The following is a 60,948-nucleotide window of genomic DNA, read 5'->3' on the forward strand; positions in this document are numbered from 1 at the left end:
GAACTACTGGGAAAAACCTAAATCAGCAAATTCAGGAAAACATGAAGTTCAAGATGAAATAAAAAAAAATGTTCCATGTTCTCATTTGAAAGTGTTCTGAGGAATATATATACCCTTAGATTATCCTTGCAGTAAATTATATCTTATTCGTTCAAGATTTTCAAAATTATTCTAAGGATACCTGGAGCTAGACAATGGGAATGGCTACTATGCTATGCAGAAAGAGAAAGGAAATTCCTTCTGAGTAGGTTGCTTGAATATTGAGGCTGCGCACACATAATAAAGAGGACTCTAATATCTATTTATTCCCTCAACCCACCCCACACTGAGGAGGAAACAGAAAGGAGGAGAAGATCAAAAGAACCAACAATCCTGTCTATAACACATTAGTCATCAGCTCTGAAAGGATACATGAGAACTGATAATTTGAAGAGGTTTGAAGTACTAAATAATAGCATATGAGAAGATATGGCATGAGCCAGATTCTCTTTCCTGACCAATACTGCCTGATTTGCTATTTGGTCTGTGAGAATACTCGCAATAGTATACTCACAACAGAGTGTACTTTTGACTCAGGTTCCACATTCTCTCTTTCCCAAGGTTATACTACCTTAGCAACCATATTAGCAACCATATTAATTATTAAATTTCTCTAGAATTAGTTTAAGAATCTAAATTACCTGGAAAATGTAATACATAAGTGGTCTGAACTAAAGGACAGGTCACTCTACTTGGTTTTTAATTTTCAAAGTCTCCAGCATAACTGGAGGCTGTTGTGATGTCACAGAGCACTCTGTATTGTCCACTGGATGCAGCTTGTGCATTTCTTTAAAAACAGGGCATTTCTTCAATATCCTATGCACTCTAGTGAGTAGAGAAAATGCAATAATGTTTATAATATGCTTATGAAAAAAACGTCCTATGGGAAATCTAAAAAAGACAAAGTTTACTAACTGATTATGTGATCTTCATACATGTTACAAAAATGTAAAACCAGAAAAGAAATTTATGGACTTGTGCTTGGAATTGCATGTGCTTTTACTTTTTTATGATTACCTTGGTAACATAGTAAAAGAACTTGGTTCTATTTCTTTCTTTTATATTTACAACTCTCTTTATTCACAGAGTGGAAAGCAGGAATACTGGAGGTGTAGTGCTTGTGACCAAAAGCTGTGTTCTGACTGATTCCCAGTATTTTTAGCTATGCAGATCACTCTTGTTTGGGAAACTGAAGAGGCTGAAGGAGGAAGGGAGTCATGTAGACATATTCCAGGCAGTGCCACTAAAAGAGTAATTTCTTCTTGGGCTCATCTACAGCAAGCAATAAGCCTCAGAGCTTCCTGTGAAAAAGCAAAAGCAAACCCTTCAGTCCTTGGGATTTCATTTTTATTAAAGAGGAAAACAGAAAAGAAAAAAGAAAAGAAAAAAGAATAAGAAGATAAAAAAGAAGTTTCAAATTGATGCCTAAATAATTCTAATATAAAATACAACTGATGTGAATGGCAAAGAAGACCTCACAAACTTGTGATTATAATTTGGGGAAGGAAGTGAGAAAGGCATGACATTAATGCCTAGTTTTTCTAGTTATTTGATTTACAGTACTGCATACTGGGATAAAGGGCAAAAATGTACATGAGAAAAGTATCATGCAGTGAGAATGTATGAAGGAAAAGCAAGCATACTTCTCCTTTAGAAAAGGCATAAAGAAAGTAATATATTTTTGTATAAAATGATGAAATTTAACAGTAGGAATCTGGTTAAATTGGTGCAGGTTTTCCACATACACAGACAAGGTACAGGAGGGGAGTCTTCTCTGTCGATAAAAGAATAAATTCTTGAATTTGGAAATCCCTTTCTGATATGCTAACAATATCATTATAGGTAAATGTTGAATAAAAATCCACTGCAGTAACAACTAAAAGGAAATTTAATCAAATAATTTTGTCCAAGAGTAAAATCATAAATCAGAAGGTCAAGAATAGATGCTAAGAGTTTAGTTCACACATGAAAGAATAGATTTATCTCTTGCTGAGCATCTGCAACTGCTTCTATCTTTATACAATGGCTGTTTTGATCATATAAGCAGTTCTTGCTCTCAGACAACTGTGAAGTTCTCTCTTCAGCTGCTAAGATAAAAAGTCACTTTCAAAATGTGGCAGATCTTACTTGTGTCTTTGTAAAAGCAGTTACATTTTGATTTTCCTATTAAAGAAAACAAATAAGAAGAAAATTTTGCTAAAATCCCTTCAGAACTTCATAAATTTTCACCAATCCCTCCAGATGTTTATGCTATGTCATCTTAGGTTAGAGGACAAGATATGTTTTCTCATCAGTAGGAGGCATTTGGGTAATTAGTTAATTAATTTTAAGCATCTCTAGTGTAGGAATTATTCACTTCATATGAGGAATTATTCACTTTAGTTCTCTTTGATGGTCAGAGAAAATTACACAAACACAGTCAAAGGAGTATTCTCCACAAAGTTTGTTTGTTAAATATTAGAAAAAATGTCACATTTAAGCATGAAACTATTTCTTTCTAACCTCTAGAAAGAGACCTGAGGGCTGTTTTTTTAGTTTTAGACCATACTTGCCATTTAAAGTCTCATACTGTATTTTTAATAATAATGCTTGCAGCTATCTGAAGTAATTGAAAAACTAATTAAAGTACTAATTTTTATGTTCTCATAGTATCTGCTTTTATTGTGATATATCTTCTTGTTCAACTAATTAAGCTTTAACTTCCTTTGCTCAAGAGATTTATAAATAATCATATCCAGGTTTCATTCACAGCTTTCTGTAATATATTTTGTATGTGTCAATGTTATCTCAGGATAATACAATAGGAAGAAAGAAGTAATGTTTTGTATTTCTGTTCTGCAACAAGACTGTACTACAACAAATTAGATGTGGTGGGAACTGAGACATCCAATAGAAAAACTCCTGGTTTATGACAGTACCTGGGAAGAACTGTTTGTCATACAAGAGGAACCCTGAAAGGAGGAGCTATATGAAGGGAGGTGGGAGAGTAATAATTATAGAAATTATATTCCAGAAAGCAGAAGACTGAGTGACAAGAGCAAGGTCAGAGGTCACCAATGATATTTGTGAAGAGACTTGGAGACAGAACAGAAGAATTGGATGTGAATTGCAAGAGAATCAACAGGCAGGAGGCCATTTGAGTATCATAAGTGTTCTATGGCAAAGGATTCAATTTACTCTCAGAAAAGTATGTATCTTAATTCATAGGTAGTTTTAGGTTGCTTTTTTGTGAGGTATTGTGATGTGTTATTGTCAGAGAGATGGTTTAATATTTCCATGAAAGACATTATTTCAGGAGTATTATGAGGGTAGCATGTTGTTCCTCATTAAAAGAGACATTTCACCATAATGAGAAAGATGCTTTTCTTACAAGGTCTCTGTGGGAAGTCATAACAAGCATTAGCTAATGTTCAATAAAACCAGGGATTGTAAAAGGAAATACATGAGACAGACATGTACCTTGTCGGTCAGCAAACATGGATTTGCTATTGCTGTTGCTTGTAACAGGTCACAGACTGTGTGCTAAGCTAACAGAACAAGCATCAAGTCCTGTCAGGCTTTGTCAGGACTTCTTTTGCTCTGTCTAGAAACTTGTTTCAGCTTGTCACACCATTATCTAATACCCAGAAAACTGTAATATATGCTGTTTTGGCTTTTCCTTTGCTTTGCATAATGGTGCAGTCTAACACTTTTTGTTTTATATATGTATACCTCTAACTAATGGATACTAATATCAAGTAAGTAATATCAACTAAGATCCTTCTGTGTAGAATGAACTTTGACCCCAGAATAAAATGCAGCTGTGAGTGGGTTGAAAGTGTTAGCATAGAAACACATAATCACGGAGGATGATGATATGTAGGTGCTTTTATTGAGGAGCTCTGGGAATCAGGGGTACAGACTCAAATCTGACTCTGACATGGATTCGAGATGGACATGTTTTTATACCCTTTTCATTATATAACTACATATTAATTATTAAACTTGCATTGTTCTATTGTATACATTGACTTTACCCAAGCATGAATTTCCAAGCCCCCCAAACATAGTTTCTCATGATTCTTATTGAGATTACACAATAATCATATTCAGTTACCAAATAATCATTACATCTAACAATCATATCATTTATCATTTACTGATTATGCAGGTACAGTTTCACATGATCTAGTAAAGACAGTCTGTTCCCGAGCCTACCCAACCCTGGCTCCCTTTCCCGGGGCCTACCTTTCCTTCCATACCCCCTGAATCTATTGTACACATTTCCCGTGATTTTAAAACATTTTAACCCTATGCTATCAAAAGGGGAGAGCAGGCACAGGGTGATGTCAAAGGCACTGAAGCACAGACTTAGACACTGGAGGCCCATGATTGTGAACAATTCACCAGTGGTTAATTCCAGGTCATCAAAAGCAAAAACCCCTGTGTCAGGCATATGTACCTTTAGAGATAACAAAGACAATAAGGTGAAAATATACAATATATTTAGAACACATAAAGTTGTATGTAAAACTAATTTGCAGACAAAAGCAGAAGAGCAAGGGGTACAGCAAGTCGATTGACAGAAAAAACTGACTCCAAGTGGATTCTAAAGGGAAAGAAACAACCAACACCAGCCCCGTACCCTCCAAGCAAAGATACAGACACCAGCCCTGTGGTTTCTCCCCTGAATGAAGCCACTGGCCTTACGACAGTGAGTGCAACATCTGAGACACGCCCAGAGACCGGGAAGTGTCTGTGTGCACCATTTTAATGGTAAGCACTTTGAACCATCTTATATAATAACCATTTTTTTATTGGACAGTTAATACTTAGAGTAAGAGTATATGACCAGCTTTGTACATATATGGTGCTCTTATTTTGGCCATAACATTTTTGAGTACAACAAATTTATGGGAATACAATCAGTTCTTTCTGTAAACTGGATAAAACAGACTGGTAGCATATATTAATCATAATCCTTGCCAGTAGTTCAACTTTGTAAAACTGTAAATTTTTACAAAGTCCACAATTGTTCATTTGATAAAAGAATGTAATCTTTTCTGGGTTTATGTAATCAAATGTAATTATGTAATCAAATTTTGATTCATTTTATAATGAATTTATTTTATCCTTTACTTAATCATGATCTTAATTCATTGGATCTATTCAGGAAAACCTAAATACAGACAGATATTTTCTATTTATAAATCTTAGACTATTCCTATAGTAGTTAAAAAACTTTTATCCCAAGGACACTCATCAAGGAAAACTTTTACACTGGGTGGACAGATTAGTTTAATGGCAGAGATGGACAAGGTTTTTTGCACTTTCTATGTTCTCCTATTAAACTTTCCATTTGCAAAATGTGTTTGATGGAATATGATATAGAGGTTTATAAATTAAGAAGTGCCAGATAAAATGTAATTCAGAAGTAATCATTTGTTATTTCTTACAATACAGAATCTTGGGACTCTTTGCAAATTTCATTTTTCATTGCCTAAATTAAACTATTCACATTAGGCTATACATATGAACACTGAATGAAAAATAAAAAAAATACATCAGTTCTAAAAGTTGATTAATTAATTGGGAAAAACATCTGTCAAGAACTCTCAGATTCTAAAATATAATTTTTTACTGATTAATACACTTGTAATACACATCAACAGCAGAAGCACATTTTCACAAAAGAGTGAAAGAGTGAAAAAAACATTGTATATTTGCTCCATTCTTGAGTTTGGCCTCAGATATTGCTCTTCCATTTAACTTTCCTTATTATAACACAAAGTTTATTTTGAAAATATCAAGGATTGTTCTTACATTCCTCAATACTTTGTGTTTGCCATACGTAAATTTGAATAGCTTTGTAATGTATAATTTATTTATCATTTTAATTATTGCACACCATTACTAGTAAAATTTATTATTAAAAAGGACCACTGAAAAAATAACCTCAAAAATTATTTTTTAATTTTTTTAAATTTTTGTTTGACAGGTCTGAGATTTATATTATTTTGATTTTAAAATTTAATTTTTTAAATCTATTCCTGTAAAAAAAATTTATTAAACATTAAAGTTGTGTTGCATGTGTGTTGTCTAGTTTTTGAACCTGCTCACTGATTATAAATTGTGACAGATTGGAAGAGGTCTGAAAAATGTGAAGTTCTTAAAAATTTGCTAAAGTTAGGTAACTGTTAGTAACTCTAATTAGGAAGGTACTTAAAGAACTTACTCCTTATTAGACACAAAAATTTACAAGGCAGCCAGAGATACTAAATTTCTTAAATGTTGGAAAAGCTTTGATCAGACTTTCTGACTTATTTAGCAGAGAATACAATCAACCAGAAAAAAAGCCAGCCTTTATCATCTTCACTGTTTCCAGAAAGGCTTTTCCTTGCTTCAGCTGAGTCTCTCAAACCTTTATTGCCTCTCTAACCTTTATTGTCTCTCTACTATTTCCTGCTCTCTAGTCTTTCAGGGTACTGATTCAAGTTTTCATGGAAATTTTTGGAGAGTATTTTTGTCCCCCCATTAAAAACTTTGGCATTTCAAGCCTTGTAAAGATCTCTTTTCAGTCATTGAAGAAGAAAAAGGAATAATTGTCAAGATCAATATTTTATTCTCCCTTTCTCTAAAGAGAAGCAAAACAACATATTGCAGCAGCAAACTGCATAGTTTTGTTGGGCACTATATTGGTTCTTACCCCAAATACTTTATAATCCTGCAGGGATTTTCAATCATCATTTTGCAAAGTTGTTTTCTTTATTCTGTTTTTAATTAAACGATTTTACCAGTGTAGGGCAAGCATAACTCATACCAACTCACAAGCCCATGTTCTTTCAAATTGTTCATACACGTGCTTATATGGGATTATTTTTTGAACTGTAGTCTAGGAGAAACATTTTCATACTGACATGCTATATTTTTGTTTATTTTTGAAAGAAAATATTTTTCTTCCCAGGTTAGACAGCGGAACACGTGATGAAGCCAAATATTATTGTTTACACCTTGAACAGTCAGGTCCTCTAAAGTGATGGGAAAGTCTCAGAACAATATATGTGACTTCCAGGGCTGTGAGTCTCTGGAGCTTAAGCATCTTCCTCCAGCTTGGGATGGAAATCTTTCAATTTAATTAGTTATCCTATGGCTATTTCTCTATAAACTCTCCTCTGCTAAATCCCTCCTGACATCTACAAACAAAACCTCACTGCCTTGGAATGAACCAAAACTGATTCCCTGTGACTGATCTCACCAATAAGCTTGTTGTTAACAAAGGCCTTCAGATCTGACAGCGGGTCTGTGCCATGGGGCCTGAGGGTAAGAGCTGTTCCCAGGTCAGGGTCCTCTGCAGTGTGCAGATGCTTCAACTAGCACTGTCTGTTTAATTAATTTCAGTCTGCTTCACCTATTTAAGCTTTTCACTTGCCTGCTGTTTTCCCTATCAATAAATATAAGTAACAGATTATAAAAAGAGAAATTCTGTATAGAGCAGGATGAATCATTTATGTTAACATGATTAATCTCTTTCCATCATTAAACTTGAAGTTTTGTATGCAGCATATCAAGCAAATTATTTGAGTGTATTATATTCCTGATATAGTTGAGGGGTTCATATATAAGCAATACATATGTTTGTAAATATATGTGACAGCATACCCCTCTTTATGCACACACATGCAAATATAAAATATATTAGGATATGCCCATCTATACACAAACAGCTGTTATGACTACATAGTTAATTTTTTTCCTAAATTCGCTTAAGTGTGATACAAAATTCAGCTTATTAGTTTTTATTAAAATCTGTTTGTATTAGAAATGTTTTCTGTGTCAGGTAGACCTGGAACTCTGTTTTGTTAAAATGCTACATAAGCAAGTCAGCCTACTAGCTTTAGTGTTGTTGTATTGGTGGAGGTGTACTGACCTACTGCGCCACCAAAGCATTTGAGTGCAAATCCTAACTTTACACAAAATGTGTTTTTCTGGGATACTTGAGTTACCATTTCCAAATCCATGCTAGTATCAGGACTCTAGCCTGCAGTCCTGTCTATATAACAGTCCTATAAGTAAAGCTATGGTTTGATAAGCTGGGATGAACAGGAACATAGCAACCTGTCACCACTGGAAATGAAGGCCTTGAAGCAATCAGCTCTGTCTTTGGGTGAGCTTATCTGTCCTCTGGGAAAAGAGTCTGGTCTTAGGTGACTCAGAGAACTGATCTAACTCAGACACTGCTTAGCTTCCTGCCTTGTTAGTTAAACAGCCTAGGGAGACTGGGAAGTGAGCCACAGATGGCACAGGGGAGGAGGGGAATCTGTAGGATCACAAGAAGAGGCAGAGGAGGAAAGGCCAAGGTAAGGAGGGGTGAGAGACCAGAACTGTCCTTTTTCAATGTAGTGGATGGTGAGAACAACACAGCTGACTATAGAAGGACGATTCAGGTATTTTGAATGATCATAGACCAGCATCTGGATAAAGGAGATATAGAAGGGTGTTGAAGAGTTACAGTGACCGGAAGACCTAGTGACCATAATTAATGAAGCAATATTGGCCAATTTTGAATAAGCACTTTTTGTATTACCTTTTGTTTGACTTCAAAAATGCAAACACATTAACAGTAGTTATGTTAGCTCATTAACTTGTCTGAGAGGATAATGCTGCTCCCTTTGTTGTGGAACTTATAGTCACTAAATTCTCATCAGCAATCTTCTGAATATAATGAAATAGTGTAAAAAATGACAACAGGAAAAGTGATGGTGCTACTAAAATATCAAAGCATAGGAAGTTATAAAAGTACTTTTCATTGCTTCCTTACAGTGTTGCAAGATGTGGGGAAATTATGCAGCTTTCTGTGAATATTTGCTTTCTGCATTAGAATAGTGATCACTGAGTACTGATCACAAGTAGGACACAGCTCTTGAAAATGACACCCAAGGCTAAAGACAGGAAGAAATTCTGAGCAAATGGGTCTGTGACTAAGGGAGTCTGACAGCTCTTTTTTTCTACTCAAGGCATAAAATTTCTGGACAGGGACACGTTTTCTAATTTAGAGTTTACTAGACTAATACTTTTTTTTCCTAGAAAAAAAATTAAAACATTTCTCTAGTAAATGTGGTAAACTTTGGTCTTATAAATGAATAAAAGCCATATAAACAATCTCATGCCCTTCTTTTGTCTCTGAATAACAGAACATTAACTTCTTTCAGTTTTTACATGCAATAAGGAGAAAATCAATCTTAAGTTCCAGAATAAAAACCCATAGTTCCTAAATACTGATAACGTCTTTTGGTTAGAAATAATGTCACATTAAAAGTGTGACATTTCTTAGGCATCTCAGTAAACAAAAAAGTAAAGGTTTAAAATAAGTACTGAAACTTAGCTCTAACCAGTTTTCCTCAAAGGATAGGTAGTTAAAATGATCAAACTTAATTTTCATTTAATAACTTTTATTTAATAACATTTTGGCAGAAAAACAATATTTTAATTAACTTTATTGGTAATACTAATCGATATTTCCATCATGCATGGATCATCCTTTTCCCATCACTTTTCACTGTTTCTAAACCCAAAGCAGGTGACAAGGACTGCAGGAGTAGTTACTCCTAGCAAGCAAGCTGCTCTCCAGGAGTCATATTTTTTCAGCTGTTGGCTATATAAGAACCATTTTACTCTAATTTGTCAGAGCAACAGAAGAATCGCAATTATCCAAATGATTGAAAGAATGTGCAATAAACTAAATAGCTATTTGCATATTCTAAGTAAACCTACTGTCATATTTCTACGAAATGTTCTTTCAAATTAATAAAACATCATAGTATGACAGGTACATTCATCCACAGTTGATGGGTAGTGATGAGATGACAAGCAGCAGTGAAATAGTTAAAAATGTTGGCATTTAAATTAATCTTCAAAGTTAACTCCTCCAATTAAGATGAGTGGAAGATGTCTAGAAATATTTTAGTACTATTGTTTCAATCTTTACTGATTGCCATAAAGACAAAAGTACAAGATTTACATTTTTAAGGCTTTCTTTTCACCTAAATGTAATTAAAATGAATAACCAAGCTTTGAATCTTGGAATGCAGCATGAAGGAAAAGTTTAAGAACACCTTTTTCTCCAGTAATAGCTTCCTGAAGTCTAATAAAATATTTTGCCATGAAAACCTTCCAAGCTCTCCACCACTTATGTGTGGTTCTTGAAAGGCTTATATTTGGATAAACACTCACAACATTTCAGCTAGGTAAAAAATAAGCACATAGTACAAGAGATAAAGAATGTTGTTCCAGCTCCTCCATGCGAGGCCTCTGCAGTGCAGTCCGTATGTGACTCTCACAGGATGTCTCAGAAGTTCACCCAGCTGGTGCGGAATTTGGCAGCTTGCTAGCTACACATTTCTGGGAATGTCTGGCATTCCTCACTGCCTGCTGAGCTGGTGCAGGGTGCTACACGAGCTCCTGGCTCTCAAAGCCTGCTGTGCCCTGACATTGCCTGGCGCGGGAGGCGCCGGGGCCGCTCCTCGGCCCGTGTCAGCTCACACATCTGGGAACTCAACCTTTGCTTACAGCACAGGTGAAGAAACTTGCAGTTTGTTTGTTGGTCTGGTTTTGTTTCTTCTGAGATGCGTGTAAGACTGGTAAGAAGCCAAAAGAATGAAATATAATTTGAATTCTGAATCCTGTATTCATGAGCACCCTAAAGGCAAGCCCTTAGTGAATGTGGAGACTGAGAACCAGCGCACACTTCTCCATTCTCACAGAGACAGATTTAGCTCACTCTGGAGAGGAATGTAGATTCAAATTAACATTTACACAATCATATGACTTTAACATAAAACAAGTGTTATTAATAATGTGTCAGTACAGACAAATTGCAAGAGTTTTAGCTTTCCTGCAGATCTCAGCTGGTCCAGAGGCCTGGATGAAGTACAGTGCAAGAGAGAAATGAGGCAAATTTGTATAGCTATGCCTGCATGAAAAGGTGAGATGAAGGCCACATAGAAACATTAAAAAGAGAAACAGCAGTAGTTGCACCTACAGCAAGGAATATTTTCTTTAATAAATGTCTATGCATGCAAAGTAAAAAACTCTGAAAACAAATGAGTTTTTTCTAAAAAAAAAAAAGTCTCAAAATGAATACCTGGCATTAAGCCTACTCAGTAAAAGACTGACTTTGTGTCATAGGAAAGTCTGCATTTTATCTCACTTTGACCACCCAAGTGGGATTTGCTGTATGCTAGACACTGAAATTGTTCAAACCATCAATGGAGCAAGATAGCTACATCAACCTGGGCATGGTGTCCTCAGAGGAGATAAAGCCTCTTTTGGAGGTATTAACCTTCTCCACATACAGAATAGCCATCTTACATCAGAAGCTTAGCAGCTAGGTAGCTGGATCTGGCTGAGCTGAGTCTCACCCTAAACTCATGTTCAGTTCTGCTCCCCCATCCCTACAGGGTTCAGGAGAAGCTACAGCTGTGGATTAATTTATTCTTTCTTCAGCACTGGTGGGATATTGACTAAATTTGGTCTTCCAGCAGGCTTATTGACTAAAGCTGAGTCAAGGGAAAGGAGATTTTAATTTCTACTAGTATTCTACCAAAGTAAATCTACTCTCCCCTCTGTCCATAACACCAAAACTTGGAGGTGTTTATCTGATTCACATCAACTTTCTGAATGACTCAGGATTCAGCCTAAAATCACAAGACATTCCTTATGCAGAACTCCTTTCTAAAAATAATTTTACACTTTTCTCTTTTGTTACTCCTCCGTTGTCAGTGGTGAAGGATCTTTTAATCTCAATCCTTCTTTGTCTGCACTTTATTTAGAGGTAGTCTGTAAAGCTTTCAGTATTTCTCCATGTTGAAACTGAAAGATTTTTTCATGTTGGCTGTACTCATTGTTCTCTTTCTCCTAGTAAGAAAAAATACTGCCTCACAAAAGCAAACTGTTGTATTGTCATCTAGCTCTTTCATTTAGTTCCCTCTGTTTCTCTTATTAAAGTAAGATTTTATTTTTACTATATTTTATTGGCTTCTCTGTATGACTCTTCAGAGTTACACAAGGCTTAGAGGATTAAAAATTTTATTGCATTTATTTATTTCTAAGTTTTCTATCTGCTACTCCATTTAGCATCCTTAAGTTTAAAACAGATTATATTTACTTAAATTGCTATTAGAGGATCTTTCAGGCATCATTTTCAAATCTTGTTGCCAGGTTCTGTCAATGACTTAGACGTTTTCACTGCAGAAACAGTATTTACTCATCATTATTTTTTTCTGTTAGATTTTCTTCCATTGTATTTGGAAAATTTTCACTGCCAACAATTATTAGTTTTAGCAGAAGGCTTTGCTCTTTCTTGCAGTTCGACATTGTAACAACTTGTTTCCCCACTATCCTATTTTTTCCTTTAATTTTTTGTGTTGAAGATTAAAAAAAAAGTTATTGCTTTATTCTTTCCCTTTAAGAATGTAATGAAAGTGAAGTGCTATGATAATTTATTGCCTTTCTTTTAGTCTTTTAAAACTATTAAGAGAAGGAGCTGTGTCCAGTGGTTAAGCAGCAGCAATTATGGGTGAGAAATTGGCAATTCAGTGCCTCTCTCTGGCATGGAGTTTCTAAGTAGACACGGCAAGCTGCATCAGCACTTACACAAATGATGAACTAATAAAGTCAAATTTACAAGGTAGATACAGAACCAAAAATAGATCAGTTTTATTCAAGTGGAGGTACCCATTGTGTTTATATTTCCATATAACAGCATAAAAAGTGTCTGTCCATGACTCAGTAATATAAAATGGCATGGAGTTATTTGCAAAAATTTCATTTACTCTTTCTATGAAATCTATATGTTCCATAAGAGTCATTATTTTCCCAAGAAATATATGAAATAAAGAGATAGGCGGGTTTTTTTTGACACTGTTAGTTGCTGTGCATGGAAGTTGACTTTTTCATCTTCTTTCCCTAATTCCTGGAGAATAAAAAAATAGTTGCTTCTGTTATCAGTCTGAAGGGGTTGCTGCCATCTAAAGCTAATTTCATAAGTGCTTCCATTGAGGACATATTCTGCTCTTAACCAGAAAAAATTGAAAGCATTCAAGCGTACTATCTTATTTTCATTCTTCTCTCCTTGCTCTTCTCACAGAGATTAAGAGTATAAGGTTCATGGTGATAGATCATCTCGTCTGACCCCTATATTTGCTAGTCAAGCCCTGGATTCCTCCCAGCAGCATTATTGACTGAAGTACATCTTGACCAATTCTTATGCCTTATTCAAAGTCACCTCTTTGTGCCTCATCATAACACAAAGTTCCGGGACAGAGTAGTTCTTACACTCTCAATTTTTTCAGCAATTTGCCCAATTTTACAACATTCTTTTAAAGTGTGGATGCTATATCTCTCCCTTGTGCCATGTACTTACCACACTGACAAAGGAAGCTCTGCAGAAAGGATTAATTGCACCTAATTGAGCTATCCACTCCACAGACATCTACAACTGAGGTAAGCAGGGTTCCTTTACAGACAACTGAAAGAAACAGGCACTTGGAAAGCATTTAGCTTTTAGCCTGTTTTAAAAATGCCTATGTTAGACAAGACGAATCATACTTTACTAATAGGCTGCAGAACTTTTTCAGACTTTGGATATTTTCTACTCATTACTGCCCCGTTTATGCACAGCAAGTGTGTTACCTGTTTTATTCACTACTACTAATGAAGGCTCTTATTGATTTGTTTAACTAACATGAATCCTAAATTCTTACAGAATCATATATTTCTGATTTTTTTTTCCATTTCTATAGTAATGGTTAAGTTTCTTATATCAAAATGCATTCAGTGATGATTCCTCTGACTGATAATGTTTGTGCTACAATGGAGGTTGGAAAGATTAAACTTGTCTTTGGCTAGGTCAAAACTTCAGGGATGGTTATTTTAATAGAGAACTGCTGCTTTTGCCCCATGAAATACCTAGTTGCTCAGAAATGAAGTGAGTCATCTTCTTTCGATTTTTTTTGTTTAATATTTATTTTTTTTTAGTAGAATAATCTTTGCCTAGAACAACCTAAGTTACATACCAGCTAATTTTTGGAAACTTCAGATCTAAGAAATTACTAGAATTATTCCTGACTTTTAGATTTTCAGCAGAAAAAAATTGAGACGATTCTTCTAGAACAAGAATTCTATTTTTCAAAAGATTGGCACATACATCCAGGCACACAATAGCACAAAAAGTTATATTTTTTTCTCTTTAACATTGTCTTTAGTCCTTCAGTCCAATTATTAAGAAGGATAAAATAATGGAACAAAATTTATCAAATTTATAAGGTTTACCAAAAAATAATTTTAGAGAATTCAACAGAGAAGTGATAAAAGTACTCTAGTTTCTTGGAGGTCATTCAAGATCCCACACTGATGCTTGTTAAAGGGACTGAATTACCCTTAAGAGATAACAGAGGGCCCTGAATGGTTAAAACCACTGTTAACAGACAGAAAAGGACTGATTGTAGGGTAGCCATTTTCCACAATAAAGGAAGGCAGCCTGTGCAGTCTTGAGAAAACCAACATAAAAAACTTCAACATAAAACTTCAGAATTCTATACATAAAATACACAATTAAAACATACCGAATTTTATAATATGATTGTACCACTGCAATTTTAATGAATGACTTTAAGAAATTGTGAAAGATTAGGTAGATAATCTACCATTTGGTGGTAGATAATCTACCATCTAACAGTTTGATGGCAAAAAGGGGATATTAGCTATATTGTGTCTTATTACGACTGAGGTGGTTTTCAAAATGTTTAGGGTAAGGATTGTATTGTAATCTACAGCCATAATTCCATAAATAAATTATATAAACAAATTTCATTTGTTAAATTAATGTACAACAGAAATAAATTAAGAGAAAAATCAAAAATATAGAAAGCTTTGCAGAAATATTTGATATAGAATTTAAATGGCTACTGAAGCTGTTAACATTCAAATTGGAAAAGGATGGAAAGCCAATATCTATCTACAAAATAGAACAACAAACTTTAATTATAATTGTATATACATATACTGGAAACCCCTACCCTGAATAAACTATTTTGAATGTGTTTCTTATAATTTCAAGCATTTTAAGTTGTGAAGAGAATGATATATGGAAAAAAAGCATGGTGTAATGTTTGATACTGAGATCCTGTGCTGCATCTGCATGCATAATATGATAGTAAAAATGTCCATATTAGATGACAGGGATGGGTGAATCAGTCTATGGAAACGGAGCAGCACAGTTGTGTATAAATACATATTCAGGACAAAAATAGTCCAAGGACAAGCACAGATAATTAATGTAGCTTTATTCTCCTGCCTGAATTTCTTATGTCATGAATATTTTGCTAAAATAATGTAGTCAGGAGACCTGATTGGATAATCTGACATCTTCAAATTCTGAGATTGCTGCCCAAAGACTGTTTGATATGCCATAATGAGTGTGTTGATTTTCTGTTCCAAGTATTATGAAAGGAAACTGTTGCTTCATCCTCTACTATAAGCTCTTCATACCTGCTACTTTGCTGTCTAATGGATCATTTTTACAGTTACTTATTTGTGGCAACTCTAAATATTCTAGATGTAATTAAACAGCTTAAGAACACCTTTGTACAGAGAGAAAACTTTATTATTATTGTAAACCTTATTAAAACATGCCCAAATAAAGATATCATTATGATTAAAAGTATAGAAAGAGGTTAAAGGCATACATGGTATGGGGAAATCAGATAATTGTCTTTGACATTCAGTGAGAACTGCATGCTTAACTCTGGTTCTTGTTACTGCACCAAGCTGATATTAAGGGTAGTCATGAGGAAAAACTTTCTGATGATCCAGACAGTGAAACACTGCAAAAGGCTGCAGGACAGCTGGAGCAGACTGCTGGCCTTTATTGTTGGAAGCTGCACAAACATCTGTCTCCATGACCTAAGGTGATCTTGTATTGAGACATAAGGATAAATTAAACAAACTTCCATTGTCTCTTCCAACCCTATAAATCTGCAATTTTATTCATTGAAATATGTTTTTGATAACTCAAGCTTTTTAGGGTGAGAGTTGAGAAAGAAACTTATATTGTGAAGACAACACATTGCAAAGCTTATAAACAATATTTTACAGAACAAGGTATAGAAGAAAAGAATACTAACACTGATATTTGTTGAAATAGTTCAATGTGTTAATGATCAACAGGATTGTTTTAGATTTTGATAAAATATAAAAGTGTTACTTAGCTAATGGCTATATCACCTTATACCAATAATATACCAAATATGGGGTGATACCTCTCCAAATATTCAGTTCTCCCAAATGAATGAATATTTTAATTAAACAAATCTGAATGAAACACAGAGAGTGTTTTAACTGAAATTGAAGATATTGAGAGAAAAACTTGTGTTATTACTATATTGTAAAAGTTAAAATCTGTACATAGACTTTCTTTTGTTGAGAATAAGAATTCCAGTGAATGAAAATTACATTATTATACTGAATTTAATGATGTTTTTATTATAGGTTTCTACTGAGAATCTGCCACCTGTTGAATATTTCCTGATATATCATCTTTGGTGAAAGCTGTGATAATCAAAGACATTTATATCGTATCTTTCTTCAGTAGAGGAGGTGGATGGTTATCAAAGCATTTTTGCAGCTTTCATTTCTGAAATACATAAGAGCAGCTATATATATACAAGTGTTAAATTGATAACCTGGACAATGGCAACAATAACAATTACTTTATAACACTGTATACTATCACTATCATGGCAGTTATACCACCATCACCACACTGGGTGCCTTATAGAGATTGTATTAACACCTAGAGATCTAGGAAACTGAATTTGATTGCCTTCTGACCATCACATTAATGAAGAAAGAAATGTGATGAAAGTGGATGGGGACAGCAGTGATGGAATCAAAATTGGCTTGAACAAAGAAAAATATACCAGCACACACCATCTTTGCTGTCTGAAAGACTGTTATGATGGATTTCCAGTTCATGGACTAAAGGTACTCAATGAACTTCTACAGGGATAGTCCACAGACTAAGGAAATTATATTTGTGTATATCAAACGACAGGAAAGGTGGTGGGTACTGGGAGGTGTGGGACATGACATGACATAAATGATATGGAATAAGGGATGGATATGGTTCTGGTTTCCTCTGGGACAGAGTTAATGTTCTTCATAGTAGCTGGCAAAGTGCTGTGTTTTGGATTCAGTATGAGGATAATGTTGATAACAGATGGATATTTTGGCTGTTGCTGAGTAGTGGTGATCCTAAGTCAACAGGGCTTTTCAGAGTCTCCTGTTCTGTCAGTGAGAAGGCAAACAGGAACGTGGGAGGGAGCACGGCCAGGACAGGTGATCCAAACTGGCCAAAGGGATGCTCCTCACCACAAGCTATCATGCCCAGGGTAAACTGGGTGTGGAGTTTGCTGTGAGGGACTGATCATTGCTGGGGGATGGGATAGGCATCAGTCAGCAGATGGTGAGCAAATGTATTGTGCATCACTTGTTTCTGGGGTTTTATTCCACTCTTGCTTTCCTCCTCTATTACAATTAATATTAGTACTAGTGATTTTATATTATATTTTGTTTCAGTTATTAAAGTCTTCTTACCTTAACCCAAGAATTTTACTTTTGTTTCCTTTTCTCCTCCCTAGCCCACCAGGGACAGGGTTGGGGCAACGAGTAAGTGGCTGAGTTTATATATAGTTGCTGGCTGGGGTTAAACCATGATACCTGGATGACTCATAATTGATGTCCTTTTCCCTTTTAAATTTAAAAGGATGAGTAAAGAGAAATTCAACAAAGCAGCTATATCAAAAAGGAAAAAAAAATTCCAAAAGTAAACTACCAATGTAAAAAGTACGTATGTGTGATTCATGGTATGAAAATCAGTATAAAAAACTTTATTGTGTTTTATTGTGATTTTTAAGCATTGTGAGTTTTGTGTGCAGAGGTGTTCTGACTCTTTTGCATTCCCTCCATCCTGCTTCTGAGGTGAAAATAACTTAGCAGGAATTGGTGACCAGAACACCTTCAGACTGCCTGAAGCCTTGCTAGCATCATCATCTAAGGCAATAGTTCCTTCTGGTTCAAAACTGGTTTTGCTATGAAGCACTTTGTTAAAATGATTATTGTGAATTTGAAAGGGTGACCTGACAAAATTTTGTTTTCAGTAAGATATTAGTCTCTTAAAAAATCTACATTATTAAGTTTTTATTAGGATAAGACACATAAAATATTCAACAGAAAATATTTTACGTGTGTGTATTTACAAATGCATTTACAGACATTGCACAAAAAGATTTAATGTATGATCATTAAATATAAAAAATAACTTTAAAATATGTAACTAAGATAACTAAATACCACTGACTTAATCCCCTTGTTGCTTCAGGCAATTTTACTCAACCTATGTGCCAAATTGAAAGCATATACTTGTTTTACAGTTTTAAAATATAATTGTTTAAAAAGGCACTAATAGGATAAGAGAAAAAACTGACATAAACAAGGTTTTGAAAATTTGAAATTATGTTGCAATTTAAGTACCTTTCAACACTTAGAAACTCTTGGAACTTTGCTTTCAATACCTTAAAAAGTCAGCAATGGCAAAACTTTCTATTGTTTTTATTCCTTTAATACTGAAACTGCAATTATATTTCATATTAAATTTCATCAACCACATTAAAAAGAATTGACATTGAAGTATAGTGATGATAAGATATGAGGTTGCTTTGTAGAGTTTTGTTATTTCAGCATTTACTGTTACTTTGAAAGAAATTACATTTGAAATTATAAAAAGTCTGTTCTTTGCAGAATTCTAGGTTTAACCCTATTTCCTCTATTCCTGAAAGCCATCCCAGCAAAGACTATTTTAAATCTTTTACTTCCCAGAGTTTCTTGGTATATCATAGACTATTTTGAGCTTTTTTTAGCCATTTATACTTTCCAAAATACAATAATTTTGTGAGAAGTGCTCCTGTTATTGACTCCTTGCAGTTGTTTAGATCCCTGAGGGACAGGCTGTCACATTTTCAAGAATTATATGTGATTTTATAAAAGTGACTGACTTTCTGACTTCCTGTATTCTTTTCTTTGATGCAATATAAATAAGTCATGTCACATACAGCACCTCTAACAACTGGAGAAAAGCAATTCAGAGGTAATGTGAAGCTTTGTTAATTAATTGTCTGTAACAGGCCTGATCAGAAGGTCCTGATAAGAGGTATTTTTTTCCATCTAATCTGAGTACTGTTAATAGTCTAGCTAGAAGCACAGGCTGATTCTTGTATTAGTGTGTCCAGCAACAGCAGAATTAGTGCTTTGAACTCTGTAAGTCTATCAAGCTACAGACATCTCCAGAAGAATCAAAACCAATATAAATCACTTCTGAAACTTCTAAGAAAGCCAAGGACGAGATGCTCTGATGACTCTTTTAAAGCTTGGAACTGAGAAATTCTTGGCTCAAAATGTTCAAAATGCTGACTTTTAGCCAAGTACTGCACAGTAAGTTTACTTTTTGGCATGCTATAATCAACTCAGAAAAAGTACAAGGTGAACATAAAGAAAAGGTTGAGGTAAAACAAGGTCAGGAAAAATAAACATTAAGACTGAGAAAAAAGTCTGTAGAGTTCAAGATGTAGTGGACATTTTAGTCTTAGATGAAGAGATTTAATGTTAGAAAAGCCTTTCTTTATCCGATTTACAGACTGTACTTTGTGACAGATCTGAGTTTTATGCTTTGCAGCTGTGTGAATAGACATAGTCCCTACAATTTGAATTAAAGAGATGTTGATTTTCAGTGCTGTATTTCAGTAAATTTCAATTGTTTGATACCACAATGTCAGTGGACATCAGAAGTGCTAATGTGTTTAGCCTAAAAACAAACACATAAGAGGTACCTGATCCTTGTCAAGGTAGAAAAGCTCAAGCACCAAAGTCTGAAAGAGAATTGGAGCCATAAGTTACTGTTTGCTTAAAGTAAGTGAATGGAAATTATCCTATATTCTGGATGAAATGGACCCATTAGAAAAATTTGAAATGTAATGATAATTGTACTACTCAAAGAAATAGGGACAAAAAATGTGTAAAATTGTGGATTGTATGACTTAAATATCTTAAAATATGATCCAAGCATAATTTAATTAACAAAGACTCCCTTACTTGACATTACTAGATCAATGGAATCCTAGAAACTTGTGTTTGAAGTTCAGAAAAAATAAATTTGCTGTGAGTTATTATTGTTATTGATATATTGATATTGTTACTATTATTAATTATTTTGAGTAAAGCATGATTAGACAGCAAAAGGCCCAAACCCCAGTATTATTTTACTGATTGTTAAAAGACATATCTGATGTATCTTGTTTCAAAATTTACCACAATATTAATATAAATCTCAGTTGTAGTGCTATCATATTTTTATTTTGGGAACACACATAAAGAATGTATGTACTTCAAGTATATTTTTTCATTTTATGTAAATGGGAAAGCTGTGTTCCAAACTCTAGTTACATGGTTTATTTTATGAGTGTATTCCTACTGATTGGTCTATGAACTTGATTTCAGAAATACGTATGGTCTTAGAGCTGTGAGTATCATCTGTTAAATTTTAAGTCTTCCATCATATCTTACAAGCAAGAAATGCACTTTAAGGCATTGGCATGGTCACATCCAGAGGGCAGTTATCAATGATGCCATATCCAGATGAACCCCTGAGGGGTCCATATTGTGACCAGCACTGTTTAATGTCCTCAGCAGTGAAAGTGTGTGATTGTGATTGAGTACAGGCTCAGCAAGACTGCAGATAACACCCAGCTGAGTCATGTGGTTCTCATGCCTGAGGGATAGGATTCCATCCAGAAGGACCTTGAGACATTGACCCATGGGAGCCTCATGAGGTTCAACAAGGCCAAGTGCAAGGTGCTTCACCTGGGTAGGGGTAACCCCCCATTATCAGTACAGGCTGGGGATGAAGGGACTGAGACCAGCCCTGCTGAGGAGGACTTGGGGGTGCTGTTGGATGAGAGGCTGGACATGACCCTGCAATGAGCACCTTCAGCACAGAAAGCCAACTGTGTCCTGGGCTGCACCCCAAGCAGCGTGGCCAGCAGGGCAAGGAAAGTGATCCTGTCCCTCTGCTCTGTTTTTGGGAGACTTCACCTGGAGTGCTGCACCCAGCTCTGGGGTCTTCAGAACAGGAAAACCACAGCTCTGTTGGAGCAGATCTGAAGGAAGGCCACACAACCCATCAGAGAGCTGGAACACGTCTCCTCTGAAACAAGGCTGGAGGAATGGGGGAGTGTTCAGACTCATCAGAAGAGAAGGCTCTGGGGAGAGCTTACTAGTACTTAGAGGGGGCTTGTAAGCAAGATGAGGGGAAATTTTTTAGCAGGGTCTATTGTGATAGGACAAGGGGTAATGGTATTTCACTGAGAGAGGTTGTATTTAGATATAAGGATGAAATTTTTTATGATGAAGGTGGTGAAACATTGGAGCTGTAGCCTAGGATGTTGTAGAAGTTTCATCCCTGGAAACATTCAAGGTCATGTAGAATGGGGCATTGAGCAATCTGGTCCAGTTCAATACATCTCTGCTCAGCACAGGGGCATTGGAATGGTGGTCTTTAAAAATCCCTTCCAACCTAAGCTATCCTATGATTTTTTGGTTCTATGATTCTATGACTAACACCAAAAATATAAAAAACTGTATATAGAGATGTGATCATGATTTCATTTTTCTTATTATTCAGTGAGTTCCCATTTTACACAATTCACATTTATAAAGCATAGCACAGCTCTAACACTGTCAAAATGGAAATATAATCTTCTTTTAAACAGGCTTTAATTAAAGCACTGAATTTGAGTAAAAACCTGTCCTTATTGTGCATGCTTTTTAAAGACAGGATGATTATTGGCCTGACTCATTCAGTCTTGCATTTACATATAACCTCATGTATGTTCTCAGCTTTCACAGAGGGACTGATGTACACACAAATGCAGAGATGGCTAAAATTTGAGAAGGAGGAGCCACTCCTGCTACCTTGAGGAAGCTGCATTTCAGCAGATGTTTATAAAACAAATGGTACTAAGGTCTTCACTCATTATTGCAAAAGCATTGTCAAACACAAGCAGAAAATCAGGGGCTATTAAATCATATTTAGTGTTATACCTTTCCCAGGCAATAAGAGAACAGAGAAGTAATTGAGCTTGTTTGATGTACTGCAGCTCACACATCTTGCCTCCTTGTAAATCCAGAAGACTTGGGTTGTATGCTGTTTTCTTTGAGTAAGTTCTCCAGTATTTGGCTAATGTTAATGTGTAACTTCACTGTGATGTCTGTGATCCCACTATGCCTCAAAGACTAGTGAAAGTGAACAAAATTAAGATCTCTTCCCAAGTTTTCAGGTGGATGCTAAAATGAGCCAAAGCTGTACAAGGAAAGAAGAAAAAACATTATATATCCAGAATGAACAAATATACAAGTTCAGCATTGGGTGACTGTCTTCTACCATATTTGCATATCCCAGGATTTTTTGGTCTGTATGTCATGTTACGACACGATAGGAAGATATATGTAATAAGTACAGATTGCATCAGTGAAAAAGCTTTCAAATTACCTAGATTTAAATTATTATTTATGCATCAGTCTATTTCTTGTCTAACTTAATAGATATTGGTTCTGGCTAATGAAGCCAAATAGACTTTTGGGAAGACAATATTGTCTTTTTTTTGAAATACCAACTGGTACAGCTGATATCTAGACTTTAACCTTCTTATCAGCATGTACTGAAGAGATTTTTATTGTTATTTATCTCTCTATTATGCACAAATTTCTTACTGAAATCAGAACAAAAACTAAAAACCTACTATGCAGGTCAGAAAGAGTGACAAAATTTAGCCCTATATTTGTAAATATATGCCATTTTTTAGAGGCAGGACTTAAAGGCAGAAAAATTTACTGTTTTGATGAGTAGTTTAACAACACAAGGCTCAGTAAAGCAATTAACAACATATGAAGCATAGAAAAAATGCACACAATTAGGAAGACAGTAGAATAAAGACTATCTCCTCTGGAGAAAAATAAGCTGAAATTTCCCTTCTACCTGAGTTTGGTTCATTACTGAAGGGAGTGCTGAAGATCTCCCTAATGAAGGAAAATCATTAGATCGTAAGGAAAATACATAATGCTACATCTGCTCCATTAAGGATGGCAGCTATAATTCTTTAAACATAAAGATTTAGCTTGAACCAAATAATTTAGCTTGAACCAAATAATTTTCCACTCTATTCAGAAAACATAATTCTACCCCTTCTTAAAAGCCTGGGTGAAATTTAGCAGACTAAGCACACTTTATCTTGGTAATGCTTTAGAAAGACCAAATACAAATTAAGTGAGAGAAATCAAAATCACGGGATGAACATGATAACACTATGTTTGCCATAATTTACTCTATGGCAAACTAGAGTTCAATCCATATTGTTCTGTGGAAAGTTCCTACACAGTTAAGTAAAATTTAATTCAGATCCTTCTGACATAACAGTTTTGCAGCCACCATAGGTTTAGGTGTGCACCTCAAATGTTGAATTCTATCCTTTTTAATTAGAGGACATAAACAATTGCTGCTTTAGTGTTTGCAGCTCTTTGAATTGCCTTTGAGTCAAGATCAGAGACTACAACAAAAGAACTTCCTACTGTACAGTTTATCTTTCTATGTGCAATACTTGACATGTTGAAAAGCTTCGTTCAATTCAATATTAGTTGCACTAAAAAAGAGACAAATGTAGGAGTTTGCTGTCACTCCTTTTCATGTACTTTGCTGGAGGGAAAATAAATTTTCAGGAACAAACATAATTTACAAAAATAATGTTTTGAAGAAGGGAAAAACATCATTATTTTATTATTTCTTCTCATTGTTCAAAGCAAATAATATGTGTATAGCAAAAAAATGTAATAGGGAAAATGTGTATCTGAGGAAAATTGCGGTCTTGTTACTGTAATGTGTAGGACCCTTTTCCTGCTCCAGGTACTCATTTTACTTGTCAGCAGCTTAAATATTGAGAGCTCTTGAAGCTGTTCGTGCCTTGCACGTTTCCTCCTTGTGGTTTCATCCTGCGGGGATCGGGGCTGTAACGCGGCGGGGCGGGCGATGGCAGCGGAGCCGCTCCGAGCGCACCGAGCGCACCGAGCGCACCGAGCGCTCCGGGCCGTGGGGCGCGGCTGTGACCGGCCTGGGGAGGGCACGGGGGGCACGGGGGGAACGGGGGAACGGGGGGAACAGGGGGAACGGGGGGAACGGGGGGAACGGGGGGCACGGGGGACACGGGGGGAACGGGGGGAACGGGGAGCCGAGCCCCGGCACAGGAAACCTGCCCGCCAGCAGCCCGACACCGACCGGGACCCGTGAGCGCCGGCTGACCCTTCTGATCTGCCAGCTGGTCGCAGGTGGATGAAGGGCGGGGGCTGGGACAATTAACCATGAATTCGGCAGGTCGCTGTCACAGAGGAGAACGGCTAGTGCTGCGCCTTGGAGAGAGCCGAAAGCAGCGTTCAATCATTGTCAAGGCAAAGACCAGAAGGAAAAGCAGAGGATGAAAACATGGTCAGCTTAATATCCATGCAAAAAATCCACTGGCCTAAGTGTCACATCCCCCTGATTAAATTCTTGGTTCTACCCTCAGTAATGTTGCGTTTCTACAGCATCATATATTCTGAGACAAAAGCACAACTGGGAAAACACTGTGCATAAAAAACTCCTAGTGGTGCCTCAGAAAATCCTCATTTTTCAATAAACTGGTGATATCATGCTCAACAAACTTGCTATCTTTTAAAAAAGTATTCCAAACTGACTAGGTTAATAATTAAGATTGTTTATCTTTAGTGACCTCCATGAGTATTATGCTTATCAAAGGTTTAATAAAGGCAGGGCACCAATGGCAACATTTTCAGAGGTACCTAGCTGAAGTTTCTTGTAATGGAATTACAAAATAACTATTATTTATTAAACCATTTGTATTGTTATTGTTGTTATTATTATTATTTAATTATTTTGATATGTTATTGGTAATTTTGAATAGCATCAAGAGTACATAATTGCATCCATCCCAACAGCCACTGAGTTAGACATATTCCATGTTCTACATGAGAAAGGTGTGAGTGTGGGGTTTTTTTGTTTGTTTATTTGGGGTTTTTTTTTTGTTTTGTTTTGTTGGGGTTTTTTTGTCATTGACCACGGACTTCTTATTTTCTGAAATTGAATCCTGGTACAGACCATGTAAATCTATCCAACTGTATGCCTAAGTACGAAAACAATATGTCTTACTAAAACTTCTTTATAGGAGAATCAATAGGTTTGGGTGAACTGATGACTTCTGCTATCTGTGGTGGGCAGTAATTCCTTGACACCTTGTGAGAAAGTTGTAAAATACTTCATTTCATGTATTTTTTTTCTTTTTATAGCTGAAGTAGCTGTAAAAAAATGCTACTCTCTGGTTTTAAGAATTGAGAATGCATAATATGACATTAACAGTAAAAGGGGACAAAGTACATCAGATAACCCAACCACTCATCTTTTTCATAGAAAACAGAGAATGCCTTCCTCTCCTTCATTGAAATATCCAGTCCTTAGAGATGTAATTATGTGTAGCATTGGGGGTCACATCTCAGCTGATATTCTACAATTGCTGGCATATTTACCTGAGTCCCCTGACACACCTAAATATCTGCTATTTTGACTCATTTCAGGAGGAGTGATTCTCAGAAAAGATAAAAAGAGATGGATAACTGGCAACGAACCTGCTCACAAACATGGGCAGGTCCACCAGGGGTCATCTGGCTTGGTAGAAATGCAGAGGTGAGGGGAGCCCATCACTCTGGTGCAGTTGGCCCTAAAATGTCCAATATCACACTGGGTTGTTTCTTATTGTGAGTCTGGGCTCTTTTAGTCTCTCCAACATGCCGTGGACTGTAGACCTCCATGATGCAATGTTGTGCCTTTGGGCATAGTAAGCTTTCAGAATAAAAAAAAAAATGGAGTAAGTAGGGTGCCTTTTATTCTCTAAATCTCTGTTTTTATAATAATTTTGCTTCTTAGGATATGCCACAGACATAGCCTGAGTACATCTGGAACCTTCCGCTCCTGTGTTAAATTAAGCAGGGACAACCTAACAGCTGATTGAGAATCTTTGTCTTGGGTGGGATTCATCTTTTTCATATTAGATCCCTAGAACTCAAGCTTTTAGTCTAACTCTTATATCTCTAAAAAATTAAGCTTTTATACAAACTCTTAGTGTCAGTAGAGAGAGAGGGAGAGGGTGAGACTTTCCAAAAGAAGGTATAGCTGTCTAAGAGATGCTTTAGAGGAGGAAGACCTCCTAGAAATATGTATCCCTCTCTGCAAAAGACCCCACATATTTGCAAATTTTCTCCACCTTTTTGAAAAGAAAAAAAAAAAAAAGAAAGAAAAAAAAAAAGAAGAAAAAAAAGACAAACTGAACTGCAACCCACCAATCCTACAAGAAAAACAAATAATATCTTGCTTCTTCTCAACGTTCTCAGCAAGGAACTCAAAATACTTTTAGGAATATAAAAGACTTTGTGATGAGTTTGGGCACTGTTATTTTAAGTATTCCCTTAAAACTTTAAAATCCTGATATAGCAAACATATTTTATAAGAACATGGTGTGGCTCTTGGGGATGGTGTTGTACTGAGCCAGGAATTGGTCTTCATGATCCTTGTGGATTCGTTCCAACTCAGCACATTCTGTGATTCTGTTTCTGTGATTCTGAGTCTTTTTACAGAGATGATTGTACTGAGATAGAAGATTTTGAAGTGTTGTCAATTTTACCAAAACTATCTTACAGCGAGTCATTATAATTTCTCAGTGGTCTTTTTGGTATTTAACAAAAAATGGAATTCATTTAAGCTTTTTACTTGTTTTGGTTTGGTTTTTTTCATTATTTAATATTGTATGATTCTTTTTCCTTTTATTTATCTAATGTAATAGATTCTACAAAGAAAAATTCAATAATGTTGAGAAAGCCTTGTTGTGTTGGGTTATTGGTTTTGGATTTTTTTTTTTTAATTTTTTTTTTATTTTTTTATTTTTTTATTCCATGCTTGTTTTGGAAAATGGATACCTATTTATTACAGTTATGTAGACAGTTCGGTTGTTAACATGTAAATTTTCTACAAGAATGTTCTCTTGATGATGCATGTACAATAACAGAAAGAAAAAAGCCTTATAAAATGAGATTAAGTAAAATTAATGAAAATTACTCCATTGTTCTTGCATACTGATCTCTTTAAGTTTTTCACATCTTGTAAACATCTCTTGGACTACTCTTTTTACTTCTGGGACTTTTTTCAAGTCACAGTATTAGGTCCAAGGAAAATAAGTAAAGAAGTCTGTTTAGTTTCCATCATACTTGGCAAGTGAAAATTCTGGAGAACTGAAGGTCTGAACCAGAATAACAGCTGTATCACTCAGTTTTCTGTTTTTCTTAGAATAAAATTTATATTTCAAAGACATAAACAAAAACTTAAAAAAATTAAATGCAGTAGCTTTTTTTTTGGTTTTTGTTTTTTTTTTTTTACTATCCTAAAGAAATGGCTTCATAAAACTGTTTAGTTTGGAAAAGTTTTTCAGACCATCAAGTTCATCTGTTAACCCAGCTCTGCCAATTCCACTATTAAACCATGACCTGAAGTGCCACATCTACAAGTCTGTAAAATACCTCCAGGGATGGTGACTCAATCACGTCCCTGCGAATCCTGCTCCAATGCTTCACTACCATTTCTGTGGAAAAGTTTTTCCTAATATCCAAGCTAAACCTTCTTGGCAAGACTTGAGGCCATTTTCTCTTGCAGATGAGATATTAGTCAATATTCCCACAAGATTTAAAAAAAAAAAAAAAGCACAATAAAATTACGGACCAGTAAAACTATGACATTAGCTATAGTATCTCAAAATCTTTAAATAAGTGGCAGCCCTGGTAGCCCTGCACAAACTACAATGTCTCATGGGACTGCTAAGGAATACAATGTTAATAACAGAAATGCATTTTGGTGTTGTTTTTATAATGAGAATAATTTCCAATGAGAGATACAGACTGATTCAGATTGATTTTGCTGTGCTGGTCACTGTGAAGATTAATTTTCAAAATATTTATATTTCTTTTTGACTAAATCAATATGTTTTGAATGAACTCAATAGCTGTATTGTAATTGCTGTTAAATGTGTGTTACTAAATTGTTTAGACTGCACCTCATTTCATGTGAAGCTGTATTCAAACACCATGAAACCAATGAGAAAAAACTAAACAGCCCTCAAGTGTATATATGACATGTGCAAGTTCTTAGAGTAAGGGATTTTGTCTTTTATTGTCATGCAGCAGAGTCCTAATTGCCTTATGTCAACTATGCCAACCACTCTGCCTCTCATCTGTTTTTCTTTTTGTTATTATGATGGAATGTGAACCAAGACTTCCTTGTTTTACTGCTTTTAAGTACTAGTCTCAGGCACTAATATCCACTTCTGCTGTTCTAGCCTTTAATTTAGTTTACTGTACAGGAAGTGGCCTATTTAATGTCCTCTCCCTTTTAGTTGACTAAACCTAGCTTGAAACTTCTGAAAGGAAACAGCTGCCCTTCGGTGGAACACAACAATCACTGGACACATTCCCCTATCCTTCCCAGGACTGAGGACGAGGATGGGTTGCTAAACCAGGAACAGACATTTATTGTGCTGGCAGGTGGCTCCACCACAACCTTTGGCCCACTCAAGATCCACGTCATCTTTGTCTAGGACTTGGTTTCATTCATGAAAGACAAAATCTTGGCACAACTGACCCCACAAGTCAAAATTCTTAAAGTTTCTGGGGAAGAAAAATCAAAATTAAGTGAAAGGTCAGTCCAGATTTTGATTCTGCAGTAGTCTTCTCACTGGCTTGCCCAGTCTGCACAGTATAATTTCCAGAAAGATTTATTCTCATCCTCCTTACGGGCTAGAGTGCATAACAGAAAACTGCAGCAGTGTAAAAATGAGCTGACAGGCCCAGTATCTCTAATCCTTGTGGAGAGACCAGAGCACCCAGCAGTAACTACTGACTGCTCCCATATTATTTCTTAATTTTGCTATTGGGAATGACAGCTGCAGTCAGATCAGGTATTAGGTACTTTGTTGCTTGTTTTACTCACTGTTATCACTGCTTTCCAATGTAATCATCAGAATAATGAGAAATTCTTGCCATGGGGGTTGAGGTGAAGGTGAAAGTTCCCTTTGGGTTCCAGTAACATGAGCCAATGCAGAAAGTGTTTTTGAGAGAACATGTTATGGGGAGGAAAAAACCTTTCACTGATGTCCCCTCACCTGTGGTTTGTAACTGCATTGGGTGGCACAAAACTAAATTGGTCTTTCTTTGAGTTGAGCTATGCATTCATTATGATTTCTTTTAAAGATAAGACTCATCATATTGCACCAAAATTTATATATTTGGTTTGTTAAAATAGTCCTAATTCTTCTGTATGGAGGATATCCTTTGGAGGCCTTTACAAAATGTGACTGTGTTTCTGTTAAAGATTTCCTGAAATAAAAGGTATCAGTTTTCTAGGAAATATGTTGGCCTCTTGCCTACTCATTCTCAGCAACAAAGCATGCCACTGTTGGTGTCCTGGCTATCTGAGACCTTCTCTCTCCCAGCAAGGGTTTCTCTTCTGAGCTGAATCAGTATATTAGTGCCTAGGTACAATATCTGAGAGCCATAGCAAAGTATTTCTTTTCAACAAAATTGCAGATCTACTCTATTTTCATTTTTAACCACATTTTGTTAAATGATAATAATATCCTCATACAGAGGATGACTTTCTTTTTATTTATAACCTAATATCAGTGTCAGATTTCATACAAGGAGAATCCAAGGAAGCAAGTTCTCTCTACCTATATCTGTAATTCTCAGTCAGCTACTGATAAATCAAAAAGGATATTAAGAATAATTTCTAATGCAAATTCAGAGTTATATGTTGAATGTTCATATCTGATTGAACTTTACTGTTGGACTGGATGTTAATACTTGCTTCCCTGCTTGATCTACTGATGGTGTGGCCTGATGGGCTGTGGGCAGGGAGGACACTGTATCTCTCACCATTGCACAGCTTTCTCTAGCACTTCTGCCACTGGCCTCAGGACTTGAAGAGATGCTGGGATGGAAAGGCAGGAGCTCTCTACACTTCTTGTTAGCATGTGGGCACAATGAGGTTCTGGTGAGGCAAATTGCCTTGGATCCCACAGTAAATCTCCATCTCTGGATGAATAAATATCAGATTCTTTTCTATGATTGTTTTTTTTCCCTTAACAGGCTGCTACAATTCTCTGAGATGTTTAGTTCTAGTCTTTTACTCCTTTAACAAAAAAATGGAAACTTACCTTTCAAGCAGACACTGGCAAAAATGTATGAATGTTTTTTAACCTTTAACAGGTTTAAGGGGTTTTTTTAGTTAATGTTGAAATTAGACCATCAGTAAAATTGCAACAGATAGATATTTAGAGGGACACCTGTAATAAAATCATTCTGGGGAACAGAAGATATATATGTTAAATGTAGCAGGAGATACAGAAATTTTAGAGCATATCATGACTTCCTTCCTACCTGTTTGCATGTATCTCTCACTGCAGAGTAACTTTTCTCAAGGCAGGTTTTCCTTGGTATAAGTCCTTGTGCATAACCACAGTGCATTGAGAACCATCAAAACTTTTTGCTGGATTGCTACTAACTATATTTTTCCAAGGGTGACATTTTTGCTACTGGACTTTTGGATCCTCCTATGTTGAATTATTAGGACAGATAAATATCTATACATTATTCATAGCACATCTATCTTGCCTGGATGTTTTGGGCAGTTTAGAAATGTTGATAACTGGAAGCAATTTCTCACCAAAGACAAAGAGTATTAAATCTTTCAAAAGAGTAACAGAAATATATGGAGAACGTTCATAATTCTCAAATTCAGACACCTTATTCCATTAATTGAACTAGACAAATAACTACATCTAGTGCAGGAAAACAAAACAAAACAAAACAAAACAAAACAAAACAAAACAAAACAAAACAAAACAAAACAAAACAAAACAAAACAAAACAAAACAAAACAAAACAAAACAAAACAAAACAAAACAAAACAAAACAAAACAAAACAAAACAACAAGACCACAAAAATCAAAAATCAACAAAACAAAACAAAAACAAAAACAAACAAACAAAAAAACCCCAAACCAACAAAAAACGAGGGACAAAGCAAAGACTCAAGGCATAATTGTCTTTTTTCCTTAATTCTTAGTTCACACCTGGTATGGTCTATACCTACTATTCCAGGTGATAGAGGTGGTATTTCTTTCAATGCTTGTATAGGCATCTGGAGCTCTCCAGAGTGTTACTCAGCTGATTTAAAATAGAACCTCTCTCAACTGAGATTTCATAGAATCATAGAATGGTTTTGGTTGGAAGGGACCCTAAAGTTCCAACCCTCCTGCCATGGGGGATTGTTTCTGGGTGCTGAGAAAACTAATCAAGGAAGATATTGCAGTAAATAAGCAGCTTTATGCTGAGAGGTTTCACCACTCACTGTGGATATAAAATCTTGTGTGCAAACTAGGCAAGGTTTTGACTAGTTAAGCAGCAGGATGTTTTGACTTAATTTTGGGGTGTATTAACTTTTCCTCTCACTTTAAAAGAATGAAAGTGAAATCAGAGGATCTTACAATTTTATCTCCGAGATATATTTTGTTCTTAATCAAATTAATTTGTCATTTGTGTCTTCATGGTAGCTGTGGACTGGAAAGGCAGCATGGGTAATCAGAAAAATGAAAATGAAATGTTTTTGTGTAAGTTCTTTTCCTTTGTAGCTGGGAAAGTTCAATAGACAAATTTTGTACTATGCAGAGAATATGTAAAAGATTTTACACACAGATTTTTTTTACATATGGATTTTACATATTTACAAAGACTTTAGGGATAGCTATACACTTTTGTGTGTTTGTGTAAAACAGAAAAAAGTTCTTCTAAGAACCCAAGTCAACAGTCAAAATTTTAAACTGGAATTGTGAATAATCATAATTAGAAAAGTTAAAACCAGGGAAAAGTTCTCATCTTCCCTCTAAAGCAGAGTTAAAGTGTTCAGTGACCACTTAAATGCAATATAATGTTGACATTATATCCTAAAGGAGTAATTTAAATAACTGTACTACACTCAACAGTTTGGAGACATTGAAGCAGATATCAAGATGTCCCTCACTTCAGCATGATAGTGTGTAAAGTATGTAGGCAGCCTTAAAAGGAACTGAAGTTCACATTAAAGTTTTTATGCTATTACTTAAAGCTATTTCCGAAAGTATCCTTCCTCCACATGTGAATAACCTACACTGCATCTAGTGGTTATCAAGGCTGGGCAAGGAATACATCTGTGCTAGCACAATAGCCAAAACACAATTGTCTGTCTTCAGGGTGGGCAGAAAGTTGGGAGCAGCAGCTGGAGCACTAGAGGAACTGACAAGTTATGTTTTTATGGCCTGCTTGAAACAATCTGTTTCGACATTTCAGGAATTACCACAGCTTCTGGGAAAAGCCAAACATGTAGTCTGATCCCACCAAGCCAGTGCTCTGAGTTGAAGTTTAATTAAGCCACCTACTGAGAAAGCTACCACAGGGGAAGCTCTTCTCTGGTCATCAGATTTGCAAACCAGTGGACAGCATCCAGGGAAGACAACAGTTTCAACACCCAATATATTTGCCCTAGTTCCTAGGAATTACACGCCCTACTTCTTATGAATTATGCATATTGAAAGCTCAGAAAGGAATGATCTTCACAGATTTAGTCATTACAATGCTGTACTAGTCAGTTTATCAATCCATAAATAAAGTATATATTTTACCCAGCCTGCTAGTTTAGTTTTGTAGTTCAGTATTATAGTTAGACCTTAATTAGTTTACAGATTGTCATTACCATGATCTATTTACTTTTTGAGCTTCTTCTGGTTTAGTTTTAATCCATCACTATCAGTGAATTTTCAGAAAGTTTCATGATGTGATGTAGTATGTCACTTGTGTCCTTAGATAGCATGAAATAAGAATGAAAACAGGCACCACGCCAGAGAACAAAGATCATTAGATGGAATTAAAGAATTTGCATATGTAATAGGTGTTAGTTTATATTACATTCAAAAATGAGCTCTTAACTATAACTTATTTTCAAATAATTCTGTTATATTTTCACATAATTGTTCTTTAAATTATTGGTTCAATACATTATGAAGAAATTATGAATGATTTTTAAATAAACCCTGTGATGATGTCAGTGGGACAGTTCCTGCAAGTTAAGATTACCAAGGCTGGGGCCAGATATGAAAAGTTTATGTGAGGTTTCTTAAGTGGAAGTACAGCTTGGCACTCATCGGAGCTCGCTAAGATTAGTTTGCAGACCATAAAAGGAAGGGATACATTAATACATTCCTCTTTCCTCTTGCCTCTTTGTCTTTCTTCTTACTTGTTACTGTTTTTAGAATCAGTCCCATCTTCTACCTGGTACATGAAAACTGCTTTTTTTAATTTTGAAGGACAATCCATACTGTAGTTTTGAGACACCTCTTTAAAAATGTCTTTCCCAACACATTTCTGCTTTATTGGTTCATCTACTTTGTCCCATGCACCCTTTAAAAGGTACAGTGTGTGCCTGTTAGAGATGGTGTCCTATTCTACCTTGCAAGGAATCCTTTCATTCAGGAAAACATGATAACTTGCAGATATTTGGATCATTGTCAAATGCCAGCATTTTAGGTTTGTTTGTAGTAATGAGCTATTTTCTAAAAGTGAGGAAATACGAGATTTCTATATTGATCTCAGGCTTAATCTTATCCTAATAAAAGTCCCAAGGATGTTAGAGAATGCTATTTTCCTATACAAGCTACATAAATATTTAGAATTCATCTTTCACTGGTGTACGTGGCTCACCCTGGGGAAGCCCCCTTTGCCAGGAAGGCTGGAATTTTTAAAAACTTAAATGTCATATATAGAAGTTCTAAAACATAATAGATAATGCTTTCCACACATGAATTCTCTTGCTTGCCAGTCAAAGGCAGTGATACATTCATCTATGTATATTTAGTAATTTAGTAATTTTTGCAGAATACATGAAGAGGGGTAATGAGGTTCTTCAATTTACTGGAAAAACACTGGCAGGATTTTTTGAAGTATGAAGAAATTCAATGGCCTGGGAGCTGTTTGCTGTAACAGCTTCACTTGTTTGAAGATTGCAATGATATTTCTCTATTTTTCAGTTTAAAAATTAGACTCAACCTCAACTAAAATCACAGGGAAAAAAAATACCGGCTTCCTTGAAAACTAGAATGACAATTTACTTGTTTATCTACTACAGAAATGTTCCAGTATTCTTTAATTCTTCCAAATAATAACTTCAAAGAAAATTTATTTAAACTGTTTCTTGCTACTCAGAAATGCCAACATTAAAAAAAAAAAAAAAAGAGAGAGAGAGAAAATTGCAGTAAGCACAGCAGAAGTAAAAACTTCAAAATTACTCTTGATTTGAAAATATGGTATAGAAAAACTTGTTCTTCATAGTAAAATTTTAAACACATTTACTAAAGAAAAGGTATGAAATAACTGCATAAATGATACATACATACATGCAAAATGTTAGATTTTAAAATGATATGATTTTACTTGCTGCAATTGAGAGGTGTTAGCAGAGTATTAGAATGAGATATCAGCTTTACAACTGTAAGTAATAATCACTTTTATCATCAAAGGGTTTTTTACATTCAAAATTCCATGGCTTCACTAAAAAAAGGAGATGCTAGATGTTCACCCTGTGCACATATGTATATGTGATGAAATAGTTAAATAAATAACTAGAACTAATAAGATTAAGATCCTGAAGAATGGAGTATACAGGCAAAAGATCCCCAGATTAGTTTGGTCAGACACACACGGGTTCTTAAAAGAAGCTGCCTATAAGCTTAGAAGCTTGAGCAACTGACAGGCAGAACAAGAAAAACAACATAAGACATGAGATGGCTGGGCTCTAAGTCACATTTAAACACCCAGTAAAAGGATCTTTGCAGAGCTGACCCTCCAGCATCTGCAGGTTTTGTCAGACACGCCAGCTGCGTAGGACACCAGCACGAGGCTGGATCAGAGCAGGGTGCAGGGAGCAGCTTCGACACCGCTGATGTTCAGGGGTCGTGTGCTCCTCCTGGTTCTCAATGTGTTGTGGATTTCACCCACAAAAATGAAACCAACAGACGAGGTGAGGAAAGACTACAGCACCCCCTCCACAGAGTGCAAAGTTCAGGCTGGCAATGCTGCAGAGTCCCAGGAGGAAGAGTTTATCTATATGTAAATAATAGGATGTGAATCAGTGACCCAATTTTACTTGTTTTGATTTAGTGCATGGGTCCTTCTTTACAGGGCTGCTAGAACAAGATGAGTTTCAGTCACCTGACTAAGATCATCTGTTTGAGAACATTGATTGGATTAGTTACTTACTTCAAGGTTTCTTACACATGACCCCAGTATACTTTAAGAAATACTCTTTATCGTTATAGATTTTACGACAACAATATTTATCATAAAGAATAGTCTCTTCAAGATTACGTATGTATGCTGAAGGTGCTATAAATGTAATTTATGATCACGTTTAAAATTTAAATAGCTACTTACACATCAGTTGAACTAGAGGAGAAAGCATGCTCGGGCCTTTTGGTTTTGTTTTTGTCATGTACAAGATTAGGGCAGAATCTTAAGTAAGTTGGATTAGTGTCCTTGTGTAGTCTACAAATAGGATATCTATAAATAGCCTTAAGTCTTAGTTTAGTTTGTATTTTAATATGTTCCAGGATTGTGAGAACAGAACAGAGTGAGAGTATGAGGTGACCATGAGGTAAATTTTATATGATGCAAGAAAAATGACCTGGGGCTGTTTCTCATGAAACTAACTTCATTTCAAGGCCATTCCATAGTTTTTCTCAGGAAGAGGATAACAGATTATATTAATTTTTATTCCAGTTGACCAGTAGCTTGTTCTTGGAGCACACTCTGTCTGAATTTAGAAAATGGAGATAAAGATAAATTCACATACTGGAGAAGGGAAGGTATAATAACAGCTGACAGGTATATCAGATTATTCATTTGTCATAACATCAAAAGAGCTTCAGCTGAAAGTACAGGACAGTGGGAAGGTTAAGGATCATGCACTGTTGGGACTGTTTCGACATGACAGCATGAATCTTTGCTTGTTCAATGAGTTATGACCTTCAAAGTGCTACAGGAATGAAGACACGCAAATGTCGAGAAAAAGCCTCTCCTCAGGAGACTGGCAGTGTTAAAAATGGTTTTTGCTGATTGTCTGAGTCTCAGGGAGAAAGGGGAAGGACAAGTGTCATCACCAGATCCATTTGCTTTCTTGATTTTATTGAAATAACTCTTTTTTTAAATCAGAATTTGATGTTTCTTTAAAAGTATTGGCTTCATACAGCAAGAATTGCCTTGATAGCCTGTTAGTATGATTTTGAATTCCAGAGCTCTTTTGCCACCTCAGAAAAGAACTAGAAGAGGGAAACCCTACAAAATTCTAACTACGCAAGTGTTCTGTGGGAACTGCAGCACTTCAGATGTAGTTTGCCTGAACTACTGATGTGAAATATCGGAGTTCTAAACCACTTTTGTATGCATTTTATATTTTATAAAATTTTCTGGCTAGTAAATTTGAAATTAAAACTTCAATACTTTTCAGTAGCACACAAAAAATGAAAGAAACCATTATTTTTCAGTTTTAGATAATAAATAAATATGCTTTAGCCAAAAATAAAATGCAATTTTGTCTCAGATTTGTCACTCATTCATTTTTTAGAGATGGATGGCATTTATTGGCAGTCTCACAGAAAATAAAAACAACCAGAAGGAAGAAAGTTCCTTAGAACAGAAGCCAAACATATTGTCCAAAATGACAGCCTGGAGAAAGTGAAATACAGGAAGAACTAAGTCTGAAATTTACACAGATATCTCTTTACTGCATTAGAACTGATTTAGAGAAGCTGAAATCTCAGCTCTTGACATTGATTTCTGTGTTAGTCCCAGGCAAGTCCCTAATTTTTTGTGCATTTTTTCCTGATCAAAAAGGCTGCTCAGACATTGCAGATGGTTCAGGTCATTGCAGATGGATTCTCTGGGTGAAGTTTTGCACTGCTAGTGTGTGCACAAGTGTGGCATGTGGCACTCAGTGATCCTGACAAACAACATATAAATTAATTTCTCAGTAGTAAAGGTGGCAAGAGTGAAGACTTCTGTATGTTGTACTTTTCTAAAAGTCTATATGAGTGGTAACAAAAATAGACCTAAAAGTGACATTTCAGTCTTCTCTCATTTTGGGGTTTTTGTCTGGGCACTCTTTCCTATGAGTTAGTCTTTGCAATGAAAATTTCTGGAGGGATTTGCCAACATCAGAAAAAACACTCTATTAATTTGAGACTACAATGATGCAAGTACTGACTTGATCACAGCATTTTTTAAATGTAATGTATGAATGGGAAAACTAACTACAATTAAAGCAGGGAAGGACTGACATAAGATTTATCCAAAAAGAAATTTCACTTTATGATAAAAATGTTTTGAGCTTTTTTTTCCCCTTGTCTCCGCTGCCCTTTAATTTTAAAATTGCAATTGAAGCAGAGAAGATGTTTTTCAAATTACAGTGTGTGATTCCTAGAACTGGCATATTCCAGTTCATTTTTAGTATTTAGAGATCACAAGAAGATAATAGAACTGCTTTAGTGATGTTAGACTTTTATGTACGCTTCCTTCCTGGCTTTGCTTCTCACCCTTCTTTGGATACCTAAGTTCAGTCAGAGTGGTTTGTTGTTGCAGTTACTCATGTAACTCAAGTCACATGTGACAAGCAGTTTCACAAAGCTTCCAAGTCTGTATAAATAGGTCAGTAAAATTCAGGGTCAGTATTTGTTCATTTGTACACTCCTGAGTCACTATATGGTGAGCTCATAGTCAGTAATTTAAAAGGAAGAAAATAACTTCTGTTACCTGTCTCTGGCTTAGTGAGTTAGCAAACAGGATTAAGTAAAAATAAGGTTAAAATAGGGTAAAAATAGGGTTAAAATAGGACAGTTAATCATCTATAGTACATACAGCACAGCTGTTTGTGACTGGGAGTAGGTCACTCATGATCTATCATGTCTCAGTCACTCTTGTGCCCATGGTAGAGCACCAATGGAGTTATTGCCCCCCAGGTAAAGTCAAACAGGCACACAGAACCCTCTGGGCTCTACCATCCCCACCAAATCACAAACTGCCTCCTTCTTGGAGCAGCAGATCACAAATGTAAAATTGGTGTGTGTGTGTGTAGCCAAAATCAAACACAATGCAGCAAATCTGAAATGATATTTAGATGAAACATCTCTAAAGATAAAAACAGAATTTTATTCACTGAACCAGCCTCTTTGTTGCCTCCCTGCCCACAAGAAAGGTGAAGAGAGAGAAAGATGAAATAATACATTTGAGGATTCTTTTCATTTAAAAGAAAATGAGCAGAGTCATAAGTGTCGCAAAATAGAAAAGATGCCCAGTATTTTAGATGCTGTGGACCTTCTTCTTGAACTAGTTTCTTTTCAGATATTCACTTAGTTTCTGATTCTGCCTCACCTGTGGTACACTGAGCAGCATTTTAGGGAAAATGTATTCAGGATGGACATTGACAATCTATTTTGGGATGAACATTGTACTGTGGACACAGCCTGTGCTAAAGGCTCAGCACAGCTAATGAGACTCAGGGACACAAAGTGTTGTTCTCCCTCCAGAAAATGGGGCACCTCTGTTACATGAGGGACAGCTGCCTTTCAGCTGTGCAACAGCTCATCGCTCAGATTTCTGTACGTAGGTAGATGCAGGCAGGTGTTACCTGTTCCTCCCTCAGTGCACAGGAAGTGCACCTTATTAACAGGATGATGGATAAATTAACTGTCCAATTAACTCTCTTCCACTGTCATCTTCCACAGAGTATTCAGTGTTTTCCTCTCTCTCTCATATCAATAACTCTGCGGGTCATGCCACTCACTTCCCGAGACAGTGGTATCATTGTCTGGCTTTAGGAACTTCTCTTGATAAGTTTATTTTACAACCTTATTCAGCTAACACAGGTCACTTGTGAAAATGAAAGCAAGATGTTGCTCAAATTCAACTGTTAATATTTACAAATATTAACAGAGAAAAACGCATCATTGTTTCAAAACATTTTCCCTGTCTTTTGACAGGACTCAGTAGCAAAATGCTTTTGTGGTATTTTGTAAGCATGTGCAGACTGAGCCATATAGCTCAATAAGTTTATAACAAGTATTGTACACCAAGCTGATTGGAAAATATTACAATTTCACTATTTGTTCTCCATAGCTCATCCTTTCATAATTTAGAAGCCCCAAACAATAACCCAAATGCAACATTAAGCAATGCAGTAAGCTATTCTGTAACAAATACTGGAGATGTTTCCGCTCGCACTGACTGTGAGACCTCACATTTATTTTGGTCACTGATACATTCCTTCTGTTCCTCTCATGAGACAAAGCATTTGATGTTTTGAATTGTATATTTACTACATCATTTCTATGCCTCCAATCAAATGGATTTTTATTTTTACTTTCTCTCACAATAAAAATAACTTGAAAAATGAAGAGGTACTAAATTATAACTATTATGTGACTTTAATAATATTATTCATTTTCTCTTGATCTATTCTGCAATATGAGATATTTTACCTCCAGCAAATTTTCAAGTAATTATTTTGGATACTAAACAAGGAATAAAAAAAAATGTAATTTTGTTTGTTTGTTTGTTTGTTTTTATTTGGAGAAATGAATTATGAATAAATAGATGAAGAATAGTTCCTGAAAACTGCAGGGGAAATCCACATGTGCAAATCCTAGATAATAACTGCAGCTCAAGGATATCTTGCAGGCCTGTTTTTGGAAAAGGTTCAAAAGTTAGTTAAGAGACACACCAGTGAATATATTGGTACTTTTACGTGTATATATGGTATCTGTTAAAAAGATTTTTCTAATGGTAATTTTCTTTGTAACAGTCTCCCTATGATATTAGACACATTAAAAAAGCACAAATTCATTATAATCTGAGTTTATAATGTTTATTCATCTTTTACAATCCTCTGTCTTTTTTCTAAAACAAAATTCTGAGTCTTTGCCTTGTAGTTTCAAAATATGACCGTGAGTACAGTTCAGATCCTTCCAGAACTAAAGTCTCAGGTACATTCTAAATAAAAGATGATTGTCTGCTTTGTCATAATCTTTTGGGATGACTGCCTCTCAGATCTTCAAGAAGTCCATAAACTGAATCCGAATGAGTAGCTGGTCAGTGTAAAAATAACCTGTATCAAGAAAGAATAGTAGAATAATGTTCTAAAAAAATATTAGTTTTAATTCATGCATGAAAGTGACCTGGGGGCTCCTAAAAGATGAGCTATGATTAGACTAATTTTCTTTCAAGTAGATTAAAAATGAGACCTTATAAATATCTAGATATTAAATTCATTCTGAAATTATTAAACTGATTAATTGCTCAAATGAGATAGATTATTCCAATTAAGTCTTCAAATATGTTACAGGAAAAAAATAATATCACACCTCATAAAAACAATATTCCTTTTTTGAGGTTTTTTTTTTTAACATTCCAGAGTTCATAAAAACATAGTAATTATATTTTTTGCTTTCAATTTATATATGCAGATAAAAGGCTACGCCTTGTTTCATTTATATGGTCATCTGTGAAACTAACAAACAGTGAGATTGAGGACTTGGCTAATCAAGATCTGGAACTGGTACTTCTGGCTATTAAAGGAAAAATCATATGTTTTCATCTTCTCCACTATTTTATCATTCATGTTTCACTTTTCAAGGAATTCAATGCTTCAAAACTGAAAAACAGCTGTTGACATGAGATTGCTGTTCAAGAAAAGGCTAGCTTTACACTTTTGGCAATTAGTGGTGCTCCATGTGCACACCCTACCAAGACCAATTGCTAAAAAGGCTTTAATTAGGTATGGAATGGTAGGTGCTCACACCCTGGTTCTTCCTCATGACAAGGTCAAAACTGAAGGGTGAATTTTCTCTATGTTATTAATTATGTACTGAGAACCTAATAAACACAAGCTGAACTGTATTTGCAATACCGCCTGGGAAAATATTATTATCATTGTGTTGGTGAAAAGGTTATGATAGGCTGACTAAGTTAATGAAGGAAATTCCCTGGAAAACAACTTCCAAGAAAAGTCATGTTATTTCAGAGACAGTCAATTACCTATATATATATACTTTCTTTCTATAGTTTAAAAAATCCTTCTGCTGAAATGACTGGAATTAAATGCTGAAAAACGAGAAAAAGCTGAGAGAACTGGGTTTGTTTAGTCTTGTGAAGAGAAGGCTTAGGGAAGACCTTATCACCATGTTCCAGTTTTTAAAGAATATCTACAAAGAAGATGGAGAATCCTCTTTTACAGGGAGTCACATGGCAAAGTCCAGGTGTAAAGGAGTACAAATTATTCCTGGGAAGATTTCATTTAGGAAAAGTTTTCACAGTGAGAGCAATCAGCAATTGGATCCATCTCCCTGGAGGAGTGGTAGATTCCCCAACACAGAACAGTTTTAAAATTCATCTGGACAAATTGCTGACCATCTTCTCTAGATCACATTTTTGCCAAAAATGGTTGGACCAGATGATATTTGAGATTTCTCCCAACCTAATATTATTCTTTGATTCTATGATTGAAAGTCAGTGGAGGAAAAAAATTGTTTGTAGACCTTAGTTACAATACAAATACTGAGATGCTGGTGACCTTTGGCCATTCTACCATCTTGGTAACTAGTCTACCTGTAAATTTGTCATGCTGATAATGTTCTTGCTCTTGCAGTTTGTATGCTTGTATTTTTTTTTTATTGATTGAAATCTAGCATTGTCAGATAATTGTGAAATGTGTCTGAATATCACAGAAGGTTTCTCTTTTTTTTCTGATACAGCCCCTTACTAAAGTTTCTGGTTGCATTTCTTTCATTCAAAGTAGGTAGTGCTTCTTTCCTAAGGCAGGGTAATGCTTTCATCATGATGGGTTTATGAACAAGGTACTATTTAACATAATGATATCACTGTCTAGCTTATGTGTGCTGTTCATTTGCAATTCTTAAACTGTACAGAAAATATGTCTTAATCTGTTCTAAGTCTAACTTAAAGGAATTAGAAATCATGCAAAATCAAGGGTAAAAAGAGAACACTTTATGGCTCTGGTTCTGTCATTAACAATTTTAGTAAATGGAGTAAGTACTTACATTAATGGGTCTATTTTGAACATAAACAAATTGCTCTCAGTGTTGGAAAAGGTAACTGCTCTTCTGCTGCTGTTTTCCTCTCAATGTTTTTATTCAGAGAAATTGTGATGAGTTTAATGCCAGAATCATAAGAGAAGAATATCAGACATGTAACTATCGAGACCAATCATGGCAGTCATTTTTGTGAATTATTCAAGCCACTGATGGTGTACCACAATGCCTGTTGCTATTGAACTGGAAACAAAACCAATTGTGTACAATATGTATATTAATATGTACAGTGTGAAGAGAAAGCAGATGGCAGGGATGCATAAAATTTTAATGTTCTCCAATCTGTTTACTTATTTTAATCAGCCATTATAATCATCACCCACTGTGTGCTTTGTTTACATGGGGAAGTGCTGGTGTGATCAAGCAGAAGAAAATCCTGACAAATATGCCAGATCCAAAATCTGGTAATTAGAATCAGAAAGCTACTGTGTGTTACAAAGGATTAGGAGAGACCAGAAGACACCATGAAGAGTTAGCATTCACCCAGGACTGCTTTCACTCTCAACACAACTGAGGAGAAATCTACCAGCACAGATTTAGCAGGTGACACATATGGAGAGATGCTGTATTAGCACTGGCCTTTATGGCTCACATTTCTACACCTCTTGAAGTGCTAACACAAGCTTCTTTTCTAGATGCAGCAGGTTTTTATCGCAGTTCTTACTTCCTTCATAAAGTACTTAGATGTTTCAAGCAAAAACTGCAAGGTATAATCTTCAGTATGACTTCTATGGTTAAAATGTGAGGAGAAAGTGGGGGTTTGGGGGGTTCTTTTTGACATACTCACAATCAAATGGAAAATTTGTAATTCAGATGAAAACATCTGTCTTCCAGGGCTGAAGGTGAAAGTATTCTGCTAAAAATTAAGCCCTTCTGAGATTTAAAATATTCATTTTTGTACAAAGGTTCAAAAGCCCAGTATGGACTTTAGAAGGGGGTTTGACAAATGTCTTGCTCTGGACGTGATGAAGATAAATAGGGTAGAGGAAGTCTTCAAATACATTACAGGACATAACAAGTGTATATGATATTGTAAGTGATACACTTACTTTAGATTTACATGCTCTGCTCTGATTCTCAGTTGTTTTTTATGATGCAGTAAGGATTTCATTTGTCTCAGGCTTCCTGCAGAAGACATTGTCCAAAAAACCAAAATTACATTGGTTTTGTGAAAGACAATTGCTGCTCTTCAAATAACAATGTTTTCATGATAGATGCCATTTTGTATTCAGTTAAATAAAACAAAAGGAGGGGGAACGATAGGGACAAGTTGCTAATATTTTAAAATGCAGCACAGAAACCGTTTTTTATACTAAACCCAATTTACAAACCGAGCCTATGACACTTAATAATAGAAATGTTTAAAAAAAATTCTCTCTGAGAGGAAGGAAGTGGTGTAAAGGAAAAAAAATGGTGTTAATCAAGTTGTTCAGGGCCCCACAAATTTTCTTCCTTGTCCAAAGTAAATAAAAGCTCTTTCTTTCTCTTCAGTAACTGGAAGGAAATGTACCTGCTAGGGAATTTGACCCAGATTTTGTCATTCTTGAATTAGGGAGCTCCTAGTCTATAATTAAAAGTGAAGTAGCTAACAAATTATGAAGGAAATAATCTTGCTATAGCAACAATCACCTGAGAAGTGACTGCTGATCTGCAATCCACTGCGCTGTGGGCTGCAAAATTATCTGATGGGAATGAGGATATGCATCCGGGGAAGGACCAATGACAAAACTAATCTTCGAAAGTCATTCTGGGAGGGATATTCCAATTTTCCTCCTACATAGATTCTTTCAGGAACATTGTCTATGTCATTATTTCCTCCTCTGTAAAGTGGGTAAAATAGCAATTACCTTTGAGAAGTAATTCCAGCTAGTAATAATGTTGACAATAACTTCAAGGTACCTGTCTAATACAGATATTTATTTAAGAAATGAATACTAATCCTTGAACTTGAACAAAGGACTAAAAGTCTGTGGAGTAACAAACAAGGCAGTGACTGTGGCTGGATCCCTGCTCTTGATGTGGAGTTGTGACCCAAGCTGAGGCACAGTTCCTCACAGCAGAAGCTCCAAGCAGCAAAACAACAGTGAATAGAAGACTTTGAATTAATTTCCTCTGTCAGCCTATATTCATTTCCTAGAAGGTGTTCCCTCACCTAAAAGGCATCAAAGGGTTCCTCTTCCCTAAAATTGTGTGGTTTAGAAATTGAGTGATGATAACGGCTCACAAGGCTGTTTCTGTTACATAACAGTCCTATGCCTTCTTTTACTTGACTGGGTTTTTTTTAGTTGGATTAAGGATAAAATTTTTTTGTGTTATTTTTATACCAGATTCCACGGAGGGAAGAGATTAGCACCTCCAGTAGGTATCTTATCCTCAGATGACTAATGCTGAAGAGGCAGGTAGAAACGTCTGTTGGAAAGCAGAAAAGTTTTCCAAACATCATTACAAGAAGTGGATTTATACTACCGTTCAGATACAGATCCTATAAATTAGCTATATCACTTTTCTGTAATTGCCAGGTATCTACATGTTCTTTTTTGTTTAAATTATATAGTTCATTGCTCCTACATTTATGGCAAATTATATTTGAAAGGCTTCTTGTTTATCATTTTATTTAAAGTCCATTGTGGATTCAACAGTGTGTACCCAACTGACAGGTCAGCTGAGGAAACTCTTGTGGCTCCTATCTTAGCAAGTGTAGTTGAAGAATGAACCAGAGGAGCTGAAAGCCAAACACCAACCTGAGCACTTAGCTCATGCATGCCATGAGATGCACACAAGCAGATGGGCAGAACCTTCTCAGAAAAACTTCAGCAAATACGATGGAGTAGCAGAAATAGCAAGCCTGCCCAGGGTCAGCTGAATGATGACAGGTTTGATACAGTCCACTACAAATCACGCATAAGGCTATAACAAACCCCTCAGTCAAACAGAAAAAGAAAATCTTAATATTTGGGTTACACCATTTGACCTTTCCTGACACTAAACAAACCAAACAAGCCTTGGGAAAGTGACTTAAGAATATCAGTTTGTTTACATGAAGATTCTTCGATAACAAATTTTATTCTATCCTTGCTTGACTTCTTAAGTATCAGGCTGCATATCTTTGCTTCTGTCAAGTTTATATGTTTAGAAATTTTTGAAAGATTGAATCATAAAGCATTTCAATCTCATATACTTAAATAAAAACCTAATGCTGACCTGCCATGAGAATCAGGCACAGTTTAAAATCAACTCACAGGAAGACAGAGTTATGTTTAGTTTGGGGAGTTTTTACATCTACTTTATATAAACTAACAAAGCAGTTAAGAACAAATGGAAATTACATGAGAGAAAGGGGTTATACCAGACAAAGCAAATTTCTTTGTTTTCCTTTCTATTTTAGTCAAAACAAATACATTTAACCATTTAAACACAAGTCTGTTGACATAGATGTAATTGTATTAATCTCAGTTGCATAAAGGGTTAAACTGAAGACAGAAAGAAATATCTTCTGTTTTCTTTGAGTGTATTCTATTAGTTTGACGTGGGTCTCTGCCTTCGTACTAACTGTGTGACAAAAAGTAAGATATTTAAAATTTTATGGTACTATATCTTGGCACACAATTTTAGAAATAAAAATGTTATAACTATGAGTTGATATATGCCTCACATAGAGTACAACATTATTATATTCCAAAGAGAAAAAATCCAAGATGTAAAACTATGACGTGGAAAGTCTTAAAAAGCATTCAAGAACTTGTTTTATAATGACAATCGGTACCATGTGTTATAGTCTGCTTGGAAAAAAAAAAAGTCTTTTGAAACAGAAGCAAGTAGGTTTTTACACACTCATTTCATAAGAAGTCTAATCAGCACTGATTCGTGCAGATGAAGTGCATAATGCAAAATTTAAAGTAGAAAAGATAAGTGTATAAAACAATATGCTTTTACAGTATTGAGCAGGTATATGGTGGATTTATGTGGGGTGCAGCAGACACTCTGATTCATTCCAGCCTGCCATGTCAATTTTGTGGTACAGATGGAAGAGAGATCACAAGTAAACTTATCCCCCATCTCCCAGCTTTCATTTTCTATATTCCACTGAACTGAAGTTCAAATGTTACAAAGTATAGAACAAGCGAGAAGTGATTTCAGCTTTTGTGGAGAATGAGACTGGAGGAAAAGACAGGGACTGGAACTTCACCAGATGGGTATTTCTTTGTATTTAATACCCTATTCATTTGACAACTTTTGTTTACACATACTACACAAATATATAGAAACTCATTATCAACACATGAAAAACTCAGTGTTTTACACTGAGCTATATTTCTTCATTAAAACATCAAAATCATGTATTTGAAGGAAAGGAAATGCTGGAAGAATGTTACCTGGGAAATATCAATTCAGCAGATTTTTGTGAAGGTTTCTGATTCATACAAATTATGATGTAATTTTAATTAAATTATTTCTTTTTTTTAGGGGACCCCTGTTTCATTCACAGTAGAGAGTGGATGATGCTTGCTTAATGAGCAGCTGCTCAATACTGGTTTTGTTTCATTGTTCAGCATGTGTGGTCCCATTTGTTATTTACTAGACACTAACAATTCAGATCCTTATTGAGGACTATTAATTTCCTCACAGACTTTTCTTTTCTGATTTCCCTATCATGTAAGAATACATCACATAAAACTTCTCAGTACCCTGTGATACTCAGGATGATGTCATTCCCATCAGAGATGGAGATTTGATATGTAAAGGGATTCATGTCCAGAATTTCTATTGCATGGCCACCTTAAGACTACTGTGGATTCTTTATTTGTAGGCTAAAGCTTTGTAAGCAGAAATTAGCTCTATCTATTAAAATATATCTCACCAATTTTTACTATAACTGAGGACTCCAAATTTTTAACCGAAGTTTGGTTTAAGAGACTTGAAAATCATCAAACATATTTTTAACTCTGATAGCAAATTTTCTCTGGGACAGTATTCAGCCCCTATAAATATGAGACAGCTTTCTTTTCGTAGCATCCCTAACAATCTGCCCTTTGCCTAGCAGCTGCAGGATCTTAATAGTGAACAGCTTCCATTGCCTCTATGGTGTGTGATGATTGAAATACTGAGCTGTGTCCTGGACAGTTAACATACTGTATATTCACAGTGGGGAAGGTAAATTCAGATTGCATCAGTGGTCTTAGTTCTGATGTGTTGACATCTGTCTACTCAGTTTTATAACCCTTGTGATATTCCTTTACCATACCTTTCATATATGGCTAAAAAGACAGAAATCTTAAAGCAGAACTGTCCTGACTCCTTATCACAGTTGCTTCTATGCATTTTCAGTAAATCAGCACTGCTTTAGGATTAACAGATAACAAACTTATCATTTTCCTAATCTCCCTTTTAGTTCCCAGTTTAAACCTTCTTGCCTGGCTATCAGAGTGAGACAGAGTAAGCAACAACCCATAGAAGAACCTGGTACTGAGATTGATGTGAGAACCATCAAGATTAGTGCTTCTATCCTGTTTGTTTACTGCACTTCCTTGCTCTGCTACTGTGCTATGCTCACTGGGTCTCTAGTTCTTTGCTGGGAGGTCTCTGCTGGCCCTGGAAGGTTGGTCAGAAAACTCTGCCTGGTCATGCTGTGCAGCTGCTTCTAGCTGCTGGTCCCTCATGCTACCTGCCAAGGTCCCTGGGCATTTCCCAGCAGATATCACATTTCCAGAATCCTCCCTGACTTGCAAGATGTTTGTTCCTGTCAGGTTCCTCACTTTTCCTTTTTTAGGCCCTCTTTTATTTTCTGTGGCAGCTTCAGAAATCCTTCTTTTGGGCATTCAATACCTCTCAGGAGTTCATTTTTCCCTCCTAAATAATGTATGCACTGAAGCACGATAAATGGTCTTCTCCCTAAGTGGTGAATCCCTCTTATAGCTATAATATCAGAATTCGGGAGGTACTTCTCTTGTTTAGTCTAGGTGTTTGCAAAATTGATGATCAGCTGATAGTAGTGGCATCCAGGAGGTAGCTGGTTTCTATTTTAGCTTTCATAAGATCAATCAGGCATTCATCCCCATACAGACATGTACTCAATTGTGTGCCACCAGTTGCTATTCAAAATTTAAGCTATTTTTGCCTAAAATACTAATTTATTTCATTCTCCAGTTTCTGATACTATCAAGCTCCTTGTTTTCAGGTTTCATGCCCAAACAAGCTTACTCTCTGTTTCCCATTCTCCAAAGCCAAAGGAAGACTATGGGAAAAAGACAAACCTCAGCCTGGAAAGTCTGAGGTCAGACCACAGGGAAGGTCTGTCCTAAAATGAATTATTCTGATTATGTGGCATATTTGAAACAAGTTCCTTCTGAAAACTGTGAGAAACTTGCCCATTACTCAATGATGCTGAAGTCAGAGACAATGATTTTCCTAAAACCTAAAAGTTTCTTCTTGGCATTTATGGACCACAGTTTTCACATGATTTTAATTTACCTTTTGCAAGTGATGTGAAGTCACATTTCCAAAATAAACCACATTTTTTTCCTTTGTAGTGGCCCTCAGTCTTCCTCTTTACAGTAAAGACTATTTATTAATTTAGGGGCTGTTGGATTAACCCTCCCACCACCCACTGGCCAATATAAATGTTTTCCTTCACTTCATTTCCTTAAGCGTTTCAATCAAACTGTGTGGTGATGAGAGTGATAATGGCAATTAAAATTCCCTTTGGTATATGTCTTCAGCTCCAATTTAAATTTCAAGATTTCAGGCACAAACTTTATGCTGAAAAACTGTGAATATCAACCACACAGCAGACTAACATGTTCCCATTACTATTTTAAAGTGTAGATTTAAAAATATAGATTGTATGTGCAATTCTAGGGATGGAACATTTTGCCTTAAGAAACACAAAAAACCAGAACTCACTCACAGATTTTTAGAGATTTCTAGGAGAAATAAGAGTTGGCTAAGTCATTGTTTCAGTTCAATTCAGTTCTGTCACTCAGTAACAGTGTAAAATATTTCTATTTTCTTTCTAAATTACACCATGGCATCATTTTTGGAATGAGAGCAGTTCAGCATGCATGATATTGAGTCTATATATAATTAAGAGAATTCTCTTTTTACTGCATACCTCAGTAATTCTCAAAAGTTTATTTGAATGTCCAGCCATTATCTGGGTCCAGAATACCCTACTACAAGCAAAAGAAATTATTAGTTTTCTGGAGTTGGGAGGGATGTTTGTACCATGGACCCTGATATATTCTGGTTCAGTTGCATGCTCAGAGTTTTTATAGGCATGGTCAAGGATTTTATTTCATAACACAGTCAACACAAACAGTGTATCATTTACATCGGTACAGTGTCTTTATATCCATCACAATTCTAAAACATAAATTTGGACCTGATTACAAGGATTACATATTGATCACTAGCATGGCAATATTGAATTCTGATATGCTAACATGTTGTTGTGGTTTGATCACAAAAGCCCCTTGCTCGCTCCTCTGCTGCAGATGGACATTGGAGGCAAAATCTAAATAAAAGGTTCATCAGTTGAGATAAGGACTGGAAGAGAGATCACTCACTAAACACCATCAGGAGCAGAACAGGCTCACCTTAGAAAGTAAATTTATTGCTAACAAAATCAGAGCAGGATGATGAGAAGTAAAACAACATCTTAAGTATATCAGGGAGCACTACCATGGGTTGAGCATGAGTTGCACAATAAAAGGCTTACTATACAATTCTGGATTAGTTATTTTTAGATCTGTTTCCAAAAAGATTGGAACTGCTTTGCTTTTGTGAAATTTAAGTCTGAATTAACCATTTTGTAGACTCCTCTGCCAGTTCTTAGCCCCTTTGCTGCCAAGCTGTTTTCATATGTCTTCTTTTCCCAAGGGTACAGCCTTTTCTACAAAAGAATGGTTTGTAGGTTGTTTTGAGGGTTGCTGTGCTTTATTTTGAATTTGTTGATGTCTGAAATTCACAATCACATATTTGGAACCCTGATTCCTTGCACATAATGTAGCCAGAAGGATTTTATTTTAGGGGAAATGAAGACAGAAACACCTGGAGACAGAGGTGTTTCTTTTGTCCCACAATCCACTGATTGTTGGACAAAGCTGAGAGTAAATATCATATAAAGTTGTTACAGAGACAAACAGCAAAGAATGTATTAAGAGGTCAAAGAGACGACGACATTGCCCTAGAAGACTTCTTGGTTCAAGGACTATCTAAGACATATATCTGTGTGTTTAATAGTCCTTGACAGATTTTGTTTTCTTGACTTTGTACTAGATAAAATTGTCGTTCATGGAAGGATTTAACATTTTGTCACAAAACAGTATCTTAACAGGGAGGCTTAGGGTACTTAGTTTTTCGTCGAAGGGCTGTTTATGTATTTCAGAATAATTTTCCATTGGATAAAGATAAGTAGATGCCCAGGAGGATGTGGATACTTTTCACTTAGGTGAAAACTCAGATATACAATCACCCTCTTTTCAGTGCTCTTCTTCTGGTCTCCAGAATGTCTAATAATTTTCTTCACAGTAACTTGAGAGAAAGAACAAGAAATGCTTGCTCTAGGTATAACAGCGTTATATTATGGTGTAATTATGAGATTCATGGTTTGAACCTTTCAGACTATGGTCTTTGAATCTGTCTTTAACGGTGTGAATTAGTGTTTTGATGAGCATGCATCTGTGCATGTATATATACACACATATTTATAACTAAAACACAAGTACACTGTAATCTCAGGTATCTACCAATCATAATAAGACCAAGCAACTTTACTAAATATTACTATAAATGATTTTTCTTACCATATTTCCCAGGCCAGTTTCTCACTTTTTCATAGTATGTCTCAGTTTTGTATCCAGTCATTTAACAGTGTACAAGTTAGACCCAAACTGACAGTCCTGGGAGTTGTCAAAGTTAGAAACAAAGATAGAGCCAGTAGCAACAAACTGAGTGATTTCAAATATTGCTTGTAAGTATTTTCTAAATAATTATAAAATTTATGCAAGATAAATTCAGTATTGATAATAATACACTGTTAGTGTCCTAATATTTGCTGTCATACACTGAAATTGAGTATGTTTAAAATGATGGTATAATTTTATCTACTCCAAAAAGGAGTATATCTTCTGATATACTAGAGTTGTTGTTGAAAGCCCTTGAGCCTTTTGTTGCCTTCAAACCCAGTTACAAAGAAAATAAACTTTCTAGGAAATGGAAGCATTGGTAAAGTGTTAATCTATTTTCAGCCTCAGGCTATTTGAAAAATCCCAGATATACCACGTGTCCACAGAGCTAAGAATAGAACTAGAACAGTACTGAAAATCCCATTTTGTGCACTACCAGCAAAAACTGTAGAAAACATAAAAGTGCATATTAGCTGTAACACATAATGTGTTGTTTTCTTACTTTCAGCCCAATACTTTTGTAAAGGAAACATGCTTATTTTGTCAGCGGGAAACTTTCATCTTTTTATGACTAATAAATATAGGAAAAAATGTGGTAATTAGAATTTCCATATTCAAATTTGACAGATACATATGCATGGAAACGTATGTACATACATGTGTGAAGAAATGCTCAGGTGGCATATAATTGTAAGAACTCTTGCAACATTAAAGATTCCTATTAATGTCAGCACAGTGCTGGTGGTCAAACATAGGAATAGATTGCCAGAGAGGCTGTCAAGTTTTCTGTGCAAATATCCAGATCCTGCCTGGACAGGACCATGACTGAACTGATCTAGTAGGTTTTCAGCAGGGAGTAGGAGTAGATTATCTCCAGGGGTAAATCACAGACTAAATATTCTATGATGCTACTGTTCATTAAAATTATTACTGAAATGAGGTTGTTAATATTTTTCAAGATAAGTTAGAAAATACATTTTCCTGAATCTTATTCTTACAAAAAAGATAGAAATGTCTTATTAGAAGGATGTTTCATGTTTTCAGCCAAATGTCAAACCATAGTGTTGGAGTCTAGAACATCCCTCTGGCCACCCTGGAGGGTTTGGAGACCGGACAGGGGGGTCTGGGATCTCTGCAGGGGGGTCAGCCAGACTCACACAGAGCCCAGGAGGACACTGACTCTGATTCCTGGCCATGGGAGTGAATACTCACATGCTGGAAGAATCACAAATCCTAAGAATTTAAAATAAATAGTGGATGGTTTATTATAGAATATAAATATAGAAATTAGGATTCTTAGCATATGGGGCTGAAGAGACAAGATGGAGGAATTGGGGAGTGGCCCCTGTGCTCCTTGTTCTTGCTCTCGTCCCCCATCTTGTGCTGAGTTGGGTTTTAGAGATTGGCTTAGAGTAGAACTGACATGTTAGTATAGGTAATAGGTATTGGTACAATTTTGTAAATAAAAAATACGTCTCGGACAGTGGTTGGGTCAGGGGTACTGTACATAAGGTACGGGGCTCTCTGATCCGCCCAGTCTGCCGCGTGTCCTGCTCTGTGGAGACGCCTCGCAGAGCTGAGAAAGAACTAAGATAAGGTACCCTGCCAGGGAGGCCTGGCAGAGTTGAAAAAGGACTGAGATAATGAAGAATAAACAACCTTGGAAATGTGCACCGGAGGACTCAGCTTGTCGTCTCTACCTCTGGTGTGTAACACTTAGGGCAAAGAGAAGACTGAAAACCTTATTACCCCTGGGAACAGCAACCCAGGGGAAACTCCCAGGGAGCAACCCTGGGGAAAAACCTTATTACCTTGGGGACCAGCAACCCCAAGGAGAATCTCAGGGAATCAACAACCCTGAGACCATAGTACTGCTGGGTAAATAGAATACCTTACATTTTCCTTATTTTCAAGTTACATTTTTTTTACTGCATGATAATTTTCCTTTCTTGAGGGCCACATGGCATGAGTGACTCTTTGGAAATGAACCTCTTTGATAAGACTGGCTGTAAGGAAAGATAAAATGAGAAAACAGTTCTGAGGAGATACTAGTAACTAATAATGCAGAAATTAAGTATTGTGGAGGGTTTCTTTCCTCATCCCCCTAAGAAAAGGTTGATTTCAGCTAAAAACAATATTTTTAATTAATACAAAATTCAACATCTTAGGAAATGCAAATTGAAACCCTTAAAGAGTTCAAACTATTTTTGTTTAGGTTTCTTTGGTCAATCCTATATTATTGTAACCCAGTGTTCTTGAGGTATTCTTTTATATTACATCAAAAGGAGAATATACTGGAGCATACATTTTTAGCATAAAATTATAATATTACTACTCTAGCGCCCTACAGCTGTATAAATGTAATTTTCTCCTTTCTTTTCCAGATCTCTTTCTGTCAGGGGAGTATTTTTCCTTTGGCTGATAATTAACAGTAAAATCTTTCATGTCTTTCCTTGGGTAGCAATGAAATGCAACTCCACAGTTGCCTTCCAAGAGCAATCTAGCAGTCCTGTCATTTACTATTTTTCCCCTAGCTGAGACATTTTCACAATGACTTTAATACATTTCTGATATTTATCTTAGAGAAATTCTGCCTTGATGTCTTATCTCTTGGGACAGTGTTAAGCAAAGTTCCTCATTTTTGGAGGTGGAATGAATGAAGATGTGATCAAAAATATCAAAGAAAAAGACCCCACCTAATTTTATACCAGCCTTAATGTATCACTTCAACCCATTTACTCACTGTGATTTTTTTTTTTCATGCTCATGGAAAATTATGACATAGTTAATAAAATTTTTAATTGAGTAGTTCTGTGCCAGGTAGTATGTAGTGATAACAAAGCCCAACATGTTTTTAAACTTTCAAAATCAAATCAACGTGTTGTGTCACAGTAAATCAGGAAATTACATTCAAAATACATCTTTGGTTCTTGGCCAAGGGTGGTGATTTGTGGGGAATAAATACTTTCGGTAGGTTTGGGCAACAGAACCCCCAATTTCTGAATAAAACCCAGCATATCTTGAAAAGAAAAAAAATAATGTCCTATAATTTTCTTGAAATAATATTATTTAGGGGAAAAAAGGAATAATTATCAGGGAGCTGACCTATGTATGAAGCATCAGACACACAGCTAAACAAAGTAAGTCATCCTAATTCTTACCATGTCTGAAATCTGATTATTACTTTTTAACAAAGCTTAAATGTGGCAAACTGGAGATGGACAAGCTCAGCTCAGATTAATGCTGCACTAAAACTTGTCAAATCATACATTATGTCTTGTCATGACACAGGAAGGGCAGTAAGTGCAGAACCAGAAAAAAGGAACAGCTTCATGGCTCTTTTATTTCCTTTTAGACTCTTTGAGCACTAAGCCCTGTTGCTACCAGATGTGTCTGGGTACTTAATGTCAGACTGGACATACATTGTCACTTTTGCCCAGCTGTCCAGACTCTTCTGTGACAGCAGCAAATCTGCCTGTGTTAAAGACATTTGGAAGCATTTTCATTGATTTCAATAGCTTTAAGGTAGCAAATTGAAGAAACTTGATGTAAAAACTAATAAAAATCAACAGTACAAGAAATTAGTACTTCATTGACCATTAACAGAGATGTAGTTTTGTTTGCCTTAAATTGTTAACTGAAGGGTATAGCACATGTCAAAAATGGGCTTCTAAAAAATAAATACACATTGCTTAATCTGTCTTCAGACTGTCCTTAGGTAAAGCTAGGAAAAAACCCATTTATGAGTTACTGTGTTTCTATTACCAAGCCCAACTGTTAATTTATAACATGTTTTATTTCTGCCAAGGAACAAATATATAAACATGAATTATTTAATTTCATTCTCTAAAAGAAATGTGTAAAAAAGATAAAAATCTACAAATCAATATAATACTTAGCTGATCCTCAGTCTCTGAAAATGTCTTTGTTATTGCCTGGATATCAATTACACGTGAAACACAATGGGTATCTTTGATTCTTTTGTCATATTCTAAACAAATGTTGTATTTTTTCAAAGTTGGAGAAACTTCAAAAGTTTGGGAGATTTAGGTCAGTTGAATACTTAAATAGAATGTTTTTCCCTGATTTTAATCAAAATGTTTTGATCTATAAAAGTAGGTTGAACCATCGCAAAAACTGCTTATGGGGGAATTTATGATGCTTCTATTTCTGTTTAGCTGGAAAAGTTTTATTATAACAGGCACAGAGAGCAAGTGCAGAATTTTGGCTTGATGGAAGAGAGGAGACAGAAAACTGTCATGCCTGTATACGGTTTAATTTCTTATTCTGTCTGTGTGTCTTTCCCATTAAAATTGCTTTTCTCTATATTCATAAGGCCTTCAACTAAAGCCACATATTCTCAAAGAGAAAATAGTTACCTTGTCATAGAAATCTCTGTGGATCCCATACAGCTGTGTAGAGGACACAATGGACCACGTCCAGGAAATGATGGTGCTAATTTTCATGACAGATAGCAAAGCAAATACTAACTTTTATCACAATTGTGTAAGAGAATTTCCTGCAAGAACAGAAGAGATAGAAAGCCTTATTCTTATTTGGCTCTAGTATAACATTTTCCTTTTCTCCCATCTTGTGAAAAAGGCTAAATATCCAGAAGGTACCAAGATTCCTAATAAAATGTGTCATTTTCTCTGCTGCAAAATTCCTAATCCTAGATAACAATTTAAATGAGATTATTTGTCAGAGAAGCCTCTGATTATGGGGGAAAAATAGAACAGCTGTCTGTTGTGGAAAAACTATGCTTTTTGAAAATCATGTTTTCATATGATCACATGGATCAGAAGGTGCTTGATCTGGCTAAAATGCTTTAAGTGAGGATTGCAGTGATTTCCCAGAAATAATGGTAATAATATCTCCATTATATAGCACTATTCACTTCAATCTATTTCAGACAGTTCTACAGTTAATGTACACAGCACTACTGAAATGCCATTACCAGTGAGGTGGAAATCTCAGCCATTCAACATGTAACACAGCAGCGGAAACTCAGAATGTTTCAGCTGAAGGATTTTCAGAGTTCTGGAAAAAAAAATTAAGAAAAAGACAGTAATAAAACAGACCAAATCAGATTGTGGGTTTAGAGACTGTTCAGAAACAACTGCTTATTATAAGTGCATCCCCCCAGGCCAAAAGGCTAAGAAGGACCTCTCCTGAGCCACTTGCTTAACTTTTGTAATCTGTGACTCCTGATATTTTGAACCCTAAACAATGCCATGAAAAACTACTAATGGTTTGGCAGAGCAGAGCATTATGAGCAATTTTCTGCCAGTGAGACAGATTTTATAGTTACTCTATGCATTTATGCAGTTCTGAATGTAATAGCTGAAATGATCTGTAGTCAGCTTGCATATTCAACTCCTGGCTGCTTTTCTCCTGTCACACAGAAACATTATTCCTGAGAATAAATTGAAGTAAAAATTATTAAAAAAAAGAGGGGGGTTTGTGGGACATCTGAGGAAACCATGCAACAAACCATGCAGCACCCACCCCTGAATGTTTGGGTTTTTTTGTCAGTGAGTTTGTTACCCTACTGGCAGATAGATAATTTCATCAAGACAACAAGACAGTGGAGCTTGTCCTGCGAAAGTAATCTTAGATTTGGTAGAGCTGTTAATATAGGGTTAGAGTCACAGGATCATAAAGCTAATTTGACTCTGTGATGTAGTTTTGTGTCATACCCAGCCCGATTTAAGCTGGGTCCACACCCAAGGATGATTTTTCATATTTCCAGAAATGCTGGATCTCAAACATAGATACCTGACAAACGTGAAGACAGGATTCAAAAAATTATTTGACCTTGAAGCGCATTTGCCAGAAACCTTCTGAATGGACAAGCCTCTCCAGTGAAAATTTACTGGCATGCTGCTGCAGCAAGGGATGGTGTCCTGACTGGAGCCTGGCAGGACCCTGTTGTAATGATATTTGCACTAATTTTTCAAACTGTGTTCTACTTCCCTAGATAACAGAGAGCTGATTACAATCCACTAAACAGGATTCATAATATTTCTGTCTCAAATATTTCTGTCCCTTATGCTCTCAGATAAATAGAAAGTGCATCTTAGAGGGTTACTCTCCATTTCGTCCTCAAAGTTCAGTTTTTCTATACTGAAAACAGTGAAAAGCTTCAGAAAAATACAAAACAATTAGAAACGAATGAGCATTTCAGAATTGCAGCAGGTCATATTCTGTTATCCTAAATTAGCGCTTTTAACTGCTTGATTTTACCCTACTGATATTGATTAAACTCACCATGTCTTCATATATAAAAAAGGGAATTTTTTTAAAGAACTCGTCTAGCTTTAATTACAACCTGCTGTATACTACACAGACAATACTGTTCCAAAGTACTGCTTTCAGTTCACATTTGAAATATTCAAATTAATTAATGGCTATAATTTTAAATGACTAACAAAGAAACAAAGATAGCTGAATTGTATAGTTTAAATTACTGTATGACCAGGTACTTGAGGATGAGATAATTATTGTCTTGCACAGCATATCCAGTCCCAATTTTGCAAATCATCTTAATTCAAGTACAGTATGTTGACTTACTTTTGCTTAGTAGAATGAAAAATTAGATTCCTTTTTTCTTTTCCTTTTGTATAACTTGTTCTCTTTAAATTAATTTCTTCCAGGAAAGAATTTAAATGTGAACTTTAAACCATTTTTTTTCAGAGCTTTAATTTTGAAAGGTGCTTAAGTGAAACTACATTCCAGAATTAGGGCTCACCTCAGTGTAATCTTTCACTCAGAATCAGTGAGGAACTTTATTTCTTTCACTGATGGTGTATACCAAAATGCAATGCAAAGACCAGCTAGATCTTTTTGAATACCTTAACTAGTAAAGCTAAGTTAGTCTCATTATTAAACTGTGGTCATGAGAACTGGTTTGAGATCTCCACCCAGCACTGCTTTTGTCAATCACATGTGAGAAAGTTTTGTGGTTCACTCTCTTATCAGGTGACTTAAAACTGTCATCTCCTTGTATCCTCCTAATCAAAACCAAACCCAAAACAAAGCTAAAATATTGTCTGAAGTATATCTTGAAAATTTGCAAAAATTTGAGGAAATTAATTATTTTTTGAGAATATTCAATTGTATCCATTTCCTACCAGTGTATTCACCAATCAAAAAGACCTGACATTCAGGAGAATAAAAAAATTAAAACTCCCTCTCCCCTCAAAAAAAACCCAAACAAAACAAAACCCAAAAAATAAACCAGCAACAACAAGCATATGAACAAAATAAATCAACCCCAACCACAAAACAAAACAACAAATAGAACAAGCAAAAAATAGGGACAAATTGAAGCAAATTACTTCAGATGTCTGGCATCTCCCTTTAGAGATCAAATGCCTACTAGCTAGGTTTTGGGAAATTAAATTAAACACGTCAAGCAAGGAATCTGGGTCTTGGTCAAAGTCAGTACAGAGAAATTCACTATATAAAATCAATAACACAGTCTCCTATATGATAACAAAGAATAGAAAAGAACTCAGATAAATATCAAACCAAAAGAGGAGATCAAAAGCTAAAGAGAGATACATAAAAATGTAAATAAATAGATTTATCAAAGAGAACCTCATGAATTACCTACTTTAGGGAGAGTCTGAACATGCTGATGTTTGTGAGGTTAAAACTCAAAATGTAATATGCACACAAAGCAGATTTTTCTTTAAAAGGGTAGCAGTAATAAAAAAGTAACTTTTAAGCTAAGTAAAGTCAAAGATGCCATATTATCTCACGATTAAAAGCAATTAGCTTGGCATACAAATAAGAAGCCTAATTTTTTTTTGCTTACCTAAAAACACTTCAGATATTTGATTCTCAGAAGTGATTAAAACACAAAAAAAAAATCTCTATAAATGACATGCTTCTCTCAGGCTATATTTTAGATAAAAAAGTAATAACAAACAAATAAACCTACCTGTCTGCCAGCAGCCACACTGAAACAAAGGTAAATCTCCAGGAACTGTGGGTATCCCCTTTGAATTTTATAGGATATGTAAAAAGTCCCTTGGGTGCACCTTTAAATCTGTTATACTCTGCTACAAAGACCTGATCTTATGATGATTTTACTTGGCCAATCATCTGTGAATCATATATGAAAAATAGAAAGACACTAGAATCCAAATTAAATTCCATATTCTCTGTCTTAGACACAGTTCAAAGTAGATTCACAAAGGATGAAACACTTTGTAATACTCACAAGATTTGCTTATAGTCTCAGATAAATAATAAATAATTTTCCATGCTGTCACTAAATGTAAGCACACTTGTACTAGAATAGGACAGAACTTCCATTTCAAGTCCTATCCCATACAGAATCCACATTTCCTGCTGTCTCACAGGTACTTGAATGTCTTATTTGCCTTTATTTATGGCTAAAACCATCTGCTTAATCAATAATGTTGAATCGCTCTTGCTTGAATTGCAGACAATCATATCCATCACCTCTTTTGTTGTTGGCAGGGATCACAGAACAGTTTGTAAAGAGGATAGAACCCCATGAATCCATCATAGGGATCTGACATGGAAGAATACAGCAGAAAAAATGATTAGAAAGTGATGAAGTCATGTTATTTATATTTAACCTGAACAGTTGCTTAAAACAAATACATAAGCAATCTGTGATTGTAGGAAAGTGTCTGGCTACATAGTAAATAATGTCTGATAAAAAGTGCCAGTTAAATCTGCCTTACTCAAAGAAGTAATTTCACCAGAAAACACTTGGATTTGATTACTTATTCAAGAATTAAATTTTCATGAATCCAAGATTTTAGTAAAAATGAAATATCAAAACACTGATATATTAAATAAACAAACAACATCTGAAGTGCCAAGGAGAAATGTTATTCCTTAGCAAGTGTTTTTGCTTGTGGAGGAACCAATCATTTTTAAGTGAAGATTTCATCAAGTTCTCCTTTTAATTTCAATTTTATCTAATAATCCACTCATACAGAGCATTATTAGGTCAGAGATATCAATGTAAAAGCAAGCCAGATTGGGAAGAACAAAGTTCATATGAGAAACAGGACAATTATTTGTTTAAAATGTTACATACTGCCATCAAAAGAGAAAGATCAATGAGTAAGAGGAATCTGAAGAAGAGAAACTTACATTTGAAAAAAGCAGCACATCACCTAGACTGTGTTAGGAAGAAACGGTACCATAGACAGAAATTACCTCAGAGATTTCCTTTTCACCTTTAGATTTGTCCCACTTTAGGTACAAAACATGAATGATATCAGTTGACATCACTGAAATCTTTATTCCAGCCTCTTTTTTTTTACATAAATTAACACAGAACTTTCTGAACTAATTTTAATTTGAACAAATTAAACAAGTGAAATCATTAGAAGTCTGGATAAGCTATACAAATGGCTATTTTTCCTGCTGAATGTACACACTTTACTCTTAATTTGAACTTGTCTACACTTCCCTGGCCACTGGACATAAAATTTCAGCAACATGCCACACTGGGCAAATAGTAAGGAAATGCAGGCTCATTTGAG

General features: G+C 35.6%; 1 long non-coding RNA gene across 2 annotated transcripts; it reads right to left on the reverse strand.

Moving 5' to 3' along the window:
* Nucleotides 1-40,259: 40,259 nt before the first annotated feature.
* LOC134549389 (uncharacterized) lies at nucleotides 40,260-60,143 on the reverse strand. Of its 2 annotated transcripts, XR_010080088.1 has the most exons (4): nucleotides 56,370-60,143; nucleotides 55,792-55,931; nucleotides 43,559-43,634; nucleotides 40,260-40,507 (listed from the first exon to the last, which is right to left on the reverse strand). It is a non-coding gene; the product is annotated as an uncharacterized LOC134549389 (long non-coding RNA). The 2 variants fall into 2 exon arrangements; XR_010080089.1 differs by lacking the exon at nucleotides 43,559-43,634.
* Between the last annotated feature and the right edge of the window lie 805 nt (nucleotides 60,144-60,948).

Source organism: Prinia subflava, chromosome 4 (genome assembly GCF_021018805.1).
Source record: "Prinia subflava isolate CZ2003 ecotype Zambia chromosome 4, Cam_Psub_1.2, whole genome shotgun sequence".
In the NCBI taxonomy this organism is placed as follows: domain Eukaryota; kingdom Metazoa; phylum Chordata; class Aves; order Passeriformes; family Cisticolidae; genus Prinia; species Prinia subflava.